The sequence below is a fragment of the Mastacembelus armatus genome, chromosome 18, assembly GCF_900324485.2.
Source record: "Mastacembelus armatus chromosome 18, fMasArm1.2, whole genome shotgun sequence".
NCBI lineage: Eukaryota > Metazoa > Chordata > Actinopteri > Synbranchiformes > Mastacembelidae > Mastacembelus > Mastacembelus armatus.
In genome coordinates this window covers 1481321-1552599 of record NC_046650.1, presented here as the reverse complement: position 1 = coordinate 1552599, position 71279 = coordinate 1481321, and the positions used below count along the sequence as shown (strand labels likewise).

Below are 71279 nucleotides of genomic sequence, written 5' to 3'. Positions count from 1 at the left end.
AACATCTGACCCAGTCAGAAATGCGTCGGGCAGCGAGAAAACCTCATCTCCTGGTTCGCATCAAGCTACCACCACCCCCTCGCTCCCTAGCCATGCCCCTGCTCCCCTCCAGCACCAGCGAACCCATCATTCTAGAGGACTGAAGGGGATGGTCTTTTAACAGGACATGGGGGTTGGGAGGGAGTTGGGGAGGGTCTGCGCCTACTGTGGCTTTTTATTTTTCTTCTTTTCAGTATCATTTTTCTTTAGTCCTCTGTTACTTACCAAAAGTCAATGTGTCCAACACGCACACACTCAGAACACACACAAACACTTAGATCCCTGTACTTTTCTGTCATATTAGACAAGCAGACACTTATATCAACACAATGGCACACAACACCATGGGCTTTGTAGTATTTTTTTCATCAGTTTGCTCCCCCCCCCCCCCTTTTTTTTTTTTTAATACTGCCTGTTTTTAAATGTGTAATTTAAATCAAGATACATTCTGAAACAGCGGTTATAAAGCACACTTTGTGTTCCTACATGTTTCTATCTTTTTGTAAATAAACGCATCATTTAAGGGGTAAGACCCACTGTGAGGAGGTTGGGGCGTGGGTAAGTGGAAATAGACTGTGGAACATTGTAGTAGGCCAAAGGTCTAAACTGATCTGATTCAAAGATGTTATTATTATACTCCTTACTCCATTCCAGCAGGGAAAAACTGATCAGCTGTTAATGGTAACTCACTGACTGCATGTTTATTGACTGCCCACAGTCGGTGTGAGGATAACTGTTGCTACTTTTATAGGTAACTTGTCATCTTTTCCCATCATCAGTCAGAAGCCTTGTTACGGGATTAAACAATGTGCACATCAATTCCTTCCTTAGAGGTTTATTCCACCATCTAAACGTCCACTCTCTTAATACAAGTCTGTCAGAAATACTGAGTGAGCACAAAACAATCAGAGCAGTGGGGAAGTCAAGGTTTGAGGATATGCAAGCAGATGTTGAGAGATCTTGTTAGACCAAGATTTCTGATTAATATCTGTTAAGGGCTGCAACTATTATTCATTGTCAATGGGTCAGTCATTTATCGTCTTAATTAACTGATTAAAACTTTCCCTTTAAAATTTCATAATGTGTTTAGTGAATCTGGATTTTTACCATGTTTTTTTCTGTTTGTGCCAGATGGACTGAATCCTGACTTAGAATTTGCTTATCCTGACTCATCATTAAATTAGTTTTGTGTTCACTTGATAGTTTTCTTACTGTTAAACTTCCATACACTGCCCCCTTCTGCAAGGCATCACAGTAATCATTTTTTAGGAAACTGCATGAGGGTTGATGTTGCAGGCTTTCCTTTCCTGTCATGTGATTGCCAGCTTTTGATAGCCACTTTTAGCTGGTATGAAGAAAGAAGCCCCTTGACTCCTGTTTTCTTCAGCTTCCTCTCAACAAGGGGGTGATTGTCAGACTATAAAGGCTGATTAAATAAAGTGTTTGGTTGGTTTGAATGAAATGGATGCAGTTATGTTACTGGCCTGTTGATGACTCTGTTAATAAAGCAGCAATGTGTAAATGTACAGATGATCAAAAATTGTTCTGAAACTAATGTTAAACATAACAGAAAATGTCTGCAATTTAAATTATACTTTTTCATCAAATACTGAGTTAATGTGGCCTTGATACTCCTCTGTAACAGTCTGATTATGCAGAAAAGAAGTGATGTTTTTGATTATGACTGGATATGAATATGTGGAAAGAATCCTTTTGTGTGTTCATTTGTTTTGTTTATTTTTATGTCCCCGTGTGTACCATTATGAAGGAGTTATTACTAAAAGTAGGTTGTTGAGTGGATAATTTGGATAACCATATTTCGTCCATATGCCTCAGTTTATGAATTCCCACAGCAGCGAGTGGTTACACTGGTTTTATAAGCAAGTTCGGTCCCACTGTAGGCTTTGTAATATTTCTCCAAAAAAAAAAGAAAGAAATTGAAGTGTTAAGCTTGTAGCAAATAATCTGTGTAAAGAAAAGTGAAAAACTGGCAAATTGGAAACTTTTTTTTACATCTAAAGTGTATAATTCTGCTCCATTATTATGGAGATATCTTTAATAGGCTACTGTACATTGTTCTCCTTCATAGAGTGGGTGGGCTGTTCATTTGAACCAGGGGTGGCATTAAAAGGGACAGGGTGTTGATTTTTGTATGAGGGAGAGGGCAATATGCTACAATTGAAACTTTCTTAAGTGTTTTTTATTCCAATGTCTCTGTATTCTTTAATGTATCTTGATAAAAAAAAAAGAAATAAAGATCTTTTTTTTTGTGGTCAGTCATGTTTTTTTCTATATTGTGTTTATGTGTTCACCAGGTTGTTGTCATAGAGAAAAACTGAGCTTACACACTCAGTAGGGCTAACAAAGAGTTGCCTATTTACATACACAGCAGACACGTCCAGTATCCATCCCCCTCTATCCTGGGTCAGGGTTCCACCAAGTCCAGGGAAGAATCTGGATCTTCTGAAGAGGAATGGGAGCAATGTTTGCAGGTCAGAACACGGAAATATTAAATTACGACAGACTTAAAATCTACAGGTGAGAGAACATGAGTTTTTGTGAGAATTTGAGAATGTCTCGTTTCACATTAGCTATTACAGCTATTCACTAATATGAAGAGTGACTTATTTGATTGGAATTCTAAAAACTGAATTGTATTATATATAATGTTTTGCAGAATAAACAATATTTAGGCTACACCACTATTTTGTATGAGGGACAACAACTATGCAGCCTAGTATCTTATCGGCACTGGCAGCTATAGGTTGACTGGGTTCAGGTATTCACAGCTACACGGAATTTATTTATACGCACTACGCTGACGTAATCACAGACGCTAAGCGGATTGGTCCCTCCACAGGCGTGGTCCCAGCACGTAGACATGATTGGTGGTTCGAGACAGCCTTCTGACGCTGAGCTCGGGCACACCTGAGGCTAGTTTGAAGTCAAAGCGGGATTGAGGGCCTGGTTAAAAGGTGGACGAGCAGGACTGCTGCTTTGCTGGGGACTGTTAACTGAGCAGGAGCGGTCGGGTTAATGCTATTCCATTTCCACACGTCCTCACAGTAACAGGACATCCGTTGCCCAGCCCCGTTTTGCAGCCATGTCCGAGGTAAATTAAGTGGATGCACTCTAGTTCTTAAGACTATGCTCTTTTGGACTTGACTTGAAGATGTAGCTGCTCAGGTCATGTACTAGTTTTCACAGCTAACATTATGGTTACACACTATTGGAGCAAACGTATAGGGCTTTCACAAAGGTATATAATACTTAACAGTATTAATTGTTGTGAATGTAAATATGCTAAACATTCTCTGGTTCAGTTTGTTTAATGTGGAGACTTTAATTCCTAATTAAGTATGTTAAATTTCAAACATGTGGACCAAAACTTTGTGGTCTCCATTTATTCAATTTGTTTTTTGTTTTTGTTTTTTTTGGTTTTTTTTTTGCCCAAGCATCTTAAAAATGTGCACCAAACAGCGGAGACTAGAAATGGCTAAATGGTATTTGAAGAAATTGTGGATATAATCAGTCACAATTTAGAAAAAAACATGCTGGTGAACTGATGGAGCTTTACTTTTATAGCTGTTTACTTGGTGAACATTGATTAAAATCATAGTGTCTGATAATAGCAAAGCCTGTAGCAGACTTTCTTTAACTATCCAGCACCATTTGTTTATTGCAGACATTTAACTGAAATTAAAATTGCCCTAACAAAAGATACAAGGTGACAGCAAATGGTGGGCTCGTATATAGTGTGCACTCCATGGATGGGATCTCAACTGAGCTCAGTTTGGACCGAAGACTCCCAGGACAACTAAACTTTCCATAAAAATCCATCCAAAGCAAGACTTGATTATATCATGTTCAACTCAAGCTCATAACTTTTCCTTTCTCTCAGACCAGTGGGGATGACCTGTTCCTGCCATACTACCAAGATGATGTGGACAACCTGCTACTTAGTGAGGAGGAATCGGAGGTAGAAGGCAGTGGAGGACTCTCCCTGGCAAAGGCATTGCTGCCCCTGGTAGAGTCCTCTTCCCCAGCTGTTATGCCTTGGGTCTGCTCCACACGCTACAAGACTGAGCTCTGCACCAGCTATTCCACTACTGGTTTCTGCAAGTATGCGGAGCGCTGCCAGTTTGCCCATGGCCTCCATGAGCTCCATGTTCCCTTCCGCCACCCAAAATACAAGACGGAGTTGTGCCGCAGTTACCACTCCACTGGTTACTGCTACTATGGCAGCCGCTGCCTGTTTGTCCACAGTATCAGTGAACAACGTCCTACCCTGCGCCGCCGCAGGAATGTCCCCTGTCGCACCTTCCGAGCCTTTGGCATTTGTCCATTTGGCACTCGCTGCAACTTTCTGCACTTTGAGCGGGGAGAGGTCAACAGTAATGTGGATTCTTCAGATGCTGGTGAGAAGACTCAATCTACTCCCAGCCCCCAACTCCAACCACAGAGCAAAGAATGGAAACCTCAAGGAACCCTGTGTCGCTCCTTCCAATCCTTGGGCGTCTGTCATTTTGGCACTCGCTGCAACTTCCTACATGCTGAGGGGGGAGATGTCAGCAGCGGTGCAGAGTCTCCTGATCTTGTAGAGAAGACTCAATCCACTCTCAGCCCCAAGCACCAACCACAGACCAAGGAGTGGAAGCCGCGAGGAGCTCTGTGCCAAACATTCAGCTCCTTTGGTTTCTGCCTGTATGGCACACGCTGTCGCTTCCAGCATGGTCTTCCCAGCAAGATCAAAATCCCAGAGCAGATCCAAGGGGGGTCCTTTTCCCCTGAACTGTCCCCCACTTCTCCATTCATCTCCACTTCAGCCTGTTCAACATCATCCTCTCCTCCATCAACCTCTCCTTTTGCCATTCCTCCTGTAGAAGCGCACAATGCATTCACCTTTTCCAGCCAGCACCTAAGTAACTTGCTGCTGCCTCTGGTTCTCCACCTGCAGCAGATGGAGAGTAGCAAGGCCCAGGAGATCTGGGACAACAGGGCACCTTAACTGGAAGTGGTCTTCAGAACCAGCATCAGCACTGAAAACTTTTTTTTTTTTTTTTTTTTTTTTTTAAAAGTATAAATTGAACCCTCCCCCACCTGGGACATTTATTTGTATATATTTTAAATGGGGTTGTCTGGGGTTGTCTGACCTGCTTGTGTAAGCAGGTTGATCAGATCTGTTCAGTCATAGGTCTGTCTGGAATAGGTTTGGACTTAATTTAACTGTTGTCCATACTTCATTGATGAACTGAGTAAATGACATGAATAAACACATTTTAATTTTCAACTCCGTGGTTGACTTGTTTGTGCTTCATGGTAAAACGAAGGGAGCTGAATTATGAATGTAGTGGTAAGTGGCTGAAGGCAGTTGATTCTGATACAGTAACAAACTCAATCACAAGAAGGATTAGAGTTGATGTGTAATTGCTCCCGTGAAGTGAAATCCTATGCTGTAGCAGACATTTAGACCGTATACTACCACTGGTCCTTTTCCTGTCAACATGACCGATTGTGCCCATACCCAGCTTCATAGAAACGATTCTCCCTGTTTGGAAGAACCCGACTACCCTGCTTAGAGCCTTCATGTTAGCACCTTCTAACTCATTTGGGCTGACCTAAAACCAAGTGTTACCACTAGTGCTGCTCCTCACTAATGTTGCGTGGGAGCAAATCTTCGCAGTTCGGCTCTGATTTTTAGGAAAGGCTGACACCAAAAAGTGACACTTTTGGGTGACAAGTTCATTTATACTTTCAAAGGCGTCATTAAAAAAAAAAAAAAAAAAAAAACAGATGGACCAGTAGTTATCAAACACCGACTCCTAATATTTTTTTATTTTAGTAAAGTTAGACGTATACATCTCTTCACCCAAGAGGGCGGACAAGTTTTCAGCTAACCAATCTGTAGCCTCTAAAGGATTTCAGCGACCAATCGTTGACCTGTGGCTCCTGGTACCAGTACACGGAAAATGTCAAAATACAAGTTAGCCCGAGTTTCGATGTTCTGCCGTTTTAGTTAAACCAGATTCACTTAATTGAAGAAAAAAAACCCACAATTTTTTCAGAGTCCTATACACATTTTCGCCACAAATACGACGTATTTTTGAAAAAATAAACGGACAAGCAGGTGCTTTAATTTGAAGAGTGTCACGGATGTCTTCCTTTCGTACAACGGAGCACTGTATGCAGAAGAAGGCTTTGCTCTCTACCTGCCTTGAATAATCGCCAGCTGTCTCGGCTAAGAAGGTAAAGGGTAGCTACTTCAAATATGAAACAATCTTGAATTTTCTTCGCAGCTTTTAATCAAGAACGGGCCTAAGTTAGGGTGACCGTGGCTAGCTACAACCAAACGTAATGCCTCAGCCCTAGTGCATATAAACAACTCTAACGTTATATCGAACAGCGGTAGCTAATGTTAGCTGTTTTCGTGTTACAGAAAGTAAAATGTTAACTACACGCACTTTAAATAGTAACTCATATACACAGCAATCCAGTAAACCCTGATATCGTTTAGTTAGCATGCTGAATCAACGTTAGTCCGCGCTGGCTCGTGTTTTCAGAGATCTCTACTAAATCCCACTGAAAACGGAAAATTGAAGACCTCTTGGGTTTTCTTCGCTAACAGGTAACGTTAACGTCAACATATAGGTAACACCTGAAGTCACGGTGTTTAATAATATATCTTAACTTTCCAATCACGTTACTAGCTGTACGTTAGTTCCGCAGTTGGACGAAGCTCCTCTTCCGAATAACCTATCGCCTTCACATGTAGATTACGACCAGAGTTATGCTAATAAGGTGTTTTTCTTTGCCTATTTTTCAGTGGTCGCGCTGAGCATGGCGGACCGGGAGGAGCGCCGCTTCGCCGAGGTTTCCCGGGACTCCGTCAAACTCGTGGCCGAGAGTGCAGGCGTGGAGCTCGGCGACGATGTGGCCACTCTACTGGCTGAAGACGTGTGTTACCGGCTCAGAGAAGCAGCACAGGTCAGTGCTGCCTTGGTGTATGGATAATTGCTGCACTGCAAAGTGCTATTTCCGAACAATATAGGTAGAAAATGTGTCCTAATGTGCACCGCCAGTTATTCCCATTGACCTGCAGTCTTGTTTTGTGTCGCACAGAGCAGTTCTCAGTTCATGAGACATGCCAAGAGGAGGAAGTTGACAGTGGAGGACTTCAATCGAGCTCTGAGATGGAGCAATGTGGAGGTGAGAGTATGAAGCAATGCCCACAATAATGTTCTGCCCTAGTCCTGTCTCTACGGCCTGTCTTGATATAACATGAGCAGGATATAGTGGTCACTGCCTTCAAGCTCCTGTTTGTCTGGGTGTTCACCAGGCCATTTGTGGCTACGGAGCCCAGGATGCACTTCCTTTTCGGACAGTGAAGGAAGGAGAGCTTTTTTTTATTGAGGACCGGGATATCAACCTGGTCGAGTTGGCTCTAGCCACCAACATTCCCAAAGGCTGTGCTGAGACCATGGTGCGAGGTATGACCCTCTGTTCTGTTGCAGACAGGACAGTATCATTGATGCTCCTGATGATTAATGTTCCTGATCCTGAATCAGAAGGTAGACATCTCTTACAAATTATTTCTCCTGTTTTCTTCTATTTTCATATCAGTGAATGTGTCGTACCTGGATGGGAAAGGCAACCTGGAACCACAAGGGCCAGGTAAGACAACACTACAGTAGTAGGGTTGCAGCAGCATCTCCAGTCCTCCATTATTATCTGCGAAGGAAATGCTCAGCCACAGTGCTGGGTGCACACATGTGCTTCTTACATTATAATACATAATAACTAGTTATATCTGTCAGACAGAAGAAAATAAGCTTTAAGTCTAAATACAAGCTTAATTGAGTGAAAGTACCAAAACTAATAAGCCAATTTGAGTGGTAATACAACAGCTGTCTGACCTTGTTGAATTGTCACAGTTCCCACTGCAGTACAGTCCCTGTCAGATGACCTGTTAAAGTATTACCAGCAGATCACACGGGCCATCCTGGGAGAGGACCCCCATCTCATGAAGGTAAACTGCAACTGACACCGGAGAGATATGTTGTATGGCTGGACAGCGTGTTAGTTCTGACATGTCTTCTGTCTGCATCAGGTCGCTCTGCTGGACCTCCAGTCCAATTCCAAGATTGCTGCCCTGTTGCCATACTTTGTTTATGTCATCAGTGGGGTAGGTTTGGTGAAGTCCATGAAACTGACTAATCTGCTTAAAAAAAATACCCTTTCTTTTCCATTTATTAACTTGATGATTGTATGGGTGATTCTGTCCAGGTGAAGTCAGTCAGCCATGATCTTGAGCAGCTCAATAGGCTCCTCCACATGGTTAAGAGCCTGGTCCAAAACCCCTACCTGTACCTGGGATCATATGTGCGCAGCCTGGTCTCCAGTGTTATGTACTGCATCCTGGAGCCACTGGCTGCCTCTATTAACCCGCTCAATGACCACTGGACTCTCAGGGACTATGCTGCCCTGCTTCTAAGCCACATCTTTTGGTGAGCTCATCACTCAGCAGAAATGTAATCAGCGAGTATTTGGGTAATCAAGTTACTTGTGTAAGTCATTTCCTAAAGTATTAATTCATTTATCTGGTTCCAATTTCTCATCTGTGAGATTCTCAATGCTCTTTTTTGTTTTGCGTGATAGGATTGGGCTTTAGTAATTCATATATGATGATAAAGGAACTTAAAACAATTACTGGATAAATATTATTTCTCTACTGTTACGCACCAGAATATAAGTAGTGCCATCCAGTCTGCCACTGGCGCTTCCATCTGTGAGACTTGTGTTTGAAAGTTAGTCTGGAACACAAAACAGTGCATTGATTAATCAGTGTGGTTTCTGTTTGATTTCACACTTCACAGACAATGTAAAATAAATATAAAATATTTTTGAATTGAATAAAACAATAATTGGCATATTATCTCCAAAGTTACGTGAGAGTGTTAGAAAACAGTTGCCTAATTACACATCTTGCAGCCACAGAGCAACATTACCATTTCTTGATTCATGTTTCTGTCCACCCAGTGAATGTCTGATGGAAGCCTAATATTTATTTTTGTCTTAATATTGGATTTTCTCTTTAGGACTCATGGTGATCTGGTGAGCGGACTTTACCACCAGATCCTGCTGTCACTCCAGAAAGTTCTATCTGATCCAGTGAGACCGCTCTGCTCACACTATGGAGCTGTGGTGGGGCTTCATGCTCTAGGATGGAAGGTATGGTCACTCCTGCCACATGCAAAGCTTAGCAGTTTTGTGTTTCTGTAGAAAAGCAGTCTATACAGTTCATGTAACTAGTGAAATCTAAAAGATTCAAGAAGAGTGCAACTGTATTCTGTCAGTGTCTGCACTGTTGAATAGAATCACAGGAGATATTTAGTGTCTTTGGAAAGCTTGGTATCTACCCTAGAGCCTGGCTTCATCTGAAAGGTCTATTTAATTCCTCTACATTTTTTTTTGTATTGTCTTGATTGCTCTGTTAAATGCTGTTCTATTTTTTGTTTGCTGCTTATCCTCTCTATGAAAGTAATCTCTGAATTAATCTGTGTGTGTTTTTGTTGGCAGGCTGTTGAAAGAGTGCTTTTCCCACACCTTCCTGCCTACTGGGCAAACCTGCAGGCTGTGCTGGATGACTACTCTGTTTCCAATGCCCAAGTCAAAGCTGATGGACACAAGGTCTACGGTGCCATCCTGGTTAGTACTGCAGTGATCTCAAGTCCTTCATACAGTCACGAGCCACAGTACCCCAAGTCTTGATCTAGGGGCAGTTAGAAGGTAATGGTATCCTATCAGATTGGCATTATGATAAAAGTCCAGATAGATAGGGGGAGCGAGGTCATTAAGACATTTAAAAACAAAAAGTAGCAGCTTGAATTCAACTCGATAGCGGACAGTTAGCCAGTGAAGCAATCTGATGTAGCCATGGTGGTGCACATGAGTTAAAAATCTGGCCACAGCGTTTCGGACCAGCTGAAGTTGTGACAGTGAGGTGGAATTAATCCCCTGTGCAGGACATTGCAGTAGTCCAGTCTGTTGGTAGTAAAATCATGGAGAGCTTTTGTTGGGTAAAAAGGAGATAGCAATGATTTTAACTTATCTGGGAAATGCATCTGAAAGAAACAGGATTTTACTACTGAATTTATCTGTTTGTCAAATTTCAGATCAGAGTCAAACAAAACCTGAATTGATAACAGGGTTTAAAGGGAACACTTAAAGCAGGGACAGAAAAGGATCTTGAGGGATGTACAGAAAATCGATCTTGAGGAAAACCAAAATGGCTTTTGAATAGTGATGAACATGGACGTGCACTGGAAGAAAAGTTGTGGAACTCTGATATAAAAGAACTGTTAGCTTTTAGAGAGCAGTTAATGGCAGCACATTAAACAGGAGCTCTTAATCAGTTCAGTTTCAAAATTTGAACTGAATCAAAAGTCAGTACAACAAACGAATGAATTTTGAGAAATCTCTGACGACCATAGACCACTAACACAGATGGTAGTCGTGTGGAGAGAGGAAAAGAGCAGCACAACAGTAAAGAAAGCTAAATGGCAAGCCAACCACACTGGCAACATCTTGGATATACTGTTAATCAGATCTCTGTTCCCAGCCCCTTGACACATCATTTCATTCCATTGTAACTACTTGTCACACTAAACAAAAGGCTGGTATTTTCCTCCAGGTGGCAGTGGAGCGTCTGCTGAAGATGAAGGCTCTGTCTCTATCTCAGCCAGCAGAGCGGGGTTCAAGTCTTCAACCAGGGACTCTAGTGGGCACTATGGCTTACAGGGTGAGCTCCCCTGGCCTCAGCCCCCCCCCAGAGCCTCTGTCAGACGCTGCCCTGGGAATCGCCAGCCATCTTCAGGTCGGTGGGGCTGGCTGTCCCTGGGAGGAGTGGACTCCGGTCCCCCTTCCTGCTATGTACTGCGAGCTCTACTCCTTCTTTGGAGACAGCTTGGCTGTCAGGTTTAGCACAGGACCAGGGTTTGGCAGCTACCCTGCCTTCACCCACTCCCAACTCAGTGAGACAAGGAAGGACCCCCCAGGACCTTTCTCTAACCCTGACACCACCCGTAAGATGCCACAGCTGACTGCTAACCTTAACATCAGTCCAAGGCAGGACGGGAGCCCCCGCACTGATCCGCCCCCACCCAGCTTGGCTGCTTCAGGATCAGGGAGGTAAGGCAGCAAATGTATGTAACCCTTGAAAATGTGTGTTTGTAATACCAAATGTTGACTACTGGCTGTCCTTTCCCCATCAGAGCTCTGGCTCGCTCCTCCTCCTCCTCCATGCAGCGCTCCAGGTCATCTTCATCGCGTTCAGGGCAGCGTTCATCTGGTCTGTCTCGCGACGTGTTCCCCAAAGCTCGCTTCACCTCACCTCAGACAGGACCTCCGGTGTTCTCCTTTGTCATTGGTGGGCGGCAGATGGGTCGCCGTTGCCAAGGCCGCCGTCCATTTCAGACTTCATTTGGCCCTACTCCCCCTTTGTCTGCTATTGCACCACGTGCCTATGCTCACAAACTGCCTGTTATCGGCAGGGTGGGCAAACCAATACGCCGCTGGGCATGTTCTCATTACTCCCTTCATCTGCCTCTTTAATAAAAACCTCAGAAGTGGACTTCAGACTGCATTAGTGCAAAGTGTGGTTTGATATGTGTCATGGTGGAAAACACTTGGATCGTAATTCACTGAGACAACAAATGTTTCTGCTTAACAGCAAATGTGTGTATTAGTTAATTGAGAGGATAATTGGCAGGTTAAAAAATAATGGAAGTAATCATTAGTAATTTTAGTTGGATTGGAGTTTTATTTTGTCAGTATAATGAAAGTAAGCAAATACATAACTGTAGCTATAGTTTTAACAAAGGAGGAAAATACTGCTAAGGTCCAAATACCCACTAAGATTATATGTATTTTTGAATATATTGTTGGTAATTATTTGAATTAATTGTTTATAATAAATGCCCATCAGTCTGTTCTGGAGGCCAAAAGTGACAATATACAATTTATCTAACCAACTGTCCAAAACCTGAACCTAGAATCTATTATTATTGGCTATTAATCTATTACTAGAATTCTATACATTTTCTAATTTATTGGTTAGCTAATTGTTTTAGCATTATTATTTAAACTAGTGAGGACTTTTCTGTAACACCATACCACGAGACTGAAAGGATCAGCACTGACCATACTCCTAAGGACTGAGACTGAATTCCAAATCTTAAAGCTAATGGATTTAGCTTAGTTTTGTATTCCGGAGAATGTTTGTCATCTTGTAATTGTTTTCATAGAGTTTTGAGTTTAAAAATATTGCCCTGTATAATTCGGGCATGTGTGTGTCTGTGACCTACTCTGCCTTTCTAAATATTTAAAGCGTAACTAGCTTTGGGTATCTGATTGCAGTCTTTAGAGAAACACAACAGTCAGAAACAACAATGGCCCAGCTTGTCTCTTCACTGAGACTGACCTGCCAGGTGAATGTATTTCCCTGCCTGGTTCTCTGCTACCTGCTATTTATTCTGGTAGGAGGTGTGGTGTTCACAGCTGTGGAGAGGCCAGTGGAGAAGGAGCTGCGAGCCGAGGTGGCAGAGCTGTGGCGCTCCTTCCTACAGGAGAACCCCTGTGTTCAGGAGAGCAGGCTTAGTGAGCTGCTGGGGAGAGCTCTCTCTGCTCACCACAGTGATGTCGCTGTACTGAAGGCTGATGCTGAGGAGAAACGCTACGATTTTACCTCATCACTTTACTTTGTGATAGTTACTCTGACCACCATGGGTAAGATGTAGTCGAAATACTAGCTTATTTATTGATTGCTTTTCTGTCATGCCATGTGTTTTCAGAGCTTTAGTGCACCTAAAATTGTTAATCAGCAGGTCACATTTGTTTGCAATAGCGGACCTTAAGATTTTAGTTTGTCAAATTCAAATATAGTCATGTCACTTTCTGTAAATTGTAATGTACATGTTTAAAACTGCACACCATTACTAAAGTAGAAAAAAGATTACAGATTAATTTAGGTATATTTTAGGAGTTGTGCAGTTGTGCAGCCTTGTGTCTGGCATCTCTCCCTGAAGATGCAAATCTTAAGCAACAACCCACAAATATATAAATTCATTTTTGAAAAGGCTTACTAACATTTGTCTGTGAAGATTCAGTTGTCCAGGTGAAGTAATCTAGAGGCTGAGTCATGGCAACTGTACTTCTAGTTTTTAGCTTAAAACTGGAGGAGCAGTGAAACGTTTCGCCCTAAAAGCTACAAGTCCAGTTGCCATGACTCAACCTCTAGCTCACTAACATCTTAAAAATAACAGTGACATTATTACATCAATGACATTTATTTGGGACTATTTTCTGCAGCACAGTTTTCCATATTTGGTGCTCTAGTGATTACCTGTAGCAGAAAGGTGTGTATGGGACTGAGTTTAACTAAACGTCAATGGGTGTTCATTGTAATAAAGGAGCATGTCACTCAGTGCAATATCATGACATGTTTTTAATAGTTTGGGGGTTTTTGGCGCTCTAGTGTAATATTATGCCTTCCTTGTTGCCTTGTGTCCCAACCCTGGTCCTCGAGAAAAACTGTGCTGCTTGTATATCAACTATCCCTCTCCTGTCCACAGCTGATTACCAAGATCAGGTGTGTTTAACCATTCAGAAGTAGGAGGGGTAGAGATAGTTGGAAACCAAGCAGGTTCCTTGAGGACCAGAGTTGGGAACCACTGTTTTAATGTTGCTTTCTTCCTCAGGTTCTGACACTTACACCCCAAAATCTGATGAGACCAAGCTCTTCTGCATCTTTTACTGCACCCTGGGGATCCCCCTAACCCTGTTCTTCCTCACCCTCCTCTCCAACCTCCTCCTACCTATTGTCACCTATGCTCCTGTACAACACCTACATAGTTACTGGGGGTTGCCCTACACCCAGGCTGCCCTCACCCATGCCAGTCTCCTCTTTGTGATTGTCTTCTCCCTCCTCTTTCTCCTTCCTGCCCTCCTGGTCTGCATGCTGGAGCCAGACTGGAGCTTCTTGGAAGCTCTTTTCTTCTGCTTTGTCATCCTGAGCACCGTTGGTCAAGGAGGAAACTCTCTGGGAAGAAACTGGAGCTTATCAGCCAGGGAGACACAGGAACTCTTCACCACATGTAAGATAAATTACATAAGAATGATACAGACTGGACTTTGTGGGCACAGAGTAGAGAAGCTGGAATAACATCAGAGGAGCTGTAGATAGTGTCATAGAGGGTAGGTAGTATAGCTGAAGCAACCATTTTAACACAGGTCTTTAACACTAAGATCGAAATCAGCTTTTCAAAATTTATATCGGAATCAGCTTTAAAACACATTTTACTCCACTACAAAAACAATGATTATTATAATTATTGTTTAAAAATACACGCAATGGCAGACTTTGTATACACATGAGTGTTTGCAGGCTGGATATTAAATTGAAAATAAAAATCTCATTCTTTCAACAGGTTACCTGCTGGTGGGCCTAATAGTGATTATTACTTTTAGGGATACTGTCCTCCAAGTTCCCCAGGTCCGTGCAGTAATCAGACTTCTCTCTGGTCCGCAGTACACAGAATTGGAAAGTATCCATCTCAATGAACTGTCACTGAATGAAGATCACTGTGAGAAGGAGCCCCAGTACTCGCAGTCCATTTGCACCATATCATCTGTTCCTTTTGAGCTGATGAGCCCTTATTCAGAGCTCCAGAGAGCCACCACCTGTTGTCCTGACACCTCCTGATCAGCTGACCACAGCTGTCCTCCACTTTGTCCACAACACATCAGTGTCTCACAAATATTTAAATCATGAGTGCACTCATCTTCAGCCCATTATTACCCAATTTCTTTTGAGTCTGTTGACATTGTACAGTATGTATACTGAATATAAAGTTCAACTGTATTTCTTCTTTCAGTGTGCATGTGTAGTAGTATTTGCATAACTTTGGTTACCGTATATTTACATTTTGGAAGAAGAGTTAGCATGATGCTACAATTGTGGGTGCAAATGGTTTGATCTTTTTTTTCCAGGTTTCACAGTTAATATTCTTTATAAATATAAAGTCATGCACCTACACGTGGAAAATTTACTCTTTACATATGTCTGTTTGTCTATAAAGAAGAAATGGAAAACAGTCAAGTTTAGCAAAGAAAGTCAAAATAATGTTACCTGACTGCATTGGTCCCAATAATGAAAATATAATATTGATTCATTTCCACCTATTATTGGATTATAGTAAAGTCAAAATAATGTTACCTGACTGCATTGGTCCCAATAATGAAAATATAATATGGATTCATTTCCACCTATTATTGGATTATAGTAAAGTCAAAATAATGTTACCTGACTGCATTGGTCCCAATAATGAAAATATAATATTGATTCATTTCCACCTATTATTGGATTATAGTAAAGTCAAAATAATGTTACCTGACTGCATTGGTCCCAATAATGAAAATATAATATGGATTCATTTCCACCTATTATTGGATTATAGTAAAGTCAAAATAATGTTACCTGACTGCATTGGTCCCAATAATGAAAATATAATATGGATTCATTTCCACCTATTATTGGATTATAGTAAAGTCAAAATAATGTTACCTGACTGCATTGGTCCCAATAATGAAAATATAATATGGATTCATTTCCACATATTATTGGATTATAGTAAAGTCAAAATAATGTTACCTGACTGAATTGGTCCCAATAATGAAAATATAATATGGATTCATTTCCACCTATTATTGGATTATAGTAAAGTCAAAATAATGTTACCTGACTGCATTGGTCCCAATAATGAAAATATAATATGGATTCATTTCCACCTATTATTGGATTATAGTAAAGTCAAAATAATGTTACCTGACTGCATTGGTCCCAATAATGAAAATATAATATGGATTCATTTCCACCTATTATTGGATTATAGTAAAGTCAAAATAATGTTACCTGACTGCATTGGTCCCAATAATGAAAATATAATATGGATTCATTTCCACCTATTATTGGATTATAGTAAAGTCAAAATAATGTTACCTGACTGCATTGGTCCCAATAATGAAAATATAATATGGATTCATTTCCACCTATTATTGGATTATAGTAAAGTCAAAATAATGTTACCTGACTGCATTGGTCCCAATAATGAAAATATAATATGGATTCATTTCCACCTATTATTGGATTATAGTAAAGTCAAAATAATGTTACCTGACTGCATTGGTCCCAATAATGAAAATATAATATGGATTCATTTCCACATATTATTGGATTATAGTAAAGTCAAAATAATGTTACCTGACTGAATTGGTCCCAATAATGAAAATATAATATGGATTCATTTCCACCTATTATTGGATTATAGTAAAGTCAAAATAATGTTACCTGACTGCATTGGTCCCAATAATGAAAATATAATATGGATTCATTTCCACCTATTATTGGATTATAGTAAAGTCAAAATAATGTTACCTGACTGCATTGGTCCCAATAATGAAAATATAATATGGATTCATTTCCACCTATTATTGGATTATAGTAAAGTCAAAATAATGTTACCTGACTGCATTGGTCCCAATAATGAAAATATAATATGGATTCATTTCCACCTATTATTGGATTATAGTAAAGTCAAAATAATGTTACCTGACTGCATTGGTCCCAATAATGAAAATATAATATGGATTCATTTCCACCTATTATTGGATTATAGTAAAGTCAAAATAATGTTACCTGACTGCATTGGTCCCAATAATGAAAATATAATATGGATTCATTTCCACCTATTATTGGATTATAGTAAAGTCAAAATAATGTTACCTGACTGAATTGGTCCCAATAATGAAAATATAATATGGATTCATTTCCACCTATTATTGGATTATAGTAAAGTCAAAATAATGTTACCTGACTGCATTGGTCCCAATAATGAAAATATAATATGGATTCATTTCCACATATTATTGGATTATAGTAAAGTCAAAATAATGTTACCTGACTGCATTGGTCCCAATAATGAAAATATAATATGGATTCATTTCCACCTATTATTGGATTATAGTAAAGTCAAAATAATGTTACCTGACTGAATTGGTCCCAATAATGAAAATATAATATGGATTCATTTCCACCTATTATTGGATTATAGTAAAGTCAAAATAATGTTACCTGACTGCATTGGTCCCAATAATGAAAATATAATATGGATTCATTTCCACCTATTATTGGATTATAGTAAAGTCAAAATAATGTTACCTGACTGCATTGGTCCCAATAATGAAAATATAATATGGATTCATTTCCACCTATTATTGGATTATAGTAAAGTCAAAATAATGTTACCTGACTGCATTGGTCCCAATAATGAAAATATAATATGGATTCATTTCCACCTATTATTGGATTATAGTAAAGTCAAAATAATGTTACCTGACTGCATTGGTCCCAATAATAAAAATATAATATGGATATAATACTCTGATTGATTATTATTAAGTTATACTGTATGTGATTTTCTAGTTGAATACTGTATGTGATGGGTGTGGCTGCCAGTGCAAACATAGAACATTCAACCCTTTTCACCCAAGGTGAAAGGGGTTGAATAGAAGAAACCTTATAGAATAGAATAGAAGGTGTCCCAACTAACACATAGCTTCAGTGCAAGTCTGCGAGAGAGTCCTACTATGGCTGTGTTTGTATAATACACTAATCCTTTATGAGTCCTTTATTTTACCAGGTATTAAATCAGGCTTCACTCCTCTGCTATGGTTATGTTAATAAGTAAAAGCTGCTGATGCTGGATATCAGAGGCTCTGCAATCCTCAGCCTGACTTGTTTAGATAAGAGGGGTGTGGAACATCCCGGCACATACTAATTCAGTTTATCCAACCAGTACCTTATAAAACAACTTTCTAAATTAATGTTCTCATGTAACTGCAATGTTACATTACGTTGTAATAGGTGTGTACAACTTTGTTATGTTATACAATGTAATAAGTTGTTATTCTTTAGGATCAGAGTAAAAATCTAAGAAATAATTTACACAATGCTTTGGAGCAGTACATTTATAGTGAACACACTACTGAACTGAAGCTGCAGACTGTATTAGTTGGAGCTGTAACAGGAGCATGTTGTGTGTTCCCCTACTATGGCTGTGTTTGTGCAAGGCACAGGGCATTGCGCGAGGGTCTGAATCTGAGCCTGTACCCAGCAGTGCCAGCTCTAGCAGCGGACACATACAGACTCATACCTTTGCTTGTGTATGACATCATCAGTCTTGTTGGGTTACCTCCTTGACATGTTGAGTCAAGGGTGAGGTTGGAGATACATGTTTTTCAATTTTCAATTTGTATCCTATAATTATGGATCTTATATTTGGTCATTTTTAATTTAAGTGCAATCTTTGTGACTCTAATAAATGAGTGCTCAGACTTATAACAGTGCTAATAATGCATATTATAAGTATGAACAGCAGCAGTAACAGCAAGGGACAGCTTTCTTGAAGCAGACTTGTGAGTTTGTACAAAAACATACATATAAAGTTTTTATAGTGACACTGAAAGAAATGGTGTAGCTGTACCAAGGCTTCTTTTGTTGCTATTGTGTTTTCAGCTGAGTCACTGTTGAGTGCCTTCATTGTGCTTCTCCAAGAGTCAGCAGTTTATAGTTTTGTGCTGTAGCTCAGTGCTCTGGCAGAGACAGGGATGGTGATGGTCATGACACTTTTGTGATGACTGGTAACAATACACACTAGCCTCCTCAGCGCTGAGTCAGACACTGTGTCAAATGCCACAGCTAACTGTTGTCCCCAGTTCTGACTCTGCTCTTAGACACAAAAAGCCTTAAAAGCTTACCAGTTCACATGATCAGCACCATTTGATTCAAGAGGCATGGACGATTGACTTAAAGCTCTGGGACAGGAAACTGGCTGAAACTTTGTCACTGCTGTAAAATCACTACCACTGGGTTATGTTTAAGGCTGCATTAATTAATATTAATGCATTAATTAATATTAATGCATAGTAGTAAAAAGATACATTGAACTAGCAGTATAGTTAAGGACAGGTTAAAGTAAATACAATAATTTATAGCTGCACCATTATAAAGCTTCAAAATGTGCATAATTTAAAAATAAATCAGTTATTATGAAATAACTACTTTGAATAAATACACACACAACATATGACTATGAATTTAAAGTAATGAAACATCTTTTTAATTCAGCTCATTAATATAAAAACGGTTTATTTGACAATGTTGCTTTCCCCAATGTCCTTTGTTTGTTTAATAATGCTGTTTTGTGGCACAATGCTGTTGTCTGTGAGTCAAGGCCAGAAGGTGGTGTTGCCAGGGATGTGGTATGAATATGGAAAACCTGGTTACTATTTGGGTTATAATTTATTGGTCAGGTTTGGTCCTTAATTCCACAATATAAACAATAACGTACACACACACACCACACACAATCATGCATGGCAATGGCAGCAGGTTCAGCAAGGTAGTCTGGACGTCTTTCTCCTCAGCAACATTTTTTCACAATTTCCCAGGGGACCCCAGGACCCGTGCCCAGACAGCTCTAATAGAAGGCAAACCAGCCTAAAACCCTATGAACTGGAACTCCTAGGTCCCAGACGTTGTGTGCCATCCAGCTTACAGTGCACCTGAACCCAGTTCCTGTCCCTACATGTATTGGAGCCACAGAGTAGCAGCTCGATGACTGCTCTTTTTTTGGACTGTGTCCAACTAGACTCCATTGTTCAAGGCATGGCTACCAGATGCTCCCAGGCCTGGCTTTTCACAGTATATGAAAAGAAATTCATAATGACATATGTAATATTAAGTGCTTTGATGGTATATCAATCTCTGGTATATTATGGTTTGTAGAGTCTGCTTAAAAGGTCATACATGTGAACATAGTGTGGAGAGCTGCATTATGGTTTCAGGGACAGTGTGATCGCCGGTGACATAAATATTGGGCCTAAAGCTGTCGCTGCCTGTTGCCCTTGCTGTGCTTTTGACAGACAGCTCACAGGTGTGTGACTTAGTAATGCTATATTTACAAAGGTCTCAGATGGAACTGTTGGGACATCATCCCTGCAGTCTGATTACTCCACCAGTGATAAATATGAAGTAGCCTACATATTATTTTATACTAGAAAGGATGTAATTGTCTCAAGTCTGTTTTGGAATGAATATTTTATTCTGATGTGCCTTTGTGAGTTCTTTTAATCATTTTATCTATATGCAGTTCTCCAAATTTGAATGCCAGATTAGTCATTTCACATTTAATTTTACATTATCCTTCTTGTTTAATTAACTGTTCATTTATGTCTTCTGTAAATGTCATCCCCCTACAAGAGATCCTCAGGTTTGTAAGTAGTGGTTGATGCTTTTTCTATTCTATTAAATTCAATTCAGTTCAATTTTATTTGTATAGCGCACTTACAAAAAAACTCCCTTTTTAATGGAAGAAAAAACCTCCAGCAGAACCGGGCTCAGTTTGGGCGGCCATCTGCCTCGACCGGTTGGGGTGAGTGGATAGAGCAGAGAGAAAAGAACAGCAACAATAAACAACAAATAGACACTGCAGGTTGGTGGGGCCAGTAACTGCACATCAGCGATATACAGCTCCAGCTCCAACTCCATTCTGAGTAGTATAACACTGTCAACGATATGGCACTTTGACTAATAATACAGTATGTGGTATGTTCCACTGGTACATGGCACAAATGGTATGGTAAGTATGGAATTGTTTCATACCTTCATGTGTTGTGGAGCTAGGGGACAATCAAAATCAAGGGTATCAGTAGCAACATCAGTCTTTTAAATATGGAAGTTCAGAGTAGTTGGGTGGGTAGGAAGGCAACACCCGGAGAGGCCTACCACAATGCAAACTGGGAATCACACAGATTCAAGGGTTTGGTCTCTGGATGATGGCTGTGCAGGTAGACAGGGAGCTGAAGCAGTTCCCAGGGGCATCCCTACAGACGAGCAGGAATAAGGGGTTGTTAGGGAGTGCTACCCCAAGGAGAGCTGAAACCGGGGGTGTTCTGAGGTTAGCTTTACAGGCAGATACGAAGCGAAGGCCCTTCAGGTGGTTGGCCTTGTGGTTGACTGAGGCTTTTCAGGAGGACAACTGTATAGGCGACTAGGAAGCTGAGGCTTTTCTAGAGGAAGGCCTGGAAGGTGAACTGGAAGCCATGGTTTTCCACGGGGATGGCCCTAGAGGTGGCCAGGGAATGGAGGATTCTCAAGGGGTGTGATGCCCCTGACCATCAAACCCACCAACAGGAACAGGACCAGAAGTGTCATTGGCAAGGACAACTCACAGAGGAGAACAGGAACAGCAGCTCTGACTGTCAACCCACCAGAAGTGGCATCAGCAGGAATGGCAGATCCACAAAGACTAAGGACAGGAGCCCCTCCGACTGGGCTGGATTGTGTCGTGGCAGCAGACTCTGGCTTGGCAGTGGACTCTAGTGTGGCTGCTGATGACAAGGAACCACACAACACACTCACACACACACACACACACACACACACACACACACACACACACACACACACAATGACAGGTAGGTACAACAGAGGATCTGGAAATAAACAAAAGACTGATGGCAGGTTCCCAGCCAAATCAACATTAAAATGTGTTTATAAGTAAACATATAAACACTTTTTAGTGTTAAATGCAAGGAAACAAATTGTACACAGGTGAAAGCAATCAGGGACAATGAAAAACATAAAGCAGACAAAACACAAACAAAACAAGACATAAAGTTATTTTAAAATAAGGGTTCATAACCGGAAGTCATATGTCAGATCCTGACACAAAGTAGTCTAGTTAGGAAACTCTGAGATCTGAAATCTGAGGTGTCTGCATTTGAGTTTTCATATGTGCACTGTCTCAAGAAGGCATCTCCTTGTTGTTTCATACCTGTTTAAAGACAGGTTTGGCTGTGGGACTGTTTGCTGTTCCTTGTTTGGCTTAATCTAGTTTGGTGCCTGTCACACAGCTTTTGGCCAGGAATAGCATCAATTTCGTTTGTGTATTGTGGCAGCATATGAATCTTCTCCAAAGATGTAGCAAAACCTTCCAACCTTTTTGCAATATTCAGTAGGCATGACAGTACAGTGGTAATGCTTTGAATTCCCCGTATGTTGCTCCCTAGTATGAGCATCAAGCATTTTGATATGTTATTGCTAGAGGGTTCATTAGTGGTAAAAAGAGTTTTTGAACTGATGAAAAACTAATCAGCCCACTTGAGTTTCTGAATTTCAACAATAGTATTGTAGCATGTAAACTCCTTGGCTTGTTAGCATTTCCAGAAACAGTTCAGAGGATATGATCTCAATCAGTGCAGGTGCCCCATGATAGTCTGGAGACATTTTCACTCTTCTCTGTGTTAATAGCCAAAGAGAGAGAGAATTTCATTGTGTTTTTGACTGACCACGGTAAAAATTGTTTTGCTAGCTATTCTCAGTTCCCCTGGGAGAACAGTTGTCCTCCATGGCATTTCATGACAAGTACTCATGTAGAAACTGACATGCATGCAAACATGAAATCTATGCCTCCTAACACAAAAATAAAACATTTCATTCAAGATTTCTATGGGCAGCCAATTTTGAGTTAATTATAATAGATGAAACTTTATATCAGGTGGACAACCTTGACTGACCTACAACTGGGGCCTTTTATGTTGGTTAAACAGTCAGTTACATTGCAATGCCCTGTACTCCAAAACAGGATACACACCAACTGCTGATTGGCCTTCAGTCAGGAAGTGAATTGTTTAGGAATGAACTGACTGAGTTACCACCATGACCCTCTCCCCAAACCCCTAAACCCTGAAAAAAAGATTGAGCTAAAAACAAAGCAGCCTTTGTAGTCCCTGAATGTTGACATTCTGGAAGCAATTTGCTTGTCAGGTATGTATATAACCGAAGATTATGTTTATTAGCCATTAGTTTCCCAAATCCACTGTTTAATGTGACACAATTCTGTCATTTCCAAATTAAGATCTGTCATTGAAGCACACGAATCAGGAAATGCAATTCCAAGAATAGTTTCTCAGATAAACACAACCTCAACATGATGTAACTTTGGCAGAACACCAGTTTTAAAAAACTCCTATTCCCACATGTGAACACTCCCCTCTGCTCTTCATTCTTTCTTGCTTTATTTTTACCCGCCTAGATGCAGCTGCTCCCTGATGTGCCTGCAGAGTGGACTGCTGGGAAACTGCAAGGATGGCAGGACATTGACAGGGAAGGCTAAGTCCTGTAATGGAAACACCAGGAACCAGCCTAAAAGCTGGACATATGACAGGGAGACAGGTACATCATGTACTGGGATTAGACTGTATTTTTCAGCAGTACATCTAGTACAACTGGTGCCACCTCTGCTATGCAACAACAGAGGTGGCAAAATCGACTACACATTTACACTGACTATAAAAAGTGGCTTCAATGAGACATGTTGACAAAGTTCCTTTAAGGATAAAGTACACATAGTGTAAATATGTGTAATAAGTGTTTCTGTGTTATTAAAAAAAAGTAGACCATTATTCATCTATTTATTTTTCCAACTTCAGACATGACAGTATAGGTTGATATTCATGCGGCATAGTTGCATATTACCTCTGTAGCTGTAGAAATGAACGATATTTGCATGTGTGTGTGTTATTATCAGCAGTAGTGAGAAGAGCAGGGGGACCAGACAGCTCCCTAATGCAACTCCAAAACAAAATCAGACTGTATTTCTTGACACATAATCTGGAATGTAAATATCCCTTCTTGTAATGTATTGAATGCTTGGAACAAGATAAGAAGACATTCAGAAACTGACCTAGTTCTCAAGACCAGATATATTATTTGATAAACTCATGCATCAAACTAGTCAGTCAGAGCAGCTTTTTTCCATCCAGGGTGTTTACCTATGTGTGTGTGTGTTTGTGTGTTTTCTCAGAGGCTATTATATTCCCAGCTGCTCTGCATGTCAGCAACAGATTATAAATAAACTCCAGGCTAAAATGGAAAGGTCCCTCCAGCTGAGGGGGTCTTATAACAGGGGAAAACTTTCCCTGACAGGCTCACAAGTAATTTTTTTTGTGTGGAACTCAATAATTACTGTTTAGCATCTTTGAGTTCTCTTTGAATCAGTTATATTATAGTCCTCATTGTCGTGTGTCATCTTCAAAAGTCAGGCATTAATGTTCATTAATAATCAACCGTGTTCCATTATTAATATTAGACTATCTAAAGGAATATGATGTCAATGTAAGTGTGGCTTGTAAAGACCAGTATATTACTGCGTCAAGTCGGCCATAATGAACTGTAAAGAAACAGGACGTCTTGACCAGGACGGTCTGAATTTGAGTTGAATTAAAGTTGTCATGAAATAAATAAGCTTCAATAATAATTTGGCAGTTGTAAATATGAAAGATTATTTTCTGCAATTTGGGATACGATCTACTAAACAAATTTCGCATGTATAAATAGCCTGTTTTTAAAAGAGCATGTAAAAAAAACGTGTGCGTTTGTGTGTGTGTGTGTGTTAGAAGATACAGGTTATCTTTTATGACTGCTTGATAAATAGCAGGGTCTTATAATGTCGTGAGGGATGGGCGAAATGTTTGTCATGGCAGTGAATTAAAAACACTAGAACTATTGTTTAGTTAACTCTTATAAGCTGATTCTGTTATTGTTAGACTCAATATCTTAAGTTTGACCATTGGTATTAAATGTGGAGACACATTTGGGAAGCCACCTTTATGGCGTTAATAAAATGTACACAAAGTAACTGTTGACTAAACAAGCGTCTCTGTTGGGGTTTATTTTGAAATCCACAGCCTCCAGTGTTCCGGTGTGTCCTGTCAGCTTGACGCCAGCTCTCACTTGAGGCGTGTGTTTGTTTTGCAGTCTGTCTGTGGAGTGGGTGACAGACTGTGGATCACACACCTCCAGACAGGAGCTGTCAGCGAAGCAAGGGGACTTTCTTCATCTACTCCCCCCCAGTTGGAGTCCTAACACATACGTTTGCTGCGTTTTCATGCGGATTTGTCGTGTTTGTTGAGACTTGTTTGACCATGAGTTCAGTTTGGAAGCGGCTCCAGCGGGTCGGGAAGAAAGCGTCCAAGTTCCAGTTTGCGGCTTCCTTTCAAGAACTGATGATTGAATGCACAAATAAATGGTAAGTAGCGAGTGTTACGCGTATAAACAGCAAATGTGCAGTGTTTTTCGTTAACACCTTCTCTCCAGGTGTCACATTAACCGACAGCCTTATGGCGCAACATTAGGGGAAGGGAAAGTGATGCCAAACTACGCCTCTAGGAAATATCATATTTGACTTAGCTGAAGTCTTGCATGGCACAGACAAAATTACCTTCGGCAATAATTCATCCCGCTCTCCTAAATAGTATATCTGTCACTACTGAGACTCTTTTTTGTTTCGCAGCCCCGCACAGCACACGCGCTGTCCATGCGGTTTTAAAATAAAATGCTGCTTTGGATCAGACCCTCCCTTCTTCATTGTATCCTAATCGAAGTACGTGCCGTGGCATCATTGGGAGTAGCAGGCTCCAGATGACTTCCGCGTCTGCTTGTCTGTTCTGACTGTAGGTGTGACGGTCTAACTAACTAAGGCACCGTGCTAACACCGTGGCCGTGGGACTGAGCGACACTTATTGTTAGATGGACAATGTATCAGCAGCAGCCAGGATTTTGAAACAAAGACAACTCTACAAATGGCTATAAAACAGCTGTACACTATGAGCCTGGGGGAGCAATGGAGTAGTTGGATGCCTGTTAATAACATTTTATTAACTGATGATGATGATAGATACTTTATACATCCCCCATTGGGGAAATTCAGATTGTCCAGCAGCTCTTATATTTACTTAAACATAGAAATGTCACTATAAAATATAATAAACAGATAAAGGCTCCCAGTCAACATATAACATAAATAGCATAACTAACATATCAACAATTACTATTAAACAGTCTAATGGCTGTGGGGACAAAGGATCTCCTCAACTTCTCAGTTCTGCAATAATATGAGCCTCCCACTGCAACTGCTACTCCGTTTAGTCAGTATATCATGTAGAGGGTGTTTATTATTGTTCAATATAGAAAGCAGCTTCCTCCACATCTGCTGCTCCACCACAGTTCTGAGAGGGTCCAACCCCCTGCATAACACAGAACTGGCCTTTTTCACCAGTTTGTCCAGGCGCCTACAGTCTTTGTCCGTAATGCCACTCCCCCAACAGACAGCAGCATAGAACATTGTACTTGCCATGACAGTGTGGTAGAACATGCATAGCATGTCACTGCAGACACTGTACGAACCAAGCCGTCTCACGAAGAAGAGGTGGCTCTGCCCTTTTCTGTACACTGCATCCACATTGGCAGACCACTCCAGTCAGTGAAGGCCTCCAATAGGTCCCTGTACTCCCCCTCCTGTCCACTGTGCACACATACCACAACAGCCATAACATCAGAATACTTCTGAATGTGGCAAGACTCCGAGTTATACCTAAAGTCCGATGTGTAGACCGTGAACAGAAAAGGACCAAGAATAGTCCCCTGTGGAGTCCCAGTGCTGCATTCCAGTGTCCCAGAAACACATCTTCCCAGCCTGACATACTGCGGTCTAGATGACAAATAGTCCATAATCCATGACGTCAGCGAGGGGGCCACCCCCATACATAGAAGCTTGTCTCTCAGTATGGGAGGCTGTATAGTGTTGAAAGCACTGTTAAAAAAACTAGTTAAAACTAGTTAAGAATATATACTTGCAGCCACAGTGCCTATTCCAAACTGGTGTCATGTGAAGTTTTCAGTGTCTTACTTTAATACAATTTTCTGCAAAATAACTTTTTGCATGTAACACAAAAGCTGTTTAGGCCAATGGCCAAATGCTCAATATCTAAACACAAGCAGCCAAAGCTTTGTCTAAATAAAATATTGCATATAAAGTCATGTTTAAATAGAAAAGGCAGGGGTCAATAGCAGAATGTATGTTACAGCATACCCTGTATTATAGGAGGGCTTTTTGAGCTGCTAGTCCAACTGCTTCAAATTTGGCACTGCAGGAGCTCCTTTAATTCCATTGTCATTACTCACAGTGCAGTTAGCACTTGTTTCCAATCCTCCTGGCCTGCCTTATATAGTGGCCTGTCTTCTTGTCACTGTTTATGCATTTTTCAACAAGTACACAGACACCAACTAGTATTAACCTGTTTCTGATCCTGGGAGATCCTGTCAGAGAGCATGTTTAAGAAATGCTGCACTTTGTTTGCTCTGTACTACAGGATACAGTTTGATAAATTACAACATTTATCTGCAAGTGGGAGCAGACTGAGAGATAGTCAGAAGAACAACATAATCTGAAGTTGAAATTGTGTGTTTTTCTTGGGGTATATTTGAGGTGTTTTTGGAGATCAAGATGGTTTAAGAATTTTTTTACGTTGTCCCAAAGGTTGATAAAACACTTCTGGGCTTTTAGCCACTTCCCACCAGGGAAAAGAAACAGATGAACAGTATAACCTTGGTAAGTCAAATTTGTGAATCATAAATAAGAACATCAGTGAAGCAAATATAAAAAAGTAAGTGAAAATGAAACAGAAATACATCAAATATACTGTATGAAGGCAGAGCATAGGCAGCTGTATACTTAATTAGGTAATAATTCGATACTTAAGTCAATATATTCAAGTTAGAATTTGTTAAGGCCACATTTTGATATGTAGATTTTTGCAGCAAGTTAAATGTTTGGCTTAATGCATCACAATAATGACAGTATTTCATACTGTATTACATTTGTAATCAAGCCTAACATTAGGTTTTTACACAGTGTCTGAGTTTGGCTATATATGACTGTTTGGTAGATGTTCAGATGTATATCTATACTTCAGTGGACTTCATTTCTTCAACAGTGTCAAGCAGAGCAGCTCCTGGTGAGACTGTGTCTGTACATGTTCACACTTTATATGACGTCACATGAAGCTGTGAAAGGTTATGACACACAGCAGTGAACTCCAGCCTGTATATCAAAGAGAATTCAATTCAGTTCAATTCAATTTTATTTGTATAGCACCAAATCACAATACAAATAATCTCAAGACACTTTACAAAAACTAAAACTAAAAACCCAACAAATCCATATGAGCAAGCACTTGGCGACAGTGGAGAGGAAAAACTCCCTTTAACGGAAGAAAAAACCTCCAGCAGAACCGGGCTCAGTTTGGGCGGCCATCTGCCTCGACCGGGTGGGGTGAGTGGATAGAGCAGAGAGAAAAGAACAGCAACAATAAACAACAAATAGACACTGCAGGTTGGTGGGACCAGTAACTGCACATCAGCGATATACAGCTCCAGGACCAGGGACACCTGCAGAAGGTACAGAGAGAACAGAGAGAGAGGGAGAGAGAGGGAGGGAGAGAGCACAAACTAGGGGAGAGAGAGAGCACAAGGTTAGTGACATTCAATGGTGGAATATACATGTGAGGTGGGGGGTTAGGTTAGGGGAGCTCAGTGCACCGATGGTGAAGAGAAGGGTAGACAATATTAACAGCTCACAAATGTAGTCTCTTCAGGAGCATATTTAATAATAGTTGTGCAGTAGATCATAAAGATGGCTCAGACACAAGTTCTGATCCATTGTTTTGAAGTAGGAGACTTACATAAATACTCAGACTCAAACATTCCCAATGCAGTGTCCTAAAGTTGTGAGGGGAGGGAGTTTCTGAAAATGACACATCTGACAAAGCATATTGCCTCCTTCACTGTTTCTTGGGGATAACATACAAGCACAATCATTTCATAAAGTCTAAAATGAAGCGTAGGTTTGTATTTGAATTTTAGCAGTTTAATGCACAGGTGACTGATGGGTGCCAGCGCAGATGGCAATTTCAACAGTCTATGATAAGAATGTGGAAAATGTGGATCAGCTAGACAGACTGTCTTCCTGAACTGAATAGTAAAAACCACCTACATTAAGAGTTCAGATTTGTAACAGAGAGTTTAGGCAGTCATGAAATATGATTAGCAGTTGTATGACCAACAGCTTCCCTGACACCAGCATTCCCTCAAACTGATGAAAACAAATTCTTCCATGATTTACAGGAACCAGGTCAGATGTGAGTGTTTTTAAGTCCCTTGAGAGCTTCCACAAATACATGGACTAGAGAAGTTAAAACACTATTGTACACATGTAGGACAGTCTGTTGCAACAGCACTGTAACATGTCTGTGATAAACTGTGCAGCAGGTGTAGGATTGGCGTTAAGCCTCTGTGAAGTTCAGTGGGGCAGGCATCTATTTCTGTTCTCTCTGTCATTTCTTCACTCTGATCTTTCTCATCAGTCCACAGTTTGGTTCCCAGTTGTGACATGACAAGGGGACCTAGATACAGTGTTTTCACTACACTTCAACTAACAGGCCAATACTGATAATACTGATTCAGTATTTCTTGAGTTGACGCTGCGAATAGTAAATAATTATTTAATTTATTCATGCTATATCGTAATCTTCATCTCCAGTTTGGGAAACTTATAAAGAGAAACGGGATAATTTTTGCTAATTTCCCCCAGTTCAGGCAGTGGTCAAAGGCTGGAGCAACTGGGATCAGAGTTTGTCAAAGTTTGTCTAATTCTCTCAGCACACTACACAGCGCTGTTGCAGTGCAACATTTATACAATAATGTACATGTAAAAGCTGTCTGATAATGTTGATACACTTTATTGTAACCAAAGCGTAAATCAAATTCTTTTTGACCTTACCCCTCAAACAGTCCATTAACAGTCTGTCAAGAATTGAAAAATTGAATTGAATTGAAAATGTCCTCACTTCCCAAAAAATGTGTTCATTCCTATGGTATTAAACTAAAACTGGTGTGTGTGCAGCCATAGAAGAACAACCACAAGCGTCCATCCAACCCTCTGGAGTCTCTATCACTGACCTCTTGCTCACACACTCACAAGATTTTTGTTTTCTCCTGGCCAAGCTCTTTAGTTTGAAACACACATATGGGCTTGCCAGTATTGAATTCACATGATTGCTGTGGAGATAATGGGTTAATGGAGCCATTAAACAATAGTAAGACATATTAGTGGTTGTCTTATTTGATGGCAAGTTTACTTGTGACAAACAAATACATTTGGTTGTAAGAGCAACTAAGGCTGTTGGCTTAGGTTAAGTCCTTTGTATCCAGGAAGGATCAGGAAAGAGCTATTCGTGCTTTTATTTCAACTTTGTTTATTTCTATGCACTCTATGCTGGCATCAAGCCGTCCTCCTTTGTGCCTTTACAATTAGACGAAAATGCAACTACCCAACTGGTAACTAAAATAGGGATCATATTTTGCTGATGCTGGCTTCCCTTCATTACATACGGAGCCCCGGAAGGGACATGGGAGAGAAAAAATTAGATGGTTTGAAAAAATAAAAAAAAGATTACATTTTGCGAGATCCCGCAAAACATTTGCGAGATCTGAAATATTTTCATTGTAAATCTACTTCCCGGTCAGATTGTCACCATGGAAACCACAGTGATGGAGCGCACATGTCACGGCCATAGGTTTTTATTTTGAGTTTGCCCTCAAATATAAAGACGTTAAATCCGTGCTCGACAGTAAACGCGGTTTTCACATGAGTGAGACGTTTTACGACGAGAATAACCCCTTTTGTTAAGTATTCTCTTAAGGTGTCTCTCACTTAGGTAAAAACCGTGTTTACTGCCAAACACTGATTTAATGTCTCTGTATTTAAGCCCTGGCTCAAAATAAAACGATGAACGGCTCCCACACTTATGTTCGTTCCATTGTTGTCGTTTCTGTGGTGACCAGCTGACCCGGAAGTATATTAGCAATGAAAACAGCAAAACCCTAGCGTTCCATTGTACCATTAATAATAAACGCCGTCTTTCTCTTCAGGTGTCTGTCACTCAAGTGAAAACCGCGCTTACTGTCGAGCACGGATTTAACGTCTTTATATTTGATGGCAATCTCAAAATAAAAACCTATGGACGTGACATGTGCGCTCCATCGCTGTGGTTTCCATGGTGACAATCTGACCGGGAAGTAGATTTACAATGAAAATATTTGCGACCTCGCAAAAGGTCATCTTTTTTTATTTTTTCCAACCATCTATTTTTTTCTCTCCCATGTCCCTAGCGGGGCTCCGTAATTACAGGATTCAATATATGATAAAATTCTGATATACAGTAGATAGTGATGATAGATGTACTAGATACGGCATACATACATTAACTAATGTTCTCTGCTTTGATTACAGGCAACCAGACAAACTGAGAGTAGTGTGGATCAGGAGAAACAGACACCATAGTACAAAGGTAATAAAGCAAATAAGAATCAAATTCCTTTTACTTAAAGCCATTCAACATTTTTACTGACCCCTGGAGTAGAAATAGCTAAGATGTTATAGATGTAGTAGTTCCAGGAAGGTTTTCTTTAGTGTTTTAAAATTGTGTTTTGAAGACACTAAAATAAAACACAGACAACAATTCTTTGCTTCTGTTGTCCTTTCCGGTAGCTCCACAGCTGGCAGCCAGGGATTAAGAACCCTTACCGAGGCCTAGTGGTGTGGCAGGTTCCAGAGAGTTTAGCCATTACTGTCACACTTTTCAAGGTATGACATAAAGCCTCTATAATAAATGATTTGGATTACAGGCAGTGCATAACTTTAACATTAATCTGGATAGGTAATTGTATGACTAAAGCATCAACCAGTTATTTGTTTGTCTACAGGAGCCTACTGCAGAAGAGTTTGAAGACAAAGATTGGACTTTTGTCATTGAAAATGTAATTCTGCTATTTCTGAATTATACTTTATTGTGGTCTGATTTAATTTATTTTGTTTACTTCTGCCTTGATCAACTTTGACTTTTGTTTATTAGGAGACAAAGGGCCGTAGGAAGGTGTTGGCATCAGCAGATGTCAATATGAAGAAATTTGCCAGTGCCACGCCAGCCCAGTATGACGTAACGCTGAAGCTCAAACCGCTGTCAGTCAAAGTGGTGGAAGCCACACTGAAACTCAGCTTGTCTTGTATTTTTCTAAAAGAGGGCAAAGCCACGTAAGTCATAACGTTAGCTGTATATCAGTAAAAGAGCTTAAAACAGTAATTCTTCAAAGCTGTATAGGTGTGTCCCAGACCGTAGATCAGTAGTCAGTAGTTGTTCATGTAATATTTTAAGAGAATTCTTTATCATCTCTCCACAGAGATGAGGACATGCAGAGTTTGGCCAGTCTAATGAGTATGAAACAGAGTGACGTTGGAAATCTGGACGATTTTAATGACAGCGATGATGAAGTGAGCGAAGAACGCAAGACCGGCTTTGGAACTGGACAAGCTATTCACGTTACGAGTAAGACTGGGGACAAACTAGAACACCAGACTGATAATGCACAGTGACATCTGGAACAGAATCTTAATGTGATGTTTTAGTTGAAAGCAAAGACTGGTAGATCTTGCAGGTTTTGTGGTTTATGGGTTTCACATATTTAGTGGGTAAATCAGGGAATTCCCTGGGTAGCCCAGACCCTCGGTGAGCCAGACAGATAGACTGTAATATGTTTATGGAAGTAGAGTAACTGCATATTTGCTTGGTAATAATTTGATCACCTAAAAATATGAACTGGCATGATAGGGCTTACAGTAATATCTGCAGTATTATCTAATTTTGAGAATTTGTCTAGTTGAAATCTAGTTATTATTTTAGTATCAGGTTACCATGAATTACTTACTAATTAATACATATACAGTGCACAGAGGGGGCCGCAACCAAAGGTTCAACAAGGAATTAGATCTTGTCTCAAGCTCCCTAAAGGATACATCTGGCTACTGACAGCCCTGGTTACAGTGAGTTGAGGCAAAAGTATAATGTACTGTATGTGCTGCAGTTTGCAACTTACATACTACAAGATATACAGTAGGTAATTCTGTAAAAGATTAGACACCCTTGTTATCTGATCATGGTCTTTTGGTCTCCCTGTCAGTCATTACTTTGTATCAGTCATATAGACACTGATAGCCCCCTTCACCTTTTTATTTCTCTTTCAGCTAATTTTCTCAAGCTACTGCTTCTTCTTTTGTTTTCTATTTAAAACCCACTTCCCTTTTCTTTTACCCTTTCTGTATGCTGTTCCTTTTTCTTTTTGTAACAGCTTCTACCTCTTCTGCGACAAGAATACATGATCTGGCTTGGAGACCTGCAATTGAATCAGGTTCCTCAGGTAACTTTCTGCTCCTCAGTTGACTCTTCCACTTTTCACGGACCCTTACCTCCATCATCCCCTCATTTGCTAAAGTAGCTCTTGTTTCCTAACTAATCTGGGTCATTTTATTGCCCGTTAAAAAATCCACTCTTTCATCCCAATCCTCTTCCCTTTTTCACTTCTTCTCTGCCCTGCTCACTTGTGCTTTCCTCATTTCTCAATATATTGTACAACTCCATTCCTACATATTCACTTTCATCTACACACCTCTATTCTGCTTTGCTGTTCCTGTCACTGTCTTTATATAATCTATTTTCTTTGATTTCTTCATGTAATCTCATCTTTCCTCTTAATCCAGTCGCGACATTCTTCTTACTTTTCATCTTTCACTCAGTAACCTCAGCGATGGCTTGGAAAACATCTGGCATATCCTCTACCATCTCGAGTCCATGTTGTCCTCCTTTGCCTGAACCCCCACATCCAGCTCTTCCATCTTCTTTATTGCGAACCCACAAACAAGCATCAAGCACTACCCAGCAGGCTCAGCCTCCTTATAACTACTCAATTCCTGCCTTTAAACGTGCTCACCCTCCTGCTCTTCCCAAAATATTCCAGCCCAGGCCTAGATCAGGTATTGGTCAAAAGACATTCCTCTTCCTGTGAGGCCAATGGTCTCTTTTGTTTTGTATATTTTCCATTTTGAAGTGAAGAATTCTGTGAAGTGAAGAGTTCTATTCATACCACTTTTTCATGTTACCACAAACTGGAGATGCATTTGAATATGATACCAAGCTATTGCACTGTTTGTCAGTGCCAAAAAATAGTAGATTTATAGTCACAAAATTTGAGACTGAAATGCAAACCTTATCAACCACAGATTTAGCATTGTGCTGATTTGATAACTGAGAAAACTTAATGAACAATAAGATTGATGAACATTTTATAGTAGAAGATGTGCTTTGTCTAGTAGTCATTGAATTTAAGTTAAAAAAAGAAAATAGGAGTAGGTGAGTGGTGAGTTATAGTGCTGTGGAAGTGTACATTATATCGTTAGATTAGGTTTAGTGTCAAGCAGTGCTTGATTTTGACTGTATAAGACTGTATATGTATGTAGGCACAGTACTTGTTGCATTTTTCCCACCATATTTTTTTGTGATTTATTCATTCTGATAATTATCCTGAAATTAACAAGAAATGCTGAACATTTTTAGTTTAGGGTTTAGTTTTTCCTGTCTTTGTGATGTGAGAAGATGAAAATTAATCTCATGTCTTTGTGTTAAGTATTGCTAGCTAGCCTGGCTTTGTGCAAAGTTCAAAATACACCTTCCAACACATCTGTTTTAGGGTTTAAAACAGATATTGGGAAGGTTTCACATACACTTCTACTGTTTTTTTGGTTTGTCCTTCCACTTCCTCTTTTCTTTTCTCTTTTTGTCATACTTTGCTTTTTCCCTAATTGCAGCACCTCGAAGGCCCCATAGCTTCCACAGTGAACTCTGTCCAACAGCAGACTTAGAGGTCAAAACTTTCACTACTTTAGCCCATGCTAAAGCCCTCTCTACCTCTTCTCTCTCCTGCTCAACCCCTGACCCATCTCTCCAGCCTCCCACTTTCTCTGACCCCTCACAAACAGGTACTACACAATTAAAAATGTGTTTGTTTTCTCAGTTGCACTGGAATAGCTTTAGATTCAAAATAGTGGATATGGTATTGTTTTTCTGTATTTCCTTTTAGACTAATGCTATATTTACAGCCATTTGAAAAGATATATGAACTCCTTTTTAAAGAGACAATAGAAACTTTGAACTTGCATTCAATTCTTTAAAGCCATCAAAACTGATATTAACTACTCTTTTGCTAAACCTTGCAGCTTTTTAAATTTGCAGATTTTTTGGGGCTCAAACCTTTAGATGCAGCATTAGTTTTAGGATGTTATTTTGCCATTTTTTCTTTTTTTCATTGTGTATATCTTCCTCTCTGAGCTTGTGTCAGTGCCTGGGGAGCACAGAATTTTCTTTCCTCTTTTTCTGTCTCTTCCTCCTCCTCATCCTCAGCTCCCCTCAGCTCCTTCCCTCATACCCTTCCACCACCGTCTGCTTCCAGACAGCCCAAATCTTGCCTCACCTCTATATGGGAGCCAGGCTCTGGCCTCACCAGACCTACTAGCCTACCATCTGCCTCAGAGACAGGTACAGGGACAGAGAGAGTAAGCCAGACAGGTAGTTTTTAACCTGTCATAAGACAGCTTAGGTCACATATTTCATTTCATACAGCTGTTGCTATTCCTTGTGCTGTGGCTGCTTGTGTTTTTCTTCCTATCCTCCAGTGGGTTTTCCTTTTCCTTTTTTCCAGCTTCCTGGCAGAATGAATGGAGGTCTCCTAAATTTCAAGTCCCTCTTGCACAACCCACCCTCTCACCTAAGTTTCTGCTTAGCAATGATCCTGAACAGCCTGCAGTGCAGCAGAAAAAGCAGAGAATGGAGATGCAATGTAATGATGCTCTACTGTTAACCCAGCTCAATCCTAACATCATCCCCTGTTGATCAGCCTGAGCCTCCCTGTTGTACCCCTGTCGCTGTCATTCAGTTTTATATTTTTTAGTAATTCAAATTTAATGTCTTGTTACCTAATCTGACATTCATTTACTAATATGCAACTTTTATTCACTCTTCTTCATTTTGATAGAATATAGAAGTCTGCTGTGGATTTTTATCTAGTTAGACAGCTCCTGAAAATATTAACACTTTGGGAGCTGAACAAACATTAAAACTGTAAAGACATTAGGTTGTGACCCTCACTGACTTTGCCAACATGCTACATTTATATATAACGATGCTGGATATGCATGCTGTATGCTGTTTGCATGTATGAAAGAGAAAAAAAAGAAAAGATAGATGAAACATGCAATGGCCTATATTCCATATCTAAATGGATTAAGAAAACTATATAATGCTATCCTTATCTTAAAAATTAATTTGTGGTATGTTAAACTGATTTACCTTTCTTGTGCACAAGAACTAGTAATTAACAGTTTATATAAAAGGCCAAAATAAACTTTTGTCTCTGTGTATAACCTTGTACTGAACCACAGTAAATGAATTTATTGGCATGCAGTCCAGACATAACTGAATATATCTGATAGTTCCTTACAGAAGGCTGCTTCCTCTGCCTCCTCTATTTCTTTTACTTTATTCTTAAAACTCTGTCTGGCTTCATTTTTTGTTGTTCATGTTCTGTGTTATACACAGTGCTAAGTGATTACTGCGAGCACTAACACTGCACAAATGCTTGCTGAACTGATTTTGGAAATTATACTTGAGTCTGAGGTTACTGATTTCCCTCTCCTGTACCATTTTTCTTTCCTTGCTTGCCACCATCTCTTTACCCCATTATGTTTCCTCCCTGTCAGTTTCATCCTCTCTGCCCATTGATCAATTTTTGGAGCAGAAACCTCAAGGAGGGTCTGGATTTCTTCCTCCCTGGACAGCAAACTTCACCTCTACAGTAGAGAACACCTCACCTTCTCCTCTAAGTCCTCCTTCTGCTCTTGTGCTTTCTGGGGTTCCTCCTTCTCAACCAAATATATCCCAAACTACCATAGTCTCCTCCAGTGATAAAAGTGCAGGTAGAGAACCTCAAAGAAAAAAAAAATACATATTGTTTCTATATCATTAGGTTTAGCATTAAAATGAGTGACAAAGTTCTTACAATGTACAAGCACACATCTCCCCCTGCTGGTTGTTTTCACTAAAGCGGGTAAAAACTGGTCCCCATTGGTAAAAATGTTCAGCTGTGCTGGTGTGGCAGGTTAACTATAATCACATCTATGCTTTTCTTTCTCCTTAGACTTCAAAAGACAGTTGAGCACTCTGAGTGAAGAGGACACCCAGTGTACAAAACCTACAAGTATGACCAAAGAAATTTTATGAATTAGAATTAGTGATACCTATACAGAATGAATACATGACTAACCTAATGTTATATTGTTCAGCCTTTGATCCCAGAGCATCTACCAGCCAGAAGACAGAACCATTCAGGACTTCAGAAAGGAAAAGAGATGCACATTTTGGAATTGAGGTCGTTAGAGCATCACCAGGGTGAGTAAATATAAATGGCTGCTTTTTATCAAGTTTGATGTTTTTAAATATTGGTGAGGTCCACATGGCTGTGAGGAATAATCCACCCACCTAATACTTCAGCACTGTTACTGTGCTATTGATGCTATCAATTTCCAGTGTTAATTAATGCTAAGTATTTCTTATTTAATTTGATAACATATAGGGACATTCTGCCTCTTGCAGAGTACAGGCAGTGATTTAGTTAAGTTAGTTTAGAGTTAGATGTTTTGACAGTGCAGGTGAGTGTTTTCTATATAAAAACAATATATATTCTATATATATATATACATGGCACATTGCTGCTATGTGCAGTTAACAGTGCTACAGTATTTAGGGGTAGATTTTCTTCTTTGAATATAATTTTCATGAAACATTAATTGTACTGCATGTATGTTAATCCTAAGAACCTTTGCTGTCATGCATGGCAACATATTATTTGCGCTGTATAAGATTTTTGGCATCAATGTGATCTTTTGTAAAAAAATATTTTGGTCTTTTCCATACTTAAATTTGACAACTATAGAAAACTAAGGATATCTTTTTGGTGTTATTTTAATCAAAGCCAAAGGACAACTCACTGCCTGAGCACCTAAATGGATGTATATGTTATTAAAAGGCTGCATTTATATAGAACTTTGTGTTAAGCACATATCGGCTTGTCATCCATCCTAAAATGCACACCAGCGAACATTGAGTAAGGCTGGGCTTGTATGAGTTAGAATTAGAGTGGATTTATGCTGAAACATCCCAGTAGCTGAGAGAGAAACATGTTCCAGGGTCTTGACAAGTTTTGGTGTTTAGCACATAACACTTTGTATCTGAAAGGATTTACAATTACATTGCAACTCAAACTGGGGGCAACTCTGTTTTTTTCCTGAGGATGGATGTGCCTAACAAGAAAAAAAAAGACTATAAATGAGAAAGCTTTTGAATGTGTGAACAGTCAACAAGTGACATTTTTGATATGATTACTGAATGAAATTAGTATTTGCAATGGTTGTCAGTAACCCCACGTTGCCGTTCTGTGCAGTTTTGTTGTTTTGGTTTGCCAGTCTGTGTAAATTGATATACAGTACTGTATAAGGACAGCTACCCTCAGTCCACATGCTCATATGTTAGTTATTTAAATGTTACTTTGGCAGTGCAAAATGGTGAAGTGTATGAGGGGCTGGTAAAAAGAGCCAAGTATTATTTAAGAAAGTAAGTGGACTGGAAATAACAGACTAACTTTTGACATTTAGCAAAAATTAGGACTCTAAAGTGATGTGGATGTAGCTGTGCTTCTCCTGGGTCTTTGACCTGTAATACTGTGTAAGATAATAAGGCCTGAGGTAATTTAGTCTACTATATTCCTTCTAACAGCTGGTTAAGACCATGCACAGCTTGTACCTGCTACTATTGTTAAGGTCGCTAATGTAAGGTGTGATTTGTTATCGCTTGCGTTTTCCATTAACTGGTTAGGCTTGGCTTAGCAGCTCTGGCTTCAGAAACTTCATCCCACAAACAAATTCCTCTCAGCTAAAAAAATGTAAAAATGATTAAATACAGAACCTGAATCATACTGCTTATTCATTCACTGCACATGAAAGGACCTTATCCTAAAATGTGTCTGCTTTAAAAGGATTTTTTATATTACATCAAATGTCAACAAAAACAACTTTTGAAGTGTAGCAAACAATCTGGTAGTGTTGTTTTGATTGGCTAATAGTGCCTGATCATTCTTGTCATAATTTATCCCAAATTCGTTTTGACTCTTGTCATTGTGACTCTTGTGACTGCATTATCATGCTGAAGACTCTTCTTACATCATAACTCCGATCTACATTTGTTTGTTCTTCAGACCTGAGAGCTTGGCCTCACTTCTGTCCTGTAGACACTCAATCCCCTTAGCCCCAGGAATAAAATATTTTGAGATGCCAAAAACACAGATGGATCAGACAGAATCAAGCTCAACTAGGGTGTTGTCCAAAGTCCAGCCAACGCTTCCTCCCTACACTTCTGCATCTAAGCAAATCCCAGCAATTCATAATGCAACATTTACTTCAGTCAAGGAACCTCTGGTTGAGCCAAGAAGTCACTTGTCCAAGATGCCCGTTCAGTTAGGAAATCCAGTAGCCCAGCCAGAGCCTGTTCAGCATATATCCCTTTCTCCTACCATCACCCAACCTACTTCCAGATCACTTCAGGCACCTTTGTTGCATTTGCCTCAAATTGCAACCTCTGACACAAAACCAATAGGAAAGATAGGAGTAACCCATAAAAAAGATGTAACTAAGGAGTTAGGGTAAGTGTGACATGGTCTTCTTAACACATTTTCCAAGTTAACACTTCCAATGTAAAAGTAATTAATGACAATTATAGATAAATAGGTTTTTCTCAGTTATGTTTTAAAAGTTTTGTTTAGCCTTTTTGTTCTGACATCAATCTTTAACATACTCTACTCCTTCAGAAAAAACAGCATGGCTTCCCCCATGTCATCTTTTCCTAGAGACACAGATTCTACTTTTCCTCCAGTGGTGATAAACAAAACAACAGGAGCTCAGTCTCTGGAACAGTCCACAAATGCGCAGTGGGAGAAACCACAAACAGGTACTTTAAAAATTAGCCCTGCTGTTCCTATACCCATTGTGGATAAGAAAATCATATGTAACACAACTGCTTCGGACCAAGCCACTTCAAGATGGGACTCTCCATTTTTGTCAGCAGAGCATGCCACAATGAACAATTTATCAAAACAAAGAGAAGACTCTAATGTAAGTTTTGCATTGTCTGCCACAAAAAGTCGGAATTTGGACTTACAAGCTTACATGGAGGAAGGGGGAACAGAAAATGTAAAATGTTCTACGGATAACATACCACTGTGTGAAAGAGATGGGAGAGTTACACAGGAACCTGTGCTGCCAAACTCCGCAGTCTGTACTGAAGAATCATGTGTGTACATATCTAAGGTGGAGCTTGGTCCATTGTGTCCAAGAGGGATTTCTGATTTGTCATCTAGTTTAGAGTCTGAAGCTCAGACTGAAAGAACAGTGAGTGTGTCAAGTATGAAGAAGTTATTATCAAGCAACCCACAATATTCCAGGATTCCTGGCATGTCATCTCTGTATCAGTCCCCAGTTATAGCATGGCCAAATGACAGGAGCTTATTGTTTCAGAAATTACCCAGCAGGAGATTGACATTACTCCTGTATTCAGATTGTGTTGGTTCCCTTCATCAGTATTCCAGTGTTCCTGGATTCCCATCTACTTTGAAATATGAGCCAAATATTGCTTACCTTTTACCAACATGTCCCAGACTTAGCAGGCTTCCAGGTCTAGCTTCGGTTGAATCAGTAACTGGAAATAATAGGAATGTTTGGGAGAGACGTACTCTGTGGAAGAAACCACTGAATATAAAAGAAGCATTTGTTCCACACATGTCTTCTGTTCAGGAACAAGTTGTTCATGATACTAATATGATTAAAGTTATGGTGGCCATATTGCCAACATGTGCTAGAAAGGCTAGTGTTCCAGGGTTTCCTTCTGCTCCACTGCAGAAGGCAAGAGACACTCCAAGTGTGACCAGTCTACTTCCTACATGTCCCTTAAAGACAGTGATTGCAGGTATGCAATTTAGACAAGGAGTTAGGGTATATAATGACAACTGGCATGCTTTGAAGGAAAAAATTGTAGATAGGCCGTTAAGAAGTAATTTTGTTAAGGCTCCAGAAAAGTCACATGAGGGTAAGGAATGCATAAAACATATGGTCAATATACTACCCTCTTGTGCTTGGAAGGTAACCCTTCCTGGTTTTCCCTGTGTGCAACAAAAAGAACCTAGTATCCCTGGTGTTCCATTAGCATCAAAACAAGAATTTGGAAGTTTGGATATGCCCAGGCATATTGTGATGGAGAAATTGACAAGTAAAAGTAAAGTTTTGAATCAAGATATTATCCTAGATACTGCTCACAAGGTAGACAAAAAGGAACTAATCAGTTCAGTGGCATTGTTGACCATACCCCTGAAAACTGGCCCTGTAGGTATTGACACACAACCCCAGAATCTGTTACAGAGTATTGTTAGTCTTGTACCTATGTGTCCTGAACAGACCAAAACACTTGGTATGGCATCTCAGTATCAAAACAATTCACAGAACAAGGATTGGCATGCTTTAAAGACAGTAATTAGCAAAAGATCAGACAAGAATACACAAGTTTATACTCTTCAGTGTATACCAGAAGACACAAACATCCTTAAAGGTATGGTAAATATGTTGATAAGTTGCCCACAAAAAAACAAAGTTTTTGGCTTGCCCTCTGCTCCTCAACAAGGACCTACTATGGTTAATGTAATGCCTTCATGCCCCAGATGTAGTAGAATTACTGGTTTTCCTTCACAGAAACTTTGTTTGTCTAGCTGTAAGGAATGGTTTGCTTATAAAAGCTTTAAGTGGGAGAGTCCATTTATCAAAAGGGAAGCACCAGTTCTAAGTACACTTTTGTGTTTTGATTACACTACTGAAAGCATTAGTGCAATATTGCCCTCTTGTCCCAAGATTGCTTATGTACCTGGGTTTCCTTCTGCTTTGACATTATCTGATGGCCTTACTGCTGTAAATTTACTACATACTTGTACAAAGGTATCTAGAGTTCCTGGAATGCCACTTAGAAATGCAACCAAACAATCAGAGTGGCTAATGCAAAGAAAGTGCCTTATGCACCCTAAGGAGAAGTCTACAGTTATGTTACATTTACAGGATGTTAATATGTTCCTTTTTGATTGTGATATGATTCTAAATATGGTGTCCATATTGCCTTCCTGCCCACAGAGAGCCTGTTTATCAGGCTTTCCATCAGTACCATGTCAGATATTGTTAGATATACGAAATATGATTAATCTGCTGCCAACCTGTCCAACACACTCCAAAGTTTGTGGAATACCTTCTAAATTCCAGAGTAAATCTGATGAAGCACAATGGAGTGTAAACAAAATGCCACTAATGGAAAGTCTATTAACAAACCGAGGAAAACTGTCAGGAATATATGACCATAAATTGTGTTTTAGAGATAGGTCAGGGGTTAGAATTATGGTATCGATGTTGCCACCCTGTCCCAAACACTCGAATATTCCTGGAATTCCCTCTAAGGTAGGAGAAAGACCAGTGGAAAAATTAATGAAAGAGGTTCCCAGGATGTTAAAATTATTAGACACTTTCCCAAGAATCAGTAAAATTCCAGGTCTCCCTGCAAAGAACATTGCAAAAAAATATGATGACTGGTATGTGAAAGGGGATGCAGTTTGGGAATACCCATTCAACAGAAGGCATGGATGTGTTTGCCAAGACTTTACCTTTAAAAAGATGTCATATAAAGACAAAGAAATGATGAGTATGCTTGCATCATGTCCACAACAAGCCCTGAACCCTGGATTGCCATCGGCTTCTCGATTCCAAACTGCTGATTTCATTGTAGAAAAAAATCCAGACATGGTACAGATGATGCCATGTTGTCCAAGATCATCAGTTGTCATTGGTTTGCCTTCAACAGCGTCAGTGATTTCTGATTCTAAAGTAGTGGCCTGGCCAGTGGTGAAGATAAAGATGCAAGTCCACTGTCACAAAAGGTATGAATCTCTGCACAATGATGTAAGGAAGGCTGTTCTTTCTCTTGAATCTTTTTGTCCAAAAACCGATGTAGATTGTCTTCCAAATATGGTAAATATTTTGCCATCTTGCCCAAAAAAAGCTTCTGTGCTTGGGGTACCGTCGACACATGGGCACCGTTTAGGACAAGGGTGGGCAGTTAAAACACCACTGAAGTCCAGAAGAAAGCTAATTGGAAGTCATGAGTTGGAAGAACAATCCTTTTGTAAAGTTTCTGGCAGAGAGAAATCCACACAGTTTTTATTCCCTGTCCAGGATGTACCAGAGGATGTAGTTGAATCATCAACCTGTCTCACTGAGACCATTGTCAAATATTTTCCATCATCAAAGCCTGAAACTCAGGTAGATCTAACATCCTCTAAAGTTACTGGGACTGAAACATCATGGGGCGAGGGCAGCCAAATCAGATTATATCTTGACTCAAAGGAAACAAAATCTAATATGTGCTCGCCTTTGGAGAAGCCTAAAGATAAAGAAGGCTTTTGGATACCAGTTGAAAATGAGGAGGCAGTCATTCTAGGAAAAGGGTGAGTGAGTTGAAACGTTGGAGGTAGAATACTGTGATTTAAATGAGTCAGTATTTAAAAATTTGCTTTCTTATTCTGTTTTCAGAAACTTGCATTACAGATTGTGGCACTCTGTTCCTGACATGCCACTAATCTTGAGTGTTAGGAAGAGGTGGGTTTCTTTGTTCTCCGCAGAAATTATGTGATGCATTTAAAAAATTATGCATTTTGCACCATCTCAACTCCATTTGTATGTCTCATTTATGGCAGAATTTGTGATTAATCTATGTGTTTTTTTTTGTTTGTTTTTTTGCTTTGTGTTATTACATGGTTTAGGAATTCATAAATGTTCTTCCCTCTTGTCACTTATCAGCACTTTGAGTTTTAAGGGTACTCAAGAAATACAGATCTTAGTGTAAGAGAGGGGACATATTGTAGGTCAGGGTCATGCCTTCCTATCTTTAGTAGTCACTCATGTCATTATTATGTGACACTGTGGATCCAGGGTGTTAGATAAGTGCTCTATGTGCAGGCTCTGAGAGAGAAAGGATAGGTAATATTCTGGTGGGTCTTATGGTCCTTAAAAAAATATGGTAGTTGTTTTATTGTTGTCCTGCTGGAAACAATACGCTTATTATGCACAGCATCAGGAACTGGTTGTGAGAACGAAAGGGGATAAAAGTGTGAAATTTTGTCAAAAATTGTGAGAAATGCAGGAGAATTTTAAACGCAGGAGGAAATAAAGAGAGGGTAGTGAAAAATGGGGGTCTCTCTGGAGGTGTTGGCAAATATGGCTGTATACCTAGGGGAATTAAATTTTTAATTTAAGGAGAGCCACAATTAATTTCATGGAAATACACAGTTCACTATAAATTTTCAGTTGCTGACTTTATAAAAAAGTATATCGGGTGCAGTGGGATATACTGCTTTGGAGGGATATACTGTGAAGAACTTAAGTTGAAGTATTTTTTATCATGTAACAACACTGGCTATTTATACCGCTGGCTGTTCTACCTGTAGAATCTACCTCTGTGGCATGAAGCTTTGCTTCCAGTACTTGAACTTTTAAAGACTTGTGAATAATTGCTTTAATAGAATCTGGTTTAAAATTGGAGTGAATAACATTTGTTAAATTTGCTTGCATGTGACTAAAATACTTACTTTAAAAGGATAACAAGCAGCAACATAAAGTTTTACTTCCAACTTTGCTATCAGACATTAATTAGCTGTAATTACATCATGAAACAATGATTTATTGTAGAATCTTGTATAGACATATTGGACTGTTGGTAATAGAAATAATGTGCTAATACTCTTATTATTTGTATCTGGCACATTCGACTTTGACTGTAATTTCTATTTACCTTCTCTTCAGACAAGAAAACGAGGTTTCACTACAGCCCCCATGCCCAGTTGTTGCTGGTGCAGCAGAACTCTCTTCTCAATCCCAAATAAATAATGCTGAACATCAGTTAGACAACCTTTCTACAAACAGGACCGTACTATGGGAGGAGCTACCAAAGGCAACCACACAAAAATGTCCTAACAACAGGACCATACTATGGGAGGAGTTACCAAAGGCAACCCAACAAAAATGTCCTAACAACAGGACCATACTATGGGAGGAGCTACCAAAGGCAACCCAACAAAAATGTCCTAACAACAGGATCAAACCATGGGAGGAGTTAACAACAGAGAGTACAGAGGCAACATCAGAGAAAGAAGTGGATATGATAACGGAAATTGTCAGCCCGGGTGCTGCCATGGTGTTAGACAGCGATGATGAAATAAGGACAAAGACAGAAGCTGGAGTGGCAGTTCTGTTGCCAACATGCCCAACAATCAGTCGCATATTTGAATTTTCTGCTACTGCTGAACAAACGAATGAATGCCTACTGGACAGTGAGTCTACTTGGAATAAACCAACAAAAGATAATAAAATTATAAACACCAAATCTGCTCTTCATTTAAAAGGACACACAAGCTTTGTAGAACAAATGGTGAATATAAACTCTTCCCACCATGTGAAGCCAAAGACTGAGACTGAGTACAAACAGTCAACGTTTTTGGAAACCTGCCCTATCATGACAAATATTGCTGGAGTACCATCCAAATTGGCGATAAAAGGAAAACAACATTGGCTTACAGATCAAAGGCTAATCTGGGAAAAACAATCAAAAATGAAGGAAATATTGCTATCAGATTCATTAAAGAAGAATGAAAAGAATAAGGAAATGCCTTTACTAATACTGTGTTGTCCTAGAGAGGCCAGAAATCCAGGATTCCCCTCTGTACAACAACATACTATAATATATGACAGGCCAAGTTTGGTGGACATTTATTCCTGTTGTTCAAGTGTATCTACAATACCTGGCTCACCGTCTGTCAGTGAAGTCATTAACAGATCATGGGTATCTCAACAGGATCCACTTTTAAAGAAGAAAATGATGTCACCAAAAGAGAAGGATGAAATTAAACAGATGGAGGTTTTGGAACCAACTATACCAAAGCATTCTTGCATACCAGAAATTCCTGCATTTTCACAATCTGCAGTATGTGATGAATCAGATATGGTGAATCTTTCAATTGGTTGCCCAAAATCTTCCTTCGCCGAAGGTATTCCAGCATTAGAAGAGCATTGTTTGATTAAAATCTGGGATACACTTTACAAACCTTTAGTGGAAACACCACCAAAAGTCAACATAGTGATGATTGAAGATAGAGTTTACAGTGATGAATTGAAGGCCATGTCAACTTTATTCCAAAGTTGTCCAAAGGAGGCTTCTATCCCTGGATTTCCATCTGCTCTGGAACATACAGGAATCTACAGTGAGTCTAGTAGGGTCAGTGTACTTCTGGCTGCTTCCAGTATGACTGGTTTTCCACTGGAAAAAACTAACAGCAAAGACTGGGACACTGCTCATCAGTCATTAAAGGGGGAACGAGATCAAAAGGAGTTGTTGGCAGAGAACTATAAAATAAGCCTAGATGTTGCAAAAACTATTTCTCTTGCACTCAGTTGCTCAGGAGAATCACATGTCACTGGCTTTCCCTCTGCACCAAAAGCCAGAATGATTTATGCTGCTGTCAGTTTTTCAACTTCATGCTCAAAAGTGTCACAGATATTAGGGTTTCCATCATCTCATAGTTCTAAAGAGTGGGCAGTGAGCAGGGAGCCACTGTTTCAACCAAGAATGAAAGTAAGGCAGGTGTCACTCATTTACAGATGTGAAATAGATAATACAGCAATGAAAGCAATGGTTTCCCTGGTACCAACCTGTCCCAAAAAGGCACTGTTGCCTGGATTCCCTTCTCATCCAAGTCCCCTAAGTGGGGGTTGTACCCCAGATATTATCAGTCTTTTTACACTGCGCAGCCAATTTTCCAAAATACCTGGCTTCCCATCAGTTGATGGAAGTATGCATGTAAGATGGTTAACCCAAAATAAGCCATTGTTAAAGAGGCTTCCAAAGAAGGGGATCATATTTGACACATCAAATAACAACAGAAAGATAATGAAGAACATGGTTTCCTGTGTACCATCCTGTCCTAAGGTGTCAAGTATTCCTGGTTTCCCATCTATACCAAAATCTAACACAGTGCAGTCTGGCCTCAGTGTGGCCAGCCTCCTTCCTATGTGCCCCCTTCATTCCATAATACCTGGATTTTCATCAGTTGAAGGACATAAAAACAAAGGATGGTTTGCTGAAATGGGTTCATTAATGCACAGAGCCCAAAAGAATATTAAGTTTAGGATTCACAGCTCACCAATCAGCATAGACAAATCAAACAACATGATTAGTTTGGTTTCTTCTTGTCCAGCAGTATCAAAGATTCCAGGCTTCCCATCTGTCCCCCAGTTTAGTATGCTGCGACTTGTACCTGTTTGCCCCAAAGTATCCACTGTCCCAGGATTTGCATCATTTGAAGTGGCCTCAAAATTCCATTGGCTAATGGATCAACAGACTTTGTTTAATAAGCTTCCAAAGGACACAGTTGTGATTCACAATAGAAGTCAAGAAACTGTGAATGCCATGTTGCACTTAGCCCCGTCTTGCCCAGAAGCATCCAGGATTCCTGGGTTCCCTTCTTTTCCTCAAACCAAATCTAAGACTGAAACCAAAATGATAAGTCTTGTACCTTGCTGTACCAGCGCTTCAAGTGTCAAAGGATTTGCATCTATGTCTACAGTCCACAGCACAAGGTGGCTAAGTGAAACAAAACCAATTTTGATAAAGCCTCAGAAGAAGAGGGCAGCAAGTATAATAGCACTTGCTAAACAGGATAAGCAGTATTGCTACATAAAAAGCATGGTGACACTAGTGACATCCTGCCCAAAACAGGCCAGAATATATGGAGTCCCTTCTGCAGACAGACCACCAGACATGGTCAGCTTATACACATCTGTACCATGGGTTTCATGTATGCCAGGTTTTCCATCAGCAAATACGCTTAGTTCTGAATTTATAAATATGCAAACTAGGACAACACACAGCAAGCCCTTGTTTGAGAAACTGCAGAATGAGAAGATTTTTCTTATTGCGAAGTTTCCAACTAAACATAAACATGATGAAATCAAGTACATGGTAGCAATGGCTCCGTCATGTCCACATTTGACTCAAATTTTTGGATTCCCCAGCGTTTCACTGTGGAAACCAACAGGCAAACAAACAGTTACTTCTTCTACATTTTCTTCTGCTTCTGCTTTGAAAGAATTGCCTCATGTACAGTCAACTTTGACATATCTCAAAGATTCAAGAATACCTGGTGTTCCCCCCACATTAATTAGGAGCTCCAGTACAGAACTTGCATACGGTGAGACATTTATAGCAAGCAAGCTCACATTCATTTTCCTTTGTCTTGTTTCTTTTCACATATTTTACTGTTTATTTTTATGAAATTCAAAGGTGGTGCAAATCAAAACATAGAAGATTCTGTAAATAATGGGTAAGTTAGAAAACCTAGTGCTCTTGCATTGTTTGCTGTGAAAGGGACTGATCTTGTACTTCTCTAACATAGACTGATTGAGCCAGTAGCTTTGGTAATATGAGACTGCATGGTGAAGTTCAGCATTTGTGTGAAGAGTACATTTCTTTTTTGCATTGGCCTTGTATTGAGGTTTACCACTTGAGGTTTAAAAATCATGCCTTAACACTTTATATTTGGGTTCTCAGCAAATTACAAAATGAACAGAAGGCAGCAGAGGCGGCCCAGACAATGAAGACATCTCTGGACACATCAGAGCCAGCAAGGGTTTTGGGTTGGGAAGTACTGGAAGCAGAGGGAGCAATAACGGAAAAACAGGCAGAATCTTCTATCTCAGTGAAGGAGGAAGAGACCTCAGGATTAGTAAAGGCTATTGTGGGTGTTTTTCACAAAGGGTAAGATTGATCTGAAAGGTAATAGTATATAGCATGCAAAACAGTGTGCATCAGTTATTACTAATCCTGGGAATTAACCAACTAAAGGTTTTGGGATGTGTGACATCAAAACCTTACTCACAAAACCTGTTTTTTTGGATTGAGGACAAGTTCACATTTTATATCTCTGTTTTAATGGGCACTTCATTTTAAAATTGAGTGGATGGTAAAATACTAAGGCCTTTGTGATTTTTATGGTCATTTATGTCATATATTAAGCTCACAGTGATTTCTGAATGCAGCTTCCTGGATTGATGTTGACAAAGTCAGAATTGAAGTAAATACTGTGCTTTTGCATGGACATTTTTGGCACTATACGCAATACACAATAGTGTCTTTAATCAGTTACATGTTTGTTGAAACCATTGTTTTGACATAGTTCCAGGTTTTACTCACTTGCTGTGCTATTCATTTCTCACAGTTATGAAACCGTAGCATCCATTTTGGGGCCATCTAGTTCTTCTTTAATTGAAGTGGATTGCCAACCCAGGCCCATAGACCCAGTCTCCTCTATGGCCCTGAATGAGGAGACAGTGACCCCTTCAGATAAGTTTTTTCCACATTCTGTGGACAGCATTACTCCCATACAGAAGATAGAAGGGCATTTTGAAGACATTTACACAAAACATAACATTGAATATCCAACAAGTGCAGAACCTTATATGTGGAACTTGGTAGGTGATCAAGCGACGTCTCCATCACCAGCTGAGAGTGATCATAGATTTTTAGTTTGTGCGGGCATGAAGAAATGGCCACCACTCACAGAGGCTGACATCACCGAAATATCAAATGAAGATGGAGAACATTTAGAGAAAGAAGATGCCTTTCTTGATGAAAGTGATACAAAGGAAAGCTTATTCCCTGAGCAGGACTCATCATTATACCCTGAAAGTTTGTTAGCAAGGCATGAGATCAAGACAGAACAAGATGAGATTAGAATAGTGCCATCTTCAAAGCTGGATAAAGGGTGAGTGTTGGCAGACTATGACCCACTTAAGTTTTTAATTGCATGGTGTGACAATGTATGTTCTGCATTTTTGTCGATAATTTAATGTCTTTTCCCTGGTTAAGGAATAAGTGGGTATAGATGATGGATGGATTTAATGTCATTTGTTTTGCTTACAGTATGAACCTGTACTATCCAAAAAATTGTCATGGTCAGCTTTGTAATAGCTGAAGGATTGGCAATATTGCTAATTTTGTTGTTGTACATAGGTGTTAACTTTGTGTCCTTTGTTGACTTAGTGCATGTGCAATGACTGTGCATGCGCATAAATAAACCAGATTGTTGAAAATCGGGGTCAGTTGTGTTGTACAACGTGTGACAAGATTTGGTTCATGTCTTTTTGCTTGAGTAGATTTGGTTTGAGATGAGTGCGTTACACAATTTTAAAGTCAAGAACAGTAAATTCTGAAGCATGTCCTTTCTTTTCCTTAAGCCCCAAACAACAAAGCATTGAGGACATATCTGCATATTCCACGCAGCCTGTAAAGGATGACAGTAAACATAGGGAGGTACTCTTGGATAAACCGTCACATGATCAAAACAGTCCAGTTGGACCACATAGTGACATTGGTGTCCCTCAGCAGGACAGGAAACCAAAAAGACAAGTTCAAAAACCTCAACAAAAAGGGCAGGATCAAGAAAAAGACGCCGTTCCAATACAGCCACTCAGAAAGAAAGATAGTTTAACAAAGGACACCAAACAGAAATTTATTGAATTATCTGTCAAGCTTCACCCTGAAGTTATTTCAGTACAGGCTGTAAGGGAGTCTGCCACTGGTGAGATGATTTCCACCCAACCAGCCAATTACTTTGCCCCATCTTGTAGCATAAAGTCAGAAGATGGTAGTATTCCTGAAACTGTAAAAGGACACACAGTTCAAAATAAACACACACTGGAAGCTGAATCTGTGCAATTATCTATGGATGTCGTTCCTCCCCCTCGTGGGAAAGCAAGAGATAGTAGTTTGCTACCTGAAACTCCACAGAAAACTGCCCCTTCCAAGCCCCTCAGGAAAAAAAACAGTATTACCAGAGAGAAATCTATTCTAATAGTTCATGATCAGCAATATTTAAAAGACCAAGCTAATGCTGCTTTGGAAACGTCTGATCCTGTACTTCCCCAACCCTGTGAGATAAGTTCTGATGTCTCAGGTAAACATTCAAAGAACATCAAACACCCACTACAAATTAACAGCATCACCCCAAAGCCAGAACCTGAGATATTTCATGCCAAGCAAACGTCTTTATCAATAATCAAGAAGATATGTCTTCCACAACATGGCAAGAAATTGTCTTTAAGCAAACGTGGCAAAATGGACAGTGACAAGAGAATTACAGAACACAATTATGCCGCAAATAGGGAATCTGTAAAACCAGAATGGAATGACAACCCTACAATGGGTAATATGGAAAAGACAAAACAATCAAGGAAAGCTGGTGATACATCTGTCAGGATGATCAACATCACCTCTCAGAAATCAGAGCCTGCACCAGAGATAGCAAAGGCAGAAAGAGATATACAAACAACTTATCCTATTCCAAGGCCTCATGTAAAGAAACATTTCAGTGGCTCCTTCCCTGATGACTTTACAGCTACAGAGACCTCAGTTCAGGCTTCCATTGGAGAAGGGGCCCAGGTAGAAAGACAAGGTTGTCCTTCATCCATTTCCTCAACAACTAAAGAATTGTCAGTGGAGCAACATAGCAAAGACCTTTCCCCAGTTTATATAGGTGTTGAGCCTTTAATGTCTGCAGAAGAAGCAGGTGTACATTTGAGGAAAAGCAGACTGACCATTGATAGCAGCGTTCAAGTAGTGGATGATGATACTTCAGAGATGACACCAAGACCCTCAAGCTTGCCAGTACCAAAACCAAGAATAAAGAAATGTCTCAGTGATACGTTCTCAGATGACATTACAGTTTCACTACCTCCCAGCCAGCCTCACACAATATCTGATACCACTGATTGTAAAACAGTCCAACACAATGAACAGTCAGACTTGCTTGTTTCATTGCCTTGTGCCAAAAAAGGTCTTAATACAACTTATTCAGATAGCACACCACACAGTTTAGTCCACCTAGAAATGGAATTGTCTCAGATATCCCAAAAAGATACACCTGTCACCAGCAAGGAGATAAAGGAAGGATCAATATTACTGGATTCAAGTGTGATCTCTAAAGGAGGGTTTGTCACAATCCAAGGTGAAGGTGTTACATCAGAGTTGGAACAGCAAGTGCTAGCCGCAATGCAAGATGAAGAATTACCTCACCCAGATGTTGTTGAAGATACTGAGAAGAAAGTGGATGAAATCTTTGAAGGCTGGACCTTAGCAGATAAACCTGTTGTTGCAGATGACCCAGAGAGTGTTAGAGAGACAGTGTCAGAGGAGGCTCACATGGAAAAAATCCTGGAAGCAGAGGATGGTAGAGACCTTGCTTCCACTGTTGTATGCGCCCAGGAAGAATGGCTTCATATTGAGGATGAAAAAGACAGCACACAAATGAAAATAAGCTCAAGAAAGGAAATGAGGGATGAAGATTTGGACTTTGGTTTTGTGTCAGTAGATCTAATGGCTCATTGTATAGAGGAACAAAGGTAAGAGTCGGCACACTTTAAGGTGATGGGATTGCACTCTTATCTGAGAAATCTGTTTTGTGTCAGTTTTTCTCTGTATACAATAAATCTAACATTTAATTATCGTACATGTATGTGGTTTTATTAACAGCACAATTTGAAAGTCATCAGTAACCAGTGTTTGGCTCTTTGGAGTATTTCTGGTTTAAAATAAATTGTGAAAGTTATTGATTACTCTGCTTTGTTTTTTCTGTATTACCAGGCAAAGGGACAAAGCAGAAGAAACTTCAAATAGGCCAGTACCTGTGCCCAGAGGGAAGAAGCGTTTGAGTGGTTCTTATCTAGACAGCAGCAGCTCACAAGATGTCAGCCTCCACCAAACTAGTGAACCAATAACACCTGAGAGAAAAGCTGCAGATGATGCTGCCTCTGCAGAAGTATGTTAAAGCTGCTCCAATCAATAATTGTATATTAACACAGTGTTTTAATTGATCAAATGACTGTGTTCACTGAGCTTTTAGCTTGGTTTTGGTTAAAGGCCTGCAAACTCTGTTCACATCAACCTCATTTGTCACCGCTGCCTGAACCAAACAGTAAATAAACTTAGAGACTAGGCATTGAAGAAAGTAGAAGTATAGTAGGTATTGAACATATTTCCAATGGATGGAAACATAACTTCAAATGATGTGTTATGTTAATGGAACATAATGTAAAAATGTTTCCTTTGAAATTCTGTTATCCCCCAAAAACCTATATTATTATTAAACCTTAATTCAGCTTTAGTAATGTGTAGTCATTTACAAGCTCGAATGTGACAGTTGAAGGGGGTTTCTGTACTGTAATGTTCTGAATCTAATTTATATTGCAGTAATTCCCCGGTATTGTTATTGTGTGTGTTTTAAAACCAGTTAGGAAGTCCTATCTTAGTGACATCCAGTCAGTCTCTACTGGAGTGGTGTCAGGAAGTCACACAAGGTCACAAGGGAGTGAAGATCACCAACTTCAGCACCTCGTGGAGGAATGGCCTGGCCTTTTGCGCTATCTTGCATCACTTCCACCCAGAAAAGATGTAAGAAACTGTTAAAACACTGCTCTTACTGTGTACTCTGTTTTATGTGTTAATTTTATCTTAGTTTTCCTTTGTATAGTAATTATGAACTGCTGGACCCGTATGACATCAAATATAACAACAAAAAGGTAAATAATGATTGGTTAGCTGCTGAGTAAAGTACCAACATACAGTAGTGTGACTGTAACAATTTTCATCTTTTGATTGAAAAGTCCTAATATAATCCTTTCATCCATCTACTTTTCTACATGTTGCAGGCCTTTGATGGCTTTGCAGAACTTGGCATTTCTAGGCTAATGGAGCCTTCAGACATGGTCATGCTAGCAGTCCCTGATCGCCTCATTGTAATGACCTATCTCAATCAGATACGCACCCATTTCACTGGCCAGGAGCTCAGTGTGATTCACATAGAGAAGGACAGCAGTGAGTCTAGTTATGCAGTAGCAGGGGATCGACAAGAGGACCCTGAGGAAGCTGTTCGCTACTGCACCCAGAGACTCCAGGAGGAGGGTCTAAATCTTGAGACTAACGGGACTTCAGGAACAGCAGAGAAAGACAGTAATAATAGACAGGATGTGGTTCCACCTCCCAGAAGCAAACGTTTGCAGGTTGGGGCAGGTGGGGCTCAGTCTCCAGTGCCACCACCAAGGACCTATTTCATGTCCAGGTCTGGATTTTCTCATGTCAAAGATGCTGATCTTGTCAAGAAGCGTAGGTCACAGCGGAGGAGTGGATCGGTAGATGAAGGAGACATGTCACTGGTATGATACCTTATAGTCTTACTCATTGATCCATTTCTTTATCCTCTTTTATAGCTATATAAAATGTGAGGATTTTTTTTTTGTCTTTCTAGGTTGTTACAGGCCAAGAAGGTCAAAGGAAGTCAGAGACTGGTTAGTACTTTTTGAGAGTAGTTGTAGAGAGTAGTCTTGATACTGTATAAAGGTATCTTTTTAAACTTGACTTTTTTGTTGACTTTATTTGGACTTTAGTATTTGTAATGATTTTGTGTATTCACAATTAAGGTTTTAAGCTTTTCATACAAATGGAATTGTTCATTTCTGTATTTTTCTTACAGAGAAAACAGAAGCAGTGGTTGAGCAGGGAAGACTAGAAGGCCAGGTCGGTTATCCCTCTGTTTCCTTGTAGAGTTGAATCTCTACAACTGTTTCTGTATTGAAGTAGATTACAAAGTTCTAAGACCTTGAATTTCTTAAGAAACGTTTTTTCTATTCTGCTTGTTGGTCACTTTGTACTATGTTTGTACTATGTATACTGGTGATTGTACCCAGGATCCCAGCCAGTATGTGCTGAATCAGATGGAAGCCTTGGAAGCAGAGCAAAATCACATTGATAACAGGGCTAGTGTGGTGGAGAGGAAACTCAGACAGTTATTGGAAACAGGTAAAATACACAAATAATGAAAAACAGTTCTGATCTTATTTGTTATGAACTCTAAACCTATATTATACCAATTTAGAAATGTAAGACAAGGGCTGTAACTGACAGTGGGACCATCCTGATGTGATTTTCTCATTCAGGCAGTGACAAGTTGGAAGAGGAGAGGCTGATTCAAGAATGGTTTGTGCTCGTCAACAAGAAAAATGCTTTAATCAGGAGGCAGGACCACCTACAGCTACTGTAAGACATCTGCAGCATACTGTATACATGCATATACATGTTCATACACTGTGCAGTTTCTCTGAATAATGTTGTTGAAAACAAAGTAAAAAACATTCATTCTTGACCATGAAGTTTTCATTAGCAGCGTTTTCTCAGTTGTCATAGCATTAACAGCTGAGTTTTTAAGTGCACTTTGAGTTATTTTTTTCTTTTGGTTAAAAGAAATAAATGGGACATGATTTTGAAAAGCAGACAATGCACTTCCTTAAGCAAAGACGTGTCACATCTGCATCTGCATGTCTTGTGATTGCCAGGCTGGAAGAACAAGACTTGGAAAGACGATTTGAGCTATTAAAGAAAGAGTTGAGAGACATAATGGCAATTGAAGGTGAGACACCACTTTAGCAACAAAGTACACACTGACATGCTTTCAAACCCTCATATTGTGCTTTATGCTTTAGGTTTGTAGCCTTGGGCTTGTGACCTACATCTCACCTAATTAAATTATACAAGTGAAAACAATCTTCTGAATAACTTCTCTTTTTAACAATGGAGAAGGAAACCCATGTCTTTGGCATGTGAGATAAGCAGCCCTCTAGGAAAGGGTGGATGGAGCCATTCATTAGCTTTTTTAGCTTTGTATTTAAATGAAAAGGGCCTCTGCAGTAAAAAACACCATTTTGAGCTCAGTAAGGCCAAAGTTCGCCAAGAAACATCCTTCTTTATAGCCTTAGCAGAGGAACTCCAGCTAAAAGTCACTGCAGCACTCTCTAGTTCTAAGCCACCACCACTCAACCTCACCACCCAGGAGAGCAGGGCCCTGTCAGCCTGTCTAAGGACAAGAGTATTACTATCCTGCATGCAGACAAAGGGAGATGCAATGTGGTCCTAAACACAACAGACTATCATGAAAAAGTAACCTCTCTCTTGGAAGATCAACAGACCTATGAAAAGCTAAGAAGGGACCCCACCAGCACCTACAAGAAAAAGGTGATTGAATGTTTAGAACACCTGGAAAAGAACAATGGCATTGACAGGACCACCTACTACAGGCTGTATCCAGGAGAGACCATCCCCTATCTGTATGGGCTCCCTAAGATACACAAAGAGAGAGGGCCCTTCGTCAGCAGCATAAACTTGGTGACATAACATTGCCAAACACCTTGCCACCAGCTTAGCGCCACTGGTAGGTCACACAGACCACCACATCTGGAATTCAGAGGAATTTGCCTCCAGAGTCAGACATCTGAACCTGGATAGAGATGAAACTATGGTATCCTTTGATGTGACATCCCTCTTCACCAGCATCCCCACCACCGAGGCTTTAACATCTGTTAGGAGAAGACTAAAAGAGGACAGCACCCTCTCTACAAGGAGCAGCCTCAACCCTGATGGTAACCTAGGTCTGATGGTAACCTAGAGATAGAAGTCTACAGGAAACCCACACACACAGACCAATACCTTCTTTTTGACTCCCATCACCCACTGCAACACAAACTAGGAGTCATCAGGATTTTACGCCACAGCGCAAACAACATCCCTACCTCTATGGAGGACAAGAGAAAGGAGGACACACATGTAAAGACAGCTCTCAAAACCTGTGGCTACCCTAAGTGGGCTTTCAACAAGGTAACATCCACATCAGTCAAAAAAAGAGACATGGCTGAGCCTCAAGGTCCACAGAGGAAAAACCTGGTCATTCCCTATGTAGCAGGTGTTTCAGAGAGGCTTAAACAGATTTTTGGGAAACATCAGATACCAGTTCACTTCAAACCCACCAACACACTGAGACAGAGACTGGTTCACCCTAAAGACCAGACACCAAAACAAGAGAGGAGCAATGTAGTATATGCTGTCCAGTGTAAAGAAGAATGCTCAGAACTCTACATTGGAGAAACCAAACAACCACTTAACAGGATGGCCCAGCACAGGAGGAGCAGCTCCTCAGGACCACAGTCAGCTGTGCATCTCAATTTAACGGAAACAGGACACTCATTTAAAGACAGTGATGTACATATCTTGGACAGAGATGATAGGTGGTTTGAGAGAAGAGTCAGGGAATCTATCTATGTACAAGTGGAAAAACCCTCCCTTAACAGGGGTGGAGGGCTCAGACATAACCTACCTACCTACCAGGCTGCCCTTTCATCTGTTCCCAATAAAGGAAGTAAGGAACAAATCAAATGTTTTCCAGGGAGGACACCCTCTGTAGCCAGTGGTGAATCAGAGGGGTCACATGAGCCCACTATTAGGTCGTAATGACCCTCACCTGAGCTCACTCCTTTTGTTCACCAACATGGGAGATATGTTGGAGGTTCCAGTGCAGCTTTTTTCTCAGAGTGATGAAGCCACTTGGATGGGTGGTGAAATGTTTTGACTTAAAAACTGAAAATCCAGTTGGCATGACTCAACCTTTAGATATATCCAATGTTATATAAAATTTCACCACTCTGAATATTTAACCAATATATAGTATGAAAAGTCTTGCCAAAAACACCATGTTAATCTTTTCTTTTTCAGAAAGTCCTAATTTGTGTAATTTCTGTTTGTCTTGGGTCTTTACTGTGCAGAGTGGCAGAAGACTCAGGCCCATAAACACAGAGAGCAGCTTCTGCTTCAGGAGCTTGTGTCAATGGTTAACAAGAGAGATGAACTGGTCCACAATATCGATGCCAAAGAGAGAGGGTGAGACACACTTAACTGTGTTTGGGTTACCAGAGAATTAATCTCTTTCTTTTATTGAAACACATCATGTGTAGACATCCTATGATTCTCCTCCTCTGTCCCTGCCTTCAGAGCTCTGGAGGAGGATGAGCGCCTAGAGCGAGGTCTAGAGCAGCGGAGGAGGAAGTATGCTAAACAACAGAAAGAGAAATGCGTGATGCAATGATTCTGTCCCCCCTCCAGCCATGCAAGGGAGGAAAACCTAACTGGAAGAAAAAAATCAAAAATGATTGGTTTTGTTTTTAAGTCAGTATTTAGACAGTTAGGCCAAGAGTGTCAAACACAGCTATTCAGGTGAGGAGTGAGGCTTTGCTCTGTTTGTGCTCTGAATCAACCTGAGTGTTTTTTTAATGTTTTTTTTTCTTCCCCTTTGAGTGTTTTAAAATGTGGCAATAGGCTTTATGACCAAAAATCAAGGTAATAGAAGTGAGCAACAGTGTCATTTCAATAAAGTCAATGCATTGTCCCTTTATGAAACCTTCCAGGATGTTCAGCACAGAGGACATCAGTGGCATCAGTGCTTCAGACAGAGCTGCTTGTACCTTTACACTGTATGTAGTGTCTGTGCTGTGTTTTTATGTCTATTAGTGTCTGTTGTACAGATTGTGATTGCGGAACTGCCAAAAACAAGAGAGACTAATGTTGACTGGTGTGGGTTTGTGAAGACTGTGTCAATATCCAGGGCCACTAACAGTTTTTCATTGTGGTGTTTGAATTGAACTTTAGAATTGAAGAAGATACATGGAATGTAGTCTGCCTTTATGCCTGTTTGAGACATTAAAATGCTTTTATTGTACAACCATATCTTCTCTGAAGAAGACAGAGTAGGTGTGCCAGGATTAGTGTCAGATTGAGAAATGCAAAATCAGTGTATTAACTAACTTATTGGATTCATTTAAAGTTTTGCTGCTTATTCAAGATATATTAACTGGATGAACAGGCACACAGATATATCTGCTTTACTGGTATGTGATTTAATTAGGGCTGTCAAAATTAATGTGTTAACGCAAACTCATTTTAACAGCACTAATTTTATTAACGTGCGATGTCTGCAGATACTTAGCAACACCTGCCACATCCATTGTTTTCACTGTCAGGGCATATTGTTCAGAAAAAGCGAGCTGCCCTGTCATCTGAAAATGTAAACAGGCCTGTCTGTTTGAGCAACTGGCTCAGTGCAAAGAAAGAAAAATAATTGGAACTTGTGTTTTTTCCATGTGTTTAATAGACATGAGCAAGTTCTTTGAAAAACATATCTACCATCTTTGAAACATGTCTGTGTTCTTTATGCTGTATGTTTTGGGTGTTTTCACTAATAATAAACATACATTTGCATAAAGCATCCATGTTTGTCCATGTCCATGTTGATTAGAGTATTAAAAACTTGAAAAGTATTAATTTAACCCTTTGACACAACTTCAAAAAAGTAATGTAAATGTCCCTTCAACACAAAAATGTGCAAAGGTGCATCAAAGGGTTAAGGTACATTTAGAACAGATAAATTAAGTTGTGATTAATTACGAGTTAACTCATGACAATGATGCAATTAAATATTTGAATCGATTGACAGCCCTAGTTTTAACCAAAACTAATAGCCCTCTTTACTGCAACATTTGACTTCCATCTATGTAGAAAAAACTAATACAACACTAAACAATATAAAACATTTTTAAAACTAAGACTGCAATCATTTTCATGACAATAACATTTCTCTGAGATGTACATGTAGGCTTTGTTTTTTCCCTTGCCATTGATTACAAAAACACTGAAATGTTAAGTCAAGTGAATCCATCCTGTCATTTCAAGTAATTCAAATATTGTGTAACTATCATTACACAAATGTTCCTGCATAGTAAAGGCAGTATCTCCATTAGCACCATAATAACATTAGCTAAAAGTGAATTGGCACTGACAGTGACATTTTTGGAGATTTTATTTTGTGTGCAGAGGTTTGCACTTCCCACGTTGTCATACTGCGGATCGTAGCAGCTCTGACCACCAGTTGAATTAGTTACAGCTTGTGAATAAGATTGCTATTGAAAAGTTATTGAAAATTTGTGGTGTTTCTGGTTCATTTGCACTACTTGTAATGCTTGGAAAACATAATACATTTGAGTGTCTTTACAAATTATTGTCTTATGTTATATTTCCAATAGTATAAGAAGTTATGTTTTTTTCCAAAATAGGTTTTTATATGATCGAAAACCTGAATTGTTAATCTTGTGCCTTAAAATCTAGGTTTAAAGCCTTGATCATTTGTGCTTATAGTATGCCTACATGGTGCATATTACTCAATGAACAGTCAGTTTAACATGTATTTATTGATGACAAATACATACATAATCTACACAGTGTTGTGAAACAGGAGGTCAGCAGGGGCCCATCTGGCCCTTATTGTAGTGACTCTGAAGAACAAAGTCGCTGAGAGACAGCTTGTTGGGCCCTATTGTCTGACCAACAAAAATCCACCAAGACTTCAAACTTAAGTTTAACTGTTTATTAATAAAAAAAAGATAATCAAATTATGATAACATGATAACATGCACAAAAATATAACAGAAGTAATCACAATGATCAAAGAAAATAGTGGTCAACAGTAAATACGGTGACCCACCCACTTTCTCTAACAAACAAAAAAACCTGACAGGTGGATATCACCTATATGCCTGCCAATAACCATGTTGACCCACTATCCCTCTATTCAATATGATAACATAAATGATATCCTAATAATGCATTTATGGCTCCTACACATCAACCCCTAATTATTAGGTCATTACATGTAATAATTACCCACATTCATATAAATAGGAGACACGAACCATTAAAGTTTGACATTCAACATCCATTCATATTTAATCTTCTTTCTTCTTGAATGTTGGTGTTGCTCTCCGGTTAAGCGAATCACTTTTGTCTTGCAAGCGTGTCGTGTTGTATAGTTCGTCTACAGACTAGCAACAGACTAGCTATAGTTTAACACACCTAAAAACCAACTAACTAAACTCTAAACAATTCATTAACTGCTACATTCCGGTACAAGTCAAGTACCTTTCTATTTTGACCGGTATTTATTGCTATTTCCTGACTTAGTGCTCGTTAGCCTACCGGTTAGCTTAGCTAGCTAGTTAGCTTAGCTAACATGGCCTCTCCCTCTCTCTCTCTTTCTTGCTCGGTGTGCCACATGTTTAGTTATTCCTCTGCCTCCTTTAGCGATAATGATACCTGTAATAAGTGTAAGGTTCTGTTAGCCTTGGAGGCGAGGATCACTGATTTGGAAGCGCGGCTCCGCACCTTCGAACAAAAGCCAGCTAGCCTAGCCCCGTTAGCTGGTGTGGAGCCACCGAGCTCAGGGTCTGTTAGCGGTCCAAGGGCAGCTCCGGAGCAGCCCGGAGAATTAGCCTGGGTGACGGTCCGACGGAAACGTACAGAAGCCCACGGCTCATCACCTGCCTGTTCACGTTTCTAATAGATTTTTCCCGCTCAGTGACACACCCGCTGAGAAACCGACTCTGACAATTAGCGATTCCATAGTCAGGAACGTGAAAATAGAGACACCAGCGACCATAGTCAAATGTTTCCTGGGACCAGAGCGGGTGACATCGAGTCAGATCTGAAGCTGCTGGCTAAGGCTAATCGTAAATATGGGAAAATTGTTATTCACGTCGGCAGCAATGACACCCGATTACGCCAATCGGAGGTCACTAAAATTAATGTTGAGTCGGTGTGTAACTTTGCTAAATTAATGTCGGACTCCGTAGTTTTCTCTGGACCCCTCCCCAATCTGACCAGCGATGACATGTTTAGCCACATGTCGTCGTTCCGTCGCTGGCTGTCTAGGTGGTGTCCAGCAAACGATGTGGGCTTCATAGACAATTGGGCCACTTTCTGGGGAAAACCCGGTCTGGTAGCGAGAGACGGCATCCATCCCACTTTGAATGGTGCAGCTCTCATCTCTAGAAATTTGGCCGAGTTTATTAGCCGACCTAAAGCCTGACAATCCAGGGTGGGGACCGGGATGCAGAGACTCAGTCTAAAACGCCTCTCTGCAGTTTCCTTAGAGCCGCCGTCCCCCTCAAACCACATAGAGACTGTGTCTGCCCCTCGAACATATAAATCAAATAAATCAGAAGTGAACAGAAGAGGAGTTATTCATAAAAACTTAATAAAAATTAAGACCACTCCTCTTATTGAACAGAAAAACAGAACTGTCAAATGTGGATTATTAAATATCAGGTCTCTTTCATCTAAATCTCTGTTAGTAAATGATTTGATAACTGATCACCAAATTGACTTTCTCTGTCTTACTGAAACCTGGCTACAGCAGGATGAATATGTCAGTCTGAATGAATCAACCCCCCTCAGTCATAAAAATTATCATGTTCCTCGAAGCACAGGTCGAGGTGGAGGAGTAGCTGCAATCTTCCACTCAAACTTATTATTAAACTTTCATCCTCAGAACAGTTATAACTCATTTGAGAGCCTCACTCTTAGTCTCTCACATCCAAACTGGAAAACACAAAAACCAGTTCTACTTGTCATTTTGTACCGTCCACCTGTTCCTTACTCAGAGTTTTTAACTGAATTCCCTGACTTCCTGTCTGATTTAGTGCTTAGATCAGATAAAGTCATTATAGTGGGAGATTTTAACATTCATGTAGATGTTGAAAATAACAGCCTCAGCATTGCATTTAATTCTATATTAGATTCAATTGGTTTCATTCAAAACGTTAATAAACCCACCCACTGTTTCAAATCACACCCTTGATCTTGTTCTGACCTATGGCATTGAAATTGAACATCTAATAGTTTTTCCCCCAAATCCTGTTTTGTCAGATCATTCTTTAATAACTTTTGAATTTAAGATGATGGATCATGCAGCGTTTGGAAGAAAATTCCACTACAGCAGATGTTTATCCGACAACGCTGTTAATAAATTTAAGAAAATGATTCCATCTTTATTTACATCTATGCCAAGTATAAACATACTTAGTGGAAGTGAAGTGAAGTGGTCTATTGGGATAATATGGTACTATGAGGTCTTTAAGGTATGAAGGAGCTTGATTATGAAGGGATTTGTATGTGAGAAGAAGGATTTTAAATTCTATTCTATATTTTACAGGGAGCCAATGAAGAGAAGCCAATATAGGAGAAATATGATCTCTCTTGCTAGTTCCTGTCAGGACTCTGGCTGCGGCATTCTGGATTAACTGGAGGCTTTTTATGGAGATATTGGGACATCCAGATAGTAATGAGTTACAGTAATCTAGCCTTGAGGTAACAAATGCATGGACTAGTTTTTCTGCATCATTTTGAAACAGGATGGTCCTAATTTTGGCAATGTTGCGCAGGTGAAAGAACGCAGTTCTAGAGATTTGTTTTATGTGTGAGTTAAAGGACATGTCCTGGTCAAAAATAACTCCAAGGTTTTTCACAGTAGTGATGGAGGCCAGGTTTAATAGATAGATATAACTGAGTGTCATCTGCATAGCAGTGGTAATTAATAGAGTGCTTCCTAATGACATAGCCTAAAGGAAGCATGTACAGGGTGAACAGAATCGGTCCTAGCACAGAGCCTTGTGGAATTCCATAACTAACTTTTGTTCGTGTGGAAGGTTCATCATGGACATGAACAAACTGGAATCTGTCCGATAAATAGGATTGGAACCATTTTAACGCTGTTCCTCTGATACCAGTCACATGCTCCAGTCTCTGTAATAAGATGTTGTGGTCGATAGTGTCGAATGCAGCACTAAGGTCTAGGAGGACAAGTATAGAAACAAGTCCATTATCTGAGGCTAAGAGAAGATCGTTGGTAACTTTTAACAGTGCTGTTTCTGTACTATGATGTGCTCTAAATCCTGATTGAAAATCTTCAAATAGTTCATTCCTGTGTAAGTGGTCTGAAAGCTGCTTAGCAACAGCTTTTTCTAGGATTTTAGAAATAAATGGCAGGTTGGATATTGGTCTATAATTAGCCAAGACTCCTGGATCAAGACTAGGCTTTTTGAGTAAGGGTTTGATTACTGCAGTCTTAAAGGCCTGTGGTACGTAGCCTGATACTAGAGATAAATTTACCAAGTCTAATAAAGATGAGTTCATTAATGGCAGGATGTCTTTAAGCAGTCTAGTCGGGATGGGGTCTAAGAGACACGATGATTTCGATGAAGCAACTACTGATGTAAATTCAGAGAGATCTATGGGAGAGAAGCAGTCTAAACATAACTGATTCAAGAGCTACTGTAGTAGAAGATTCATTTATTGCAGGTATAGGAAGCATCTGCTGAATTTTATCTCTAATAGTTGTGATTTTATTTGTAAAGAAACTCATAAATTCATCACTGCTGAGAGCTAAGGGAACACTGGGCTCAACAGAGCTGTGACTTTTTGTCAGCTTGGCTACAGTGCTGAAAAGAAACCTGGGATTGTTCTTATTTTCTTCTATTAGTGATGAATAGTATGCAGTTTTGGCTTTATGGAGAGCTTTTTTATATGTTAGTAGACTGTTTTTCCAGGCTAGAAAAAATTCCTCTAAGTTTGTGGAACGCCACTTCCTTTCCAGCCTTCGTGATGCCTGCTTTAAGGTACGAATATGTAAATTATACCATGGGGCTAATCTCCTCTGATTCACTAACTTCTTTTTCAGAGGGGCCACAGTATCAAGCATTTCACGCAGTGAGGCTATAGCACTGTCAACAATATGATCAATTTGGTAGGGAGTGGGATTGAAGCAGCTGCCCTCCACTATGTTTATACTTGTCATAGATGTAAATAAAGATGGAATCATTTTCTTAAATTTATTAACAGCCTTGTCAGATAAACATCTGCTGTAGTGGAATTTTCATGTGACTTAAAACATCAAACTCCTCTGCAGCTTGGACAGCATTCAATGCCACAGCCCTTTTAACTTTCAGGTCATGGAAGTTAAAGTTAAAGTTGATGAACATTGTCAGGATTAACAGGCCACACACTCTCAAGTTGAATGAGAAACTGGGGACCTGACACCTATGTCACATTTTTCAGAAATGCATCCACTTTCAAACTTATGGAGGCCACATCAGCTGGATTGAGTGCAGTGTCTATATATTTCCATTAAGAAGACTGAAACCCTGAGAATTTCTGAGACTCGGTTGGCAACAAAGACTTTGAACCTGAAGGTCTCATTCCAGATGTCAGGACTCTGGGATTAGGAAGGTCCTCCGGGAAGTTATTATTTGTTGAACACTGCCCCCTGCTGACCTTAGGTTGTTCAGTAAACTGACCTAATCAGTTGATTCTTTACACCTGTCCACTGCACTTCTTAAGAAGACCCATGACAGTGTGCTCTTCGCCATATTGTGGTTAACGATCATGTTGACGCTCTCCAGCCACGTGACAGAACTCGTATTCGAAACTTCCATGAACTTGCCTATGAGCCTGATATGCTGTTTTCTCTGCTTTCACCAGTGTACGTGTGTTTTCAGAAACCTGCCCTGGACCTGCATGAATAGTTTGACAAGGAAAGACAGCTCCACTTTTACTCAGTAAGATTACCGCAACCTTTCTGTGGATACCACCACGAGACCAGAGGAGGAGATAAGTGAACTTTGGTAATTGTTTTTTCCCTAAGTGGATACTAGAAAGAGGATTAAATTCTTTGACGTCGAGTAATGAACATTAAGGAGTAAGCAACATTAGTACCCGACTCAGTAAAAAGAAAGACTGATAACAGTAGAGTTGTTCTGTTTGAATTTAAGGCTTTATTATCTACTGTTGTGGTTGATGAACAAGAAAGGAACTTTCTGGATTGTTGCGACGAAGGACCTGAGAATAAGACCTGAGATATTAACATATATGCTTTCCTGGAATACATCCGTTTCAGGAGCAGTTGTCTGTGACTGACGATTACTCTTGCTGCCAGGGAACTTAGAGAACAGCCTAGGCAATCAGTGAAATAAGACATACTTATTCTCTGCCCAAACTCTGTCCCTAACTAATTTTCTAACGGTTTTATTTTAGATCCATTTGGCGTTCATCCAGACCTTCCACCAGATCCATCCTCAGTATTCAAAAAACATTAATCGACCTCTACCTCACTCGTTGTCAGGGGTTTCTTGAGCTCTGAGTAAATTTTGGGTAAAGTTTAACACCAGATGTATTTAAGTATGGATACACTGTCGGTCCAAAACACAGAAACCTGAAGATCCATGTGTAACTCTCTCCCAAACAAGACATCAAGGCTTCATTTGAGGGACTGTAACAGATTTAAGTGGAGCCACTCTAGCCTTCCCCATGACAAAAACCGTGTACTTGAGTGTGCATTGTACGGCAGCAGGTCAATCAGAACCCCATAGCTTCCAAAAACTGGTGCAGCTGTGCCCTGGTTGTTTCTCCAAAGTCAGACCTGAATCCTCTAGTGGGACTCTAACCTGGTGAAACATGGATTCAACATCTGCCATGATCACCACTCTCTTTCCTGAACTGGGTTACCACTACAATCAACAAACTGGTGAGATCTGGTCCTTGTAGAAGCTGAGCATTATTAACATATGTTCCTTTGAAACTCACTCCACAATCAAAGACAACTCTGATCTTCCCTTTTGTTGGATGGTAAAGACCATGGTATGGGATGTACCAGACTTTGCCGTCACAGCGAGCCAGCTCCTCCTCAGGCACCCTTTCAGCATATCCTTCAGTGAGCAGGTCGTTCATGAAGGCAACACTGCTTGACCTTTAAGTTCCTTAAAGGTAAATTAATCTGGTAATGACCATTCGCCTGGCTTTGCTGAGTTTGTGTCCAACTCACACTTTTGATCCTCTTTTGACATTCCAGATTGTTCCTCCACACTGCATTCAGGGAAATCTGTTTTGAACTGATGCTGCCTAGGTTGTGCCAAATTCACAAGTGAGATGCTGTTTCTAGTGCTTCCTCATTTTCTCCTTTTAGAGGTCCATTCACAGTCCAGCCCAGCATTGTCCTGATGGTTTAAGGTCCACCACTAACACTGCGAATGACATCCAATGGTTCCAAAGCCTTAGAAACATTTGTCCCAATCAGCAGCTCAATATCTGCATATATCTCAGGCAGATGCACAGATCTCAAATGAGTCTATCCTTGAAGATCCCTCTCTTAGAATATTCCTCCTGTGAACAGACTTACGCTCCTGAGTGTAAGTCTTGGGCAGTTCACAAAAGTTATCACCTTCTAAACCACCAACCTCCAGTCCTCCATGTGGCTTCTTGCAACTTTCTCTTGGCCCATGGTCTGCAAGAGAATGTGTCATCTCTTTCCTGTGAGGTCTAGCTTGCCCAGCCGTGCCTCTGTGCAAAATATTGCTGTACTTCCTTGGTCCAGGAAAAGCATAGGTGGTAATGATCTTGCTGATCTTCTTGGACTTAACCTTCACAGGAACAATGGGGAGTTTGCAATCATTATCACCAGCTCACTGGATACCAAGGTGCTGTCCACTCTGCTTTCATTTCTGTTTGACTGGCATTCTTTTCCTTTTCCTTCGAAGGAATGTGAAATATGCTTGGATGATGGATACAACAGGAAATCCATTTTCTACAATTTTTGTTGATGTGTCCAATACACAAACAGATGAAAGATTTTAAAGATCTCAAAGATTTTTTTATTTATTGTCAATTTCTCTATATGTGTGGGACATACAAAGGAATCAAAAAGCTGTTTTTGCTCTCACATCGGTATTGAACATGTAATAAAATTAGACAGCAGCAGTATGCAAAATATGAAAGGTGCCTGGGAAACAGCAACATTGAACTGTACACTGGAATGGAGCATAATGGTGCAAATGACTGCAAAGGAGTGTTTTTGCTCTTTGGTAGCCCTGTTTAGATGGAAGATGCTGACAGCTTTTTACAATATGTCTTGACTGACCCCTAGGGTACTGTTCTAGGAAGTACAAGCAGTCACTGAAATTGTTAGTTTTATCTTCAACACAATTTTCAAAGGCTTGCAGGAATGATTTAAAATGCAGTGGGCCACCATCAAACACATATAAGCAGAGCAGATGCTGAATTTTACTGAACAAAGCAGTGATTTCATTTTGGTGCTGCATGATGTTTAAAATGTCAACAGTAGAATGAGATTGATTAATTGTATTATGATGAGCATTATTGAGTCACTTGTGCTTGTTTACTTTGGCTTTGAGGGACATACATGCCTGGTGGTTGTAATATGCCGAAGCATTTTGGCTTGACGCTGACAACGTGACGGTTCAAAGGAGGTTCAGAGTTACTAGATGTGGGCACAAAATGGTCAGCACGTGGATTTAGTTCATATAGCCTTTGTGCTTTTGGCCTTTGTGCTTTTGCCCTTTCCAAATAAGAATTCATTCCATCTGATATTTTAGAGCCACACTTTGAGTTTAACTCCAAAACCTCAAGCTTTGCATTAATCTCTTTCAGTTCAGCCTCCAGTGCCAGTTGTTCCTTTTCCCTCCTTAATTTCTCCTTTCTCCTTAGTTCCTCCTGTTCCAACTTTATTTGTTCCTCCTGTGCCTCCAAAAGGTGTTTCTGTTTAAATGTAGCCACATGCTCTATTAATGCTGCTTTTTCAACTTGCACTTTGATTTTAGAAGAGGCAATATATGACATGTTAGACAGTTTAGAGCCAACATTAGAATGTTCTTTGGGACAAATATTTGAAGCGCTGTCCTTAGGCCATATATCATCACCGGAGATAATTTGATTTTCAGGAGGATTATCAGCATTTGGGAGTTCATATGAATGTTCAACGTTAGACAACCAGCTCTTTACATCCACGAAGTTGAAGAATGTCGTCTCCTTTTCATCAAAATATTTACTCTTTTTTTGCATTTCATCCTTAGGTAAACCCAGTGACATAAACGACTCATGATGTTGCTTAGCTTCCTCAAAACATTTTATCATTTGATCCAGGAGAGATTTCGCAGTATAAACATTGTCCATAGATTGCATTAAAGTACACAGTTTCATTCATTTACCTTTTGGCTTGTTTACATTTCATTGATCTCTTTTCCTGACAGGTTTGCACAAAAAACATCATGCCTTTAGCTCTATAGCTTATGCGCCGTTTTGTGGAAAGTGCAATCTGTGTGTCACTTGCGGCTTTAAATGCCTTGTCTGACATTGTGTTGGCAGTGCTGTTTTAAAGTATTTTCTGAGCGACAGGAAGCCAGTGCAGAGATCTGAGAACAGGAGTAATGTGGTTCTACTTCCTGGTTCTGATCAGGACCCGAGCAGCATCGTTCTGAATGTACTGCAGCTGCCTTACAGCTTGTTTGAGAGCCCTGTGAGCAGGCCACTGCAACAAGATCTGTAGTTTGGGAGATGCACTGACCCAGTCATCTAGTCACTATACTTCTAGTCACTAAACTTTGGCCCCTGTCAGAGCTACTCAGATCCTTACACTTTTTACTGCTTCCAACACATCAACTTCGGGGACTAAATGTTCACCTGCTGCTTAATATACCCAACAAGCTGGCAGGTGCCACAGTAACAAGATAATCAGTGTTATTCACTTTATCTGTCAGTGTCATAATGTTATGGCTGATCAGTGTATTTACTAAAGCAAAACATTGTAATTCTGAATATATAAGGGACCTTATCTTTTCAACCTTCCCCACCCTTCCCCCTGCTCAAGGGCATTTAATCCCTGGCATGGTATTTAATTCACAACAATGTCCAATAATTTATATACTGCAGCTTACATGTTTCATGTTTGATCCTTTGCAAAGTGATATTTTTAAATAAGAAGTGAATTGAAATAAAAAGCACAATATTTCCTCTTGGAATATAGACCATGGAAGCACAATCACCATAACATTTGATAACTGAATATTTCATTCCAGCACCAGACTTCCCTTTTCTGGCATCAGGATTTTCACCAGATGCTGGAGCCTAGGTGCAGGAATTCTGATGTTGATTGGTGATATGGTCTGGCTCACAGAGAGCATTCCTCATGATGTGTGATCAGGGTTCTGTGGTCAGTACATCTGCTGCAGGACTCCTGGTTCTTCTTGTCTCTGTAAATCGTTCCTTATAACTCTAGCTAAATGTCTTGGCTACAGTCACTGAAAAAAACAGTTTAACAAATATCAGTTCTAACTGCTATAACAACAGTTTAGAGGATAACAATGCTTTCCAGTGACCAAGGGCTGTATCTGGAGCATCACTACTATCTATTAGTAAAATACCATGGGGTATTCCAGAATGCAGGTTAAACAAACTTGACCCTGAAGTTTGAGTTGACTAACCTTGATTAACCTTTTTGGTTTCAGAACAGCTGAGAGTTCAGAGTTAGATTAACCAAGTCTGAGCTGATTAACTGGGATGGGCTGGTAAAGGCTGGGATGAGAATCAGCACTTCCAAGTCCGAGGCCATGGTTCTCAACCGGAAAAAGGTGACTTGCCATCTCCAGGCCAGGGGAGAGATCCTGCCTCAGGTGAAGGAGTTTAAGTATCTTGGGATCTTGTTCACAAGTGAGGGAAGGATGGAACGCGAGATTGACAGATGGATTGGTGCATTGGCAGCAGCAATGCGGTCGGTGTACCGGTCCGTCATGGTGAAGGAGAAGCTGAGCTGAAAGGCAAAGCTCTCGATTTACCGGTCAATCTACGTTCCTACCCTCACCTATGGTCATGACCATAGGTCATAGGATACAAACAGATGAAATGAGCTTCCTTCGCAGGGTGGCTGGGCACTCCCTTAGAGATAGGGTGAGGACCTAGGTCACCCGGGAGGAGCTTGGAGTAGAGCGCTGCTCCTCCACATCAAGAGTTGAGGTAGCTCGGGCATCTGTTCTGGATGCCTCCAGGGCGCTTCTCTGGGGAGGTGTTCCAGACATGTCCCACTGAGAGGAGGCCCCCGGAGAAGACCCAGGACATGCTGGCGGGACTATGTCTCTTGGCTGGCCTGGGAACGCCTCAGTATCCCCCTGGAAGAGCTGAAGGAAGTGTCCAGGGAAAAAGAAGTCTGGGTATCCCTGCTTGGGCTACTGCCCCCGTGACCTGGCCCGGATAAGTGGAAGAAGATGGATGGATGGATGGATGAATTACCTGTGTGCACAAGGACTGTAAAAAGCCAACATCAATTGAGCTCAGATACAACAGTTCACCATGGCAAAAAACGTCTACATTCTTCACACAACTGGACAAGAAAATCTTATGGGAAATGAAAAATCATTAAATTTTTCAATTTTCAATCTTCTGTTTTAAGATCTACTGGTGACCTGTCCAGGGTGAAACCCTGCCTTTCACCCAAAGAGAGCTGGTATAGGCTCCAGCAGATCCCTGTGACCCTGATTAGGAATAAGCGGGTATAGATAATG

At 40.1% G+C, this 71279-nt stretch overlaps 5 protein-coding genes across 15 annotated transcripts in view; all 5 read left to right on the top strand.

Moving 5' to 3' along the window:
- The window catches only part of mta2 (metastasis associated 1 family, member 2), a 46674-nt gene extending 44359 nt beyond the window's left edge, over nt 1-2315 (top strand). For both annotated transcript variants that reach the window (XM_026331090.2, XM_026331082.2), the window contains one exon: nt 1-2315. This exon is cut by the window's left edge and continues 11 nt beyond it. In XM_026331090.2, the coding sequence (XP_026186875.1) occupies nt 1-160 (160 nt within the window). In that variant the 3' untranslated portion in view covers nt 161-2315.
- Nucleotides 2316-3053: 738 nt separating this feature from the next.
- On the top strand, nt 3054-5047 carry cth1 (cysteine three histidine 1). The gene is made up of 3 exons (XM_026292690.1): nt 3054-3151; nt 3941-4509; nt 4684-5047. The coding sequence occupies exons 1-3, from the start codon at nt 3143-3145 to the stop codon at nt 5045-5047; spliced, it is 942 nt and encodes a 313-aa protein (XP_026148475.1). The 5' UTR covers nt 3054-3142.
- Nucleotides 5048-6090: 1043 nt separating this feature from the next.
- Nucleotides 6091-12026, top strand: taf6l (TAF6-like RNA polymerase II, p300/CBP-associated factor (PCAF)-associated factor). 2 transcript variants are annotated; one of them, XM_026298936.1, is made up of 12 exons: nt 6091-6285; nt 6863-7023; nt 7159-7245; nt 7376-7526; nt 7660-7710; nt 7971-8065; nt 8147-8221; nt 8323-8543; nt 9135-9267; nt 9616-9744; nt 10730-11226; nt 11310-12026. In XM_026298936.1, exons 2-12 carry the CDS (start codon nt 6877-6879, stop codon nt 11647-11649), a joined length of 1926 nt encoding a protein of 641 aa, XP_026154721.1. In that variant the 5' UTR covers nt 6091-6285; nt 6863-6876; the 3' UTR covers nt 11650-12026. The 2 variants fall into 2 exon arrangements, with proteins under 2 accessions (XP_026154721.1, XP_026154722.1); XM_026298937.2 differs by lacking the exon at nt 6091-6285 and adding an exon at nt 6444-6664.
- A 136-nt stretch (nt 12027-12162) lies between these two features.
- On the top strand, nt 12163-15267 carry kcnk7 (potassium channel, subfamily K, member 7). Its single transcript, XM_026298938.2, has 3 exons — nt 12163-12822; nt 13794-14189; nt 14523-15267. Exons 1-3 carry the CDS (start codon nt 12486-12488, stop codon nt 14795-14797), a joined length of 1008 nt encoding a protein of 335 aa, XP_026154723.1. The 5' UTR covers nt 12163-12485; the 3' UTR covers nt 14798-15267.
- Nucleotides 15268-24951: 9684 nt separating this feature from the next.
- On the top strand, nt 24952-58768 carry ehbp1l1a (EH domain binding protein 1-like 1a). 9 transcript variants are annotated; one of them, XM_026328859.1, is made up of 33 exons: nt 24964-25244; nt 31347-31404; nt 31605-31700; nt 31820-31873; nt 31969-32147; nt 32294-32439; nt 33239-33307; nt 33684-33920; nt 34752-34922; nt 35344-35478; nt 35642-35779; nt 36699-36914; nt 37136-37195; nt 37281-37386; nt 39248-39691; nt 39857-43576; nt 43662-43727; nt 44931-48370; nt 48463-48502; nt 48730-48936; nt 49397-49942; nt 50415-52577; nt 52819-52993; nt 53465-53625; nt 53705-53753; nt 53883-54386; nt 54479-54518; nt 54704-54747; nt 54918-55029; nt 55167-55266; nt 55563-55636; nt 57819-57933; nt 58045-58768. In XM_026328859.1, exons 1-33 carry the CDS (start codon nt 25141-25143, stop codon nt 58136-58138), a joined length of 13863 nt encoding a protein of 4620 aa, XP_026184644.1. In that variant the 5' UTR covers nt 24964-25140; the 3' UTR covers nt 58139-58768. The 9 variants fall into 9 exon arrangements, with proteins under 9 accessions (XP_026184686.1, XP_026184698.1, XP_026184716.1 ...); XM_026328867.1 differs by lacking the exon at nt 33684-33920; XM_026328874.1 differs by lacking the exon at nt 49397-49942.
- Nucleotides 58769-71279: the final 12511 nt, after the last annotated feature.

Bases quoted from the DNA above. Each gene is read 5' to 3' on its own strand.
- taf6l (XM_026298936.1), top strand. From the start codon at position 6,877: ATGGCGGACCGGGAGGAGCGCCGCTTCGCCGAGGTTTCCCGGGACTCC. The intron at 8,544-9,134 runs GTGAGCTCATCA...TTTTCTCTTTAG, and splicing joins CTTCTAAGCCACATCTTTTG to GACTCATGGTGATCTGGTGA. The intron at 9,745-10,729 runs GTTAGTACTGCA...ATTTTCCTCCAG, and splicing joins AGGTCTACGGTGCCATCCTG to GTGGCAGTGGAGCGTCTGCT.
- cth1 (XM_026292690.1), top strand. The intron at 4,510-4,683 runs ATGGAAACCTCA...CCAACCACAGAC, and splicing joins CTCCAACCACAGAGCAAAGA to CAAGGAGTGGAAGCCGCGAG.
- kcnk7 (XM_026298938.2), top strand. From the start codon at position 12,486: ATGGCCCAGCTTGTCTCTTCACTGAGACTGACCTGCCAGGTGAATGTA. The intron at 12,823-13,793 runs GTAAGATGTAGT...TTTCTTCCTCAG, and splicing joins AGTTACTCTGACCACCATGG to GTTCTGACACTTACACCCCA. The intron at 14,190-14,522 runs GTAAGATAAATT...TTCTTTCAACAG, and splicing joins ACAGGAACTCTTCACCACAT to GTTACCTGCTGGTGGGCCTA.
- ehbp1l1a (XM_026328859.1), top strand. From the start codon at position 25,141: ATGAGTTCAGTTTGGAAGCGGCTCCAGCGGGTCGGGAAGAAAGCGTCC. The intron at 35,479-35,641 runs GTACAGGGACAG...CCTTTTTTCCAG, and splicing joins ACCATCTGCCTCAGAGACAG to CTTCCTGGCAGAATGAATGG. The intron at 37,196-37,280 runs GTATGACCAAAG...TATATTGTTCAG, and splicing joins CCAGTGTACAAAACCTACAA to CCTTTGATCCCAGAGCATCT.